Source organism: Giraffa tippelskirchi, chromosome X, assembly GCF_054371585.1.
Source record: "Giraffa tippelskirchi isolate mGirTip1 chromosome X, T2T-mGirTip1v1.2.pri, whole genome shotgun sequence".
Lineage (NCBI taxonomy): Eukaryota > Metazoa > Chordata > Mammalia > Artiodactyla > Giraffidae > Giraffa > Giraffa tippelskirchi.
In genome coordinates this window covers 43666919-43739007 of record NC_137289.1, presented here as the reverse complement: position 1 = coordinate 43739007, position 72089 = coordinate 43666919, and the positions used below count along the sequence as shown (strand labels likewise).

The window sequence follows — 72089 nt, the reverse complement described above, 5'->3', positions numbered from 1 at the left end:
TGTTTTTTTGTGATTAGCAGTAATCTTTTTTTTATAAGTGTAGATGGATGTCCAAAATGCTTTAACCTCAGATATTGTCTGTTTTATGGCCATGTCATGTGGTCTATTCAGATTTTCTATTTCTTTTAAAGTCAATTGCGGTATTTTGTGTCCAGGAGTTTGTCCATTTCATCTGAATTGTCTAAGCTGTTGGTATAAAATTGTTCCAAACATTGCCTTATAATCCTTAACATTTTTATAGGTCAGTAGTGATGTCCCTCTTTTAATTTTTGGTCTTGGTAATCTATTTTTTTTTTTTGTCCATGTTGTACAGTTTGCAGAATCTTAGTTGCCCAACTGGAGCTTGAATCCAGGACCATGGCAGTGAAAACACTGATTCCTAACCACTGGACCACCAGGGAATTCTCAGCAGTAATCTTTTGATGTTTGACTACATGTGTTTTTTTTCAGCAAATACTCTTGTATAGTCTGGCTCCTCCCTTACCTCTTTGGAATAGTCCCTCAGAACTATATGAGAGACTGCCTTCCTGGGCTACAGTCCTCAGTAACGTCCTGAATAAAATATAATTCTCAACATTTAGGTTGTGCATTTTTTTCCAGTCAACACAACAGAGGTTAGAAAATCAGAATTGTGACTAAAATTACACCTGAAACTTAATCTAATGAGGCCACCACTGCCATACACTGATACTGAAATTTGCACCACTGCTATTGCTGCCCCCAGAAACTGGCTATTGTGGCTTAGCTTCCATGTGGAGAATAGACATAATAAACCAGGCCAGAAGAAAGAATATCAGTTAGGAAGCTATTTCAATGTAAATTACAAATTGGCACTTGCCATCAGTGTTTTGTCATCTACCTCTGAAACGGAGCAGGACCATACGGTCCTTGCCACCCTCATCCCCCCAACCATGTCTTCTGCCTGCCTTTTGCCTTTGGAAAACTTAAATCAAAGAATAAGTTTAATCAGAGAAGTGAGAAATGCTTAAACAAAGGAAAACAATCAAAGGAGACTAAATAATAATAATACAGTCATTAAGCACAGTCAAGGACCTTTAGTTCTTTCTCAAGGGCTATAAATAATATTCTGAGTCATATCCTGTGAGATGTCTTATAAATACCAAAACACCAGGTAGAAGTTAACTACATGATGACCAGACTGTACCCAAGACATGAGCTGCCACAATTTGAAAACAGACCCCAAAGAAATGGGAACAAGTACACCCTGGAACTGAAGATTAACTGTACCTAGAACAACCAAGATGATGTTAGTCAGGCCACTGATGACAAATTTGAAGATTACTATGCTGTTTCTGCATGTAATCCACCCCTCTGACTCTGTCTATAAAAGCTCTCACCCCCTGCTTGTTGCGGGGAGAGTCCGCCTTTAGACAGATATCCACCACCATCTCCCCTCCAGTTGCCAGCATCTGAAATAAAGCGAATTTTCCTTTCCACCAACCTGGCCTGTTTATTGGCTTTTGAGTAGAGAGCAGAAGGACCCACCACACTCCTTCAGTAACACCTCTACAAGGATTAAATCATATGCTGCTGCAGCTGCAGTTGCTGACCTTCAACACCCCCGAAAGGATTTCATGGTGGAGAGCAGAAATGAAGCACTCTATCCTCTGGAAAAACTGGCAGAACAGGGCTTCAGATAGATAGATATTTTCAGGAGCTGATTTGATAAGCCAAATTCTTGCATCTCCTCATATTTAGAAAAGCACTAAATTCCTTCATGGTGACGTTTGCTCCTCATGACTAGCAGAAACCTTCTGCAAAAATAATGCATGATTGCATGTACTCCACCTTTACCAATATCACATATATACTGACCTTCCCCCTATACCTCTTTGAAGCAGTTCCTCAGAGCTATCTGAGATGCTGCTTCCTGGGCTGTAGTCTTCATTTTGCCTCAGAGAAAACTTAACTGGACACTTTAACACTGTGCATTTTTTTTTAAAGTTAGCAACACTACCATGTCTTTCAGGCTCCATTATCTCTTGCTACAAATAAGGAATTTGGAACCATTAAGAAATTTTAAAAAGTGTAAAAATATAGAATGTCTGTCTCTTTCTCTGGGTCACATCTATTAGAAGGATACCAGTGTGATACTTCTAGAACCCCAAAGTCTTAAAGACTTACTGGAACTTTTTTTTTTTTTTTAATTTTTCTTGCTGGTGGTGCTGGTGGTATCTTGGTTTTGTTTTTGTTTTTAAAATTCCAGTTACCCCTGTTTCTAGATTTTAGATTGAATGTAGCAAAAATTGGGCAAGGAGACAACTTGAGAGAGACGGCTCATAAAATTACTTTGCATAAAAATTGCTTCTCTCATGTGACAAACAAGGAAGCTATTTAATAAGTTTGGCCTTGCATAGCATTTTGTCTGCTTCCATTCAAATAAGTGTAGGTTCAAACTGAGTCCCCTGCTATTAATACATAAGGTCTAATCCACAGTTTCAAATGATTCTTCAAATCAATTGTAGAACAATAGGGTATTTTTTAATCAAGGACCTTTCAGTTGGAAATAATAGAAGCCTATTCCAACTAGGTTAAACAAAAAGGAAGATTTATTAAAAGAATCTAGCAGAAGTCAACAGTATGAAATATAATTTATCCTCCCAAAAGATTGGAACTGTTTAATTTGTTTGATATACTAAGAGTATTTGATGCAGTTGATCACATTTAACTCCTTGAAATGCTTTCTTCATTTGAATCCTATGACACCACACTTCCCTGGGTGTTCTACTGCCTTAACAACTGCTGCATTTCAGTTTACATTTTTTGGCCCCTACTTATCTCCCTGACAGGACGGCATGTAAACCCACTCCAGTGTTCTTGCCTGGAGAATCCCATGGACAGGGGAGCATGATGGGCTGCAGTCCTTGGGGTTGCAAAGAGTTGGCCACGACTGAAGCGAGTTAGCACACACGCACATCTCCCTGACCTGTAAGACACTGGTGTTCAAACTTTAGCATACATCAGAGTCACTAGAAAGACTTATTAAAATACAATTTGCTGTGCTCCAACCCCAGAGATTCTGATTCAGTGGGTCAGGAATATGGTAAGAAAGTTCACATTTCTAATAAGTTCCCGGGTGTTACTGATGTTGCTGGTCTAGGGACTACACTATTGGAACAACTGCTTTGAACATTGGAGACAGAACCCAGTTCTTAGACAATTTCTCTAGTTATATACACTGATTCAGTGATCCTTAAATCATGCGACTCAGACTGGGACTTGAAACCACTCGGCCAGGGCTCAAACCCAGTCAAAACCCAGATTGGGACATGAACCTATGATCTTTTAACTGAGATCACACTTGGTCTCTGGACTTGATGAAGCTCAGGTTCTTGATGTCTTATTGTAGGAAGAATTCAGTCAGAGACAAAGCAGTAAGTAAAAAATGTATTTATTTGGAGAGAACACCTTTCCACCAACCTGGCCTCTTTATTGGCTTTTGAGTGGAGAGTTAGCCGGACAGAGTGTGGGCCATGTCAGAAGGCAAGAGTGGCCTCAAAATACTATGTGGTTTGTTTTTATGGGCTGGGTAATTTGATAGGCTGAGTGGGAGGACTATTCTAACAAAATATTTGGGGGAAGAGGTGAAGATTTCCAGGAATTGAGTCACTGCCCACTTATTGGTCTTTTTTGGTCACCTCTGGAACTGTCATAGTGATGGTGGATGTGTCACTTAGCTTATGCTAATGTATTCCAATGAGTGTATGATGAGGCTCAAGGTCCACTGGAAAGCAAATATTCTACCATCTTGTACCTAGTTGGTTCTAGCCAGTTTTCATCATATCCTGTGTCTATGTCATTCTTTTAAAGGCTGTGCCCTGCCCCTTCCCTCCTGTTCTAATTTCATCTAGTCTCATGATTTTCAAAAGTAGATATACACTGATGTCTTCCAAATTTGAATCTCTAGCTCAGACTTCTCCACTGAAAGTTTGTATAATTGACTACTTGATATCTCTACTCAAATACACAATGGTAATCAGAAACTTAATTTTTCAAGGCCAAATTCTTTAAGAAATGTTTTATTGAAGTATACTTGATTAGTTAGGGAAACACTGGCGGAAACAACCTACCCTGACCAGGTACCATAGTAATCATTTGCGTGAGTTATTCTATGACAGAAGGTCCTGGTCAGGAACACAGAACTAACAAGCCACCACCAACTGGAAGAATTTGGGAAAGGTCAAAAAGAGGCCTACATGTCCTATCAACCTCCCAGGATTCTCCTCTCTGGAATCCATCTTGGCCGAGTGATGCGTGTACTGCCAGGAAGGACCCTGGAGTTAGAGTGACTGGCCAGAGACAACGAGGAAACTAATACCATTACCATAAAATCTGAAACAGAAGCCATGTGGCAGAGCAGGTCTCCTGGGGTTCCTTACCTTGCTGCTCTCCACTTAGTACCCCTTCCCAATAATGTCTCTTGCTTTGTCAGCACATGTCTTTCCTTGAAAAATTAATTTCTGAGTGTTCAACAGGAGCCCATTCTCAGGCCTGGAAGGGGTCCATCTTCCTGCAACAGATTTACGATGTTAAATTAGCTACTGCTGAACACAAAGTGACTCAGATATACATACATTCTTTTTCTTATTCTTTCCCATTATGTTTTATCTCAGGATATTGAATAATTCCCTGTGTTATGCAGTAGGACCTTGTTATTTATCCATTCCATATATACCAGTTTGTTTGCATCTGCTAATTCCAAACTCCCAATCCTTCCTTCCCACACCCCAGCAGCTCCCAACCCAAGACCAAATCCTAATCTTACTGAAACCAAGCAGCACCCTGTGGGGGCCCTCTTGGGCATGAAAGCCTTTCTGCATCCCAGTTCTTGTATGCAGGAAAAAGGCCTCAGCCTCCTGGACCTTCCTGAATATCAAAGGGCGGATTCAAACAGTTGCTAACCAGGAAAATAAGGGAATGCACAAACAATGGAGGAACAATCAAGAAACAATAGTGTAGCACCTAAAGCCGTGTCCTGTTTCCTTCTCAAGTGATATTCCTAACATCATCTTTGTGGTTTTTCTGGATGGGAGGGGAACTAAGGCCCCCACCCAGTTGGAGGATAGTAACTTCAGGCTGAGCACAGCATTCCCACAACACTACCCTGGTATCTCTCTACCAACCAATCGGGAGAAAGTCACACACTCTGCAGCCCTCATCCCAGATTTTGCCTATAAAAACTTCTCCCTGAAAACCATCCAAGAGTTCGGGTTTTTTGAGCACGAACCATCCCCATTCTCCTCGCTTGGCCCTTTAGTAAACTTTTTTCTGTTCCCAAGTCTGATGTTTTGCTTTGACCGGCACGCGAACTTACGTTTGGTAACATTAACTCACAAACCCTGTTCCTCCCCTGTTTGGCCCCATTTCAGTAAATGGCAACTCCATTCTTCTATTTTGTTCCACACAAAAGTTTTGAAGTCATTCTTGACAATGTGCCTTCTATCACACTCTATATGCAGTCCATCTGCAAATCCTGTGAGATTTACCTTTAAATTACATCCAGAATCTTCATCACCACATCTCATCACCTCTACTACTACGGTCTTAATTCAAGCCATCATCATTTATTGCCTGGATTTTTGATGTCAGCTACAAATTGGCACTTACCTTGGGCACTTGCCATCTACCTCTACGATGATTAAATCATGTGCTGCTACAGCTGTTGACCTTCAACACCTACTGAAGGGAGTTCAGGTGGAGAGCAAAAATGAGGCACTCTGTGCTCTGGAAAAACTGGCAGAACAGGTCTTCGGATAGTTAGATATTTTCAGGAGCTGATTTGATGAGCCCAATTCTTGCATCCCCTCATATTTAGAAAAACGCTAAATTCCTTCATGGTGACATCTGCTCCTCATGACTAGCAGAAACCTTCTGCAAAAATATGTGCGTGGTTGCATGTACTCTGCCTTCACCAAAATCACATATATACTGACCTTTCCCCCATACCTCTTTGGATCAGTATCTCAGAGTGATCTGAGATGCTATAGTCCTCATTTGCCCCAAATAAAACTTGACTTGAAACTCTTACATTCTGCAATTTCTTAAGTTGGCAATATCAAGAAAATGAGTCCAGAGGAAAGGGAAAGAAATATTATGATTACGTATGGCAGCTAACTGGATTGGTTGTGATTACATTATGAAAGAACCCCTTCCCTGGAAATATTAAACGAAAAATTTTTCAGGAAGCTGGATGTATTTTAAAAATATATAGAAATAGAAACCATCGAAATTTGAGTTGTTGTTATTGTTAACTCTTATTAATACCCACAGGCTGAAGGTGAAATCTAAGAAAGTTTGTGTAATACATAGGAAATCTTTTATTCGCTAAGATTTTGCCTTATACATTTATTTCTTCTCTTATTCAAGATTTATTATTCCAATCATATTCTTAATTCCATTTTTTCTGTCTCCTCTCAGATAGGAAACGTGTCTATTGATTATTTCCTATTCTCTTCCCTATTTTTAATGCCTTTCTTTTCCCTAACTCCTTTCCGGTAGCCTATGAACATGTTTAAGTAAATCTTTTCCATTAAAAATAAACACTCTATCTTACCTTGTGGAAGTAGTTGTTAAAACAATGGGTTGGAGATTAGCATCAGTATTTACTAGCTATGTGTCCTTGGGCAAAATTTTAAATGCCTCTGTGCCATTTCCTTACCTGTAAAAATGAAATAATACTAGTTTTTACTTTATGAGGTTATTATGAGAGTTAAAGGGTGACTAATAAAGCTCTTAGAACAGTGCTTGCCAGATAGTAAATGCTATATGTGTTTGCTAACTAAAAATTAATTAATTAACCAATCAACCCTCAATTTATGGTTTGTTAGAACTCTGCTGACACTGCATAAGGAAATGGCAACCCACTCTAGTATTCTTGACTGGACAATCGCATGGACAGAGGAGCCTGGTGAGCTACAGTCCATACGGTAGCAAAGGGTCGGACACGACTGAGCTACTAACACACACACACAGAACTCTGCTGAAGGTTAAAAAGAAAACCTCTTAATTACTAAATTTAATGTATTATTCACTTCTTCGCTAGTTCGACCTTCCAGCAATACTTGACCCAGTTCAGTTCAGTTCCATTGCTCACTTGTGTCCCACTCTTTGCAACCCCATGGACTGCACTATGCCAGGCCTCCCCGTCCATCACCAATTCCTGGAGTTTACTCAAACTCGTGTCCATTGAGTCGGTGATGCCATCCAACCATCTCATCCTCTGTCGTCCCCTTCTCCTCCCACCTTCAATCTTTCCCAGCATCAGGTTCTTTTCCAACGAGTCAGTTCTTTGCATCAGGTGGCCAAAGTATTGGGAGTTTCAGCTTCAGCATCAGTCCTTCCAATGACTGCTCAGGACTGATTTCCTTTAGAATGGACTGGTTGGATCTCCCTGCTGTCCAAGGAACTCTCAAGAGTCTTCCCCAACACCACAGTTCAAAGGCATCAATTCTTCAGCGCTCAGCTTTCTTTATAGTCCAACTCTCACATCCATACATGACTACTGGAAAAACCATAGCTTTGACTAGATGGACCTTTGTCAGTATGGTAATGTCTCTGCTTTTTAATATGCTGTCTAGGTTGGTCATAATTTTTCTTCCAAAGAGCAAGCGTCTCTTAATTTCATGGCTGCAGTCACCATCCACAGTGATTTTGGAGGCCAAGAAAATAAAGTCTGTCACTGTTTGTGAGGAGATACCCCAGTGCCCAGGGGCAGAGAAGCCCCAGCAAGATGGTAGGAGGGGTGAAGTTGCATTTGGAATCAAACCCCATACCTACCAGAAACACTCAGAGGCCTCAAACAAACCTTGTGCGCACTAGGACCCGGAGACCCCACAGAGACTGAGACAGAACTGTGTTTGAGTGTCTCCTGTGGAAGTACGGGTCAGCAGCGGACTGCTGCAGGGACAGGGGCTCTGGGTGCAGCAGACCTGGGTATGGCATAAGCTCTCTAGGTGGAGGTCACCGTTAACCCCAGCATAGAGCCGCCAGAACTTACATAGGCCTGGGAAACAAACTCTTGGCGGGCACAAATGGAACCTTGTGTGCACCAGGACCCAGGAGAAAGGAGCAGTGACCCCACAAGAAACTGACCCAGACTTGCCCTGGAGTGTCCAGGAGTCTCCGGCAGAGGTGTGGGTCGGCAGTGGCCTGCTGTAGGGCTGGGGACACTGAGTGTAGCAGTGCATGCATGGGACCTTTTGAAGGAGGTCACCATTATCCTCATTACCTCCACCATAGTTTGGCCCCAGGTAAATAGCAGGGAGGGAACACAGCCCCACCCATCAACAGAAAATTGAATTCAAGACTTACTGAACATGGCCTTACCCATCAGAACAAGACCCAATTTCCCCCTCAGTCAGTCTCTCCCATTAGGAAGCTTCCATAAGCCTCTTATCCTTCTCCATCAGAGGGCAGACAGAATGAAAACCGCAATCACAGGAAACTAACCAATCTCATCACATGGACCACAGCCTTGTCTAACTCAGTGGAGCTAGGAACCATGCTGTGTAGGATCACCTAAGACGGACGGGTCATGGTAAAGGGTTCCGACAAAATGTAGTCCACTGGAGAAGGGAATGGTAAACCACTTTAGTATTCTTGCCTTGAGAACCCCATGAACAGTATGAAAAGGCAAAAAAGATAGCACACTTGACCCAGTGGACTACTAAATTCTTTTGGAATTCTCCCTTTATTTCCTGGACACCACTTTCCTGGTTTTTCCTATACCTCTCTGATACTTTCTATTCAATTTCTTTTGGAATTTCCATGGGGTTCCATCTTTAATCCTCTTCCCTTATTGCTCTGTAACTCAAATATGATAGGAAAAAATTGTTTCAAGTCTTTCACATAATAAAATAAGTCCCTTCATAATCTAATCTCTGCTAATTTCTTCAGATTCGTCTTTCAGTACCTCACCACAATGAATGGCTTGCACTTTCCAGAGTGTCCTGGTAGTGCTGATTCCTCTGCCAAGCAATATCCTTCCTACCCCTACAATTATTCCTTAATTTTCAAGTCTTAATTAATTTTTTCTTGATACATTAAGTGAATTTTCTCCTTTAAGTCATATATAGATAGATAGATAGATAGATAGATAGATAGATAGATAGATAGATAATATATATGTTTTATAGCTACCAGTATCCCCAGGGCACAGTGTTGTAAGGGGCTCAATATTTGTTGTATGGACTGAATTATAGCACTTAAATTAATATTTTGCATGTATGTATTTTTCACTGGCAACTGTATATGTCTTTAGAAAAAGATTAGCTTATTGGGACGTCCCTGGTGGTCCAGCAGTTAAGACTCTGCACTGGCACTTTAGGGGCACCAGTGCGATCCCCTCTCCTCTGTCAGGAGTTCCTCAATGCCACAAAGTGTTCCAAAAGAAAAAAAAACCAAGAGATTGACTTACAGTCTTTAGGACTCTGGCCATAAACACTCAATTACCTTTAAAAGCTCTTCAGACATTTATGTTGTGATTTCTGTAACAACTTGAACAAGTTTTCAGCTCTCGAAAATTATTAATTTGATTTTTATTTCCCCTGAAGAACCAGTGACACAGGATTTCACTAACATTTAGAAGTGGCGTGTATGGAGCTTTATTAGGCAATAAGTGCGACAATTCCATTTTTCTTAAAGAAAAGTCATGGACAAACATTTGGGGAAGTCGCGAAATAGTATGTGTCACTATATACCTCTGAAAGTGAAAGTTGCTCAGTCGTGTCCGACTCTTTGCAACCCCATGGAGTATATAGTCCATGGAATTCTCCAGGCCATAATACTGGAGTGGGTAGCCTTTCCCTTCTCCCGGGGATATTCCCAACCCAGAGCTAGAACCCGGGTCTCCCGCATTGTGGGTGGATTTACCTGCTGAGCCACCAGGGAAGCCCACTGGATGAGTCTTAACTGCTAGATTTATGGTGGTTCTTTGAATTTAAGAGAATTTAAGATTTCTGGTGGTTCTTTGCATTTAAGAGAACCAGTCCATCGCATCAAGGATGTAACATTGTATTCGCCAGAAACGCCAGCTGCAAAGAGGAGAAATGGGGTTCTTCTGAGAGCTATAAAAAGCAAGGATCAAGCAGTCTCTGTCTCTCACACACACACACACATACATACAAAGTAGCCGACTGAGTAGTGTGTGTACAGGAGAAGAAGCAATGTTTAGAAAGAGCAGGGAAGAAATGGGCCGGTCTTCCTCTTATTTTTTTTTTTTTTATTGGTGAGCCAAGTTTCTGATTGGAGACCTGGCAGGGTAGATGCCAAGCTCCACCCCCTGGGTCTCAGGGTCAGCAAAGTGACAGACTGTCATTGGAGGACGAGTTTTGTCAGAACCCTAGTGAACAGTGCTGGGGGCTCCACACTAGTTCGGAGTGTGGTGCAGTCACGCTGAGGAGATGGCTTCTATTTCCGAACGACTATTTTCTGGAAAGGAGGTGACGGACACCGACAAAGAGGGAAAGATGGACCTTTTAGATATGTCTCTAGGTATGTATCAATAGATCCCGGTGGTGAAGGACAGGCTGGAAGCCGGGCTGTGAGGCGCACCCTCAGGCAGGGAGGCTTTCCCTTAGCTAGCGCCAACCGCTGTGCTGTGAGAAAAAAGCGGGATCCGAATCCCCACCCCCACCCCCCAGGCCCCTGCCCTTCCTCTCTGTGCGCCGCCGCTTCTCCAGCCCTGGCCTCTTAGATGGAAAACTGGCCAAAGCTGACAGAAGTTGCGTAAGGATTGCTGGAAGGGGTCTGATGTGGGAGATAAAGAGCCGGCTGCATCCATATATCAAGTTACCCTTTTCACACTCAGGCGCGGTTAGTCGGTTAGTCGCCCTTGCTCTTCACAGTCCCAGCACGTGTCACAAAGGGCTGGATTCCAGGGGTGACGAAACAAGCCTAAGGCTAGTTTTTGAGGCGTGGTGGTCTGGCAGCCAGACTGGGCAAAGGGATGGTTTATTTGGTTGCCTGTTTTTTGATTGATACCTGTTCGGGCTAGACCGCCCTTCACTTCTGCTGGTGCCCTCCAATCTCTCATGGCTTCCCTAGTAGCTCATTTGGTAAAGAATCCTCCTGTAATGCGGGAGACCGCGGTTCGATGCCTGGGTTGGGAAGATCCTCTGGAGACGGGAAAGGCTACCCACTCCAGTATTCTGACCTGGAGAATTCCATGGACTGTATAGTCCTGGGGTCGCAAAGAGTCGGACACGACCGAGTGACTTTCGCTTTCACTTTTCCAGCCTCTCACCTCAGACCTCTACTGTCTCACAGCCACTTAAAAATTGGCGGTGAGAGGGGGAGGGAGGGAGGACGTACCGCATAAATGAAGCGGGGGAAGGGGGGCAAGAGGTGGCGGGTGCGGCAGCACAGAGCAGAGGAAGGGAAAACCTTAGTCATGGCGGGGGGCAGAAGGAGCAACAAAGCATCAGCGACTTTAGAAAAGAGAAGTAGAGGAACATGGCAGTGAGGTCTAACTGGATGTGGAGGCGAGGAGCAAGGAGGAACGAACCTGGGGATGGGAATAACAGTAGGAAGAGATTTCACCTCAGAAATGAGAGTGGGAGAGCAAAGCAGCGAGGGCAGAGCTCTGAAATGGAAGGGCACAGAGCAAGGAGGGCTGATCTTATAAGTGAAGAAAGAGAGGAAGGACAGACATCAGAATTGAGGAGGAAGGAGCAGGGGCTCAGACCTAAAATATGAGACAGGGAGCAATAGTAAGGGCAATCATTAGAAGCAGAGAGAAAAAAGCGGAGAGAGAGAGAGAGAGGGAAAAAAAAAAAATAGTGGGACGAGCCAGGAGCAAGGACCTTAGGAAAGAGAGAGGAAGAGCAAGTGGGGAGAGCAGACCTCAGAAATGAGCAGAGCATTGCAGCCAGGGAGGACCTCAGAAATGGCAGGGAGCAGGTGGAGTAGACCATAAAAATGAGGGTAAGAGACCAGAGCAGGGAGGGTGGACTTTTTAAAATGAAAGTGGATTGTCTTTTTAGTGTTGAGCTGTAAGAGTTCTTTATGTTGTGGACACTGGAACCGTCTCAGATGTGTGATTTAAAAATATTTTCTCCCGTTTTGTGGTTGTTTTTTCATTTTCTTGACTATCCTTTGAAGCACAAAAGTTTTTAATTTTGACGAAGTACAATTTATTTTTTTTTTTTCTTCTGTTGTTCATGCTTTGGTATCATATCTAAGAAATTATGATTTGCTCCTATGTTTCTAAAAGTTTTCTAGTTTCCACTTTGATTCATATTTTATAGTCACATCATTGATTCATATTGAGTTAAATTTTTGCCGATAGTGTGAAGTAGAATCTAGCTCCTCTTAAATTCTTTTGCCTGTGACTATCCGGTTGTTGCAACATCATTTGTTATAAAGACTATTCTTTCTCCTATTAAATGGTCTTTCTTAACTTCATTTTTGGAGGGTTCCTTGCTTTCCTAACTTCATTTTTGGGTCGTTCATTGCTAGGGTGTATAAAGAGAATTTATTGCTACCCAATAAATTATTGGGTAAATCTTCATCATTTCTTATTGTGGTGTGCAGGGGCTGTTCTTCACTGCGGTGCAGCAGGCTTCTCATTGTGGTGGCTTCTCTTGTTGCTGATCGCAGGGTCTAGGCATTCAGATGGATTTCAGTAACTGCAGCATGTGGGCTTAGTAGATGAAGTTCCCAGGCTCTAGGGCAGGAGCTCAGTAGCTGTGGCACAGGCGCTTAGTTGCTCTGTGTCATATGGAGGCTTCTCAGACCAGGGATTGAACCCATGTCCCTCGCTTTGCAAGTGGATTCTTAACCACTGGGCCACCGGGAAGCCCCAGGCAAAACTTTTGGGTAGCCACTGAAGGCCCTTCTAGTTTGAAGCCAAGAAAGATACACCATAAAGAGCAAATATATGTTGTTTCTATGAAAGTGAAAAGTGAAAGTGTTGGTCACTCAGTCATGCCCAACTCTTTGTGACCCCATGGACCGTAGTTGGTGAGAAACCGATGCTTTTCCAATAAATTTCCCCATGCTTTTATTAAAGTGAAAAGATTACTTTTAACAGTATATATCTATGGATAGCTACACATATGCGTTAGAAAAGAATTTTAGATTATTTTTATATTACATATATAATTTTATATTATTTATGGGGGCTTCTCTGGTGGCTCAGATGGTAAAAAATCTGACTGCAGTGTGGGAGACCCGGGTTCCATTCTTGGTTGGGAAGATCCCTGGAGAAGAGAATGGTTACCCGCTCCAGTGTTCTTGCCTGGAGAATCCCATGGACAGGGGAGCATGATGGGCTGCAGTCCTTGGGGTTGCAAAGAGTTGGCCACGACTGAAGCGAGTTAGCACACACGCACATCTCCCTGACCTGTAAGACACTGGTGTTCAAACTTTAGCATACATCAGAGTCACTAGAAAGACTTATTAAAATACAATTTGCTGTGCTCCAACCCCAGAGATTCTGATTCAGTGGGTCAGGAATATGGTAAGAAAGTTCACATTTCTAATAAGTTCCCGGGTGTTACTGATGTTGCTGGTCTAGGGACTACACTATTGGAACAACTGCTTTGAACATTGGAGACAGAACCCAGTTCTTAGACAATTTCTCTAGTTATATACACTGATTCAGTGATCCTTAAATCATGCGACTCAGACTGGGACTTGAAACCACTCGGCCAGGGCTCAAACCCAGTCAAAACCCAGATTGGGACATGAACCTATGATCTTTTAACTGAGATCACACTTGGTCTCTGGACTTGATGAAGCTCAGGTTCTTGATGTCTTATTGTAGGAAGAATTCAGTCAGAGACAAAGCAGTAAGTAAAAAATGTATTTATTTGGAGAGAACACCTTTCCACCAACCTGGCCTCTTTATTGGCTTTTGAGTGGAGAGTTAGCCGGACAGAGTGTGGGCCATGTCAGAAGGCAAGAGTGGCCTCAAAATACTATGTGGTTTGTTTTTATGGGCTGGGTAATTTGATAGGCTGAGTGGGAGGACTATTCTAACAAAATATTTGGGGGAAGAGGTGAAGATTTCCAGGAATTGAGTCACTGCCCACTTATTGGTCTTTTTTGGTCACCTCTGGAACTGTCATAGTGATGGTGGATGTGTCACTTAGCTTATGCTAATGTATTCCAATGAGTGTATGATGAGGCTCAAGGTCCACTGGAAAGCAAATATTCTACCATCTTGTACCTAGTTGGTTCTAGCCAGTTTTCATCATATCCTGTGTCTATGTCATTCTTTTAAAGGCTGTGCCCTGCCCCTTCCCTCCTGTTCTAATTTCATCTAGTCTCATGATTTTCAAAAGTAGATATACACTGATGTCTTCCAAATTTGAATCTCTAGCTCAGACTTCTCCACTGAAAGTTTGTATAATTGACTACTTGATATCTCTACTCAAATACACAATGGTAATCAGAAACTTAATTTTTCAAGGCCAAATTCTTTAAGAAATGTTTTATTGAAGTATACTTGATTAGTTAGGGAAACACTGGCGGAAACAACCTACCCTGACCAGGTACCATAGTAATCATTTGCGTGAGTTATTCTATGACAGAAGGTCCTGGTCAGGAACACAGAACTAACAAGCCACCACCAACTGGAAGAATTTGGGAAAGGTCAAAAAGAGGCCTACATGTCCTATCAACCTCCCAGGATTCTCCTCTCTGGAATCCATCTTGGCCGAGTGATGCGTGTACTGCCAGGAAGGACCCTGGAGTTAGAGTGACTGGCCAGAGACAACGAGGAAACTAATACCATTACCATAAAATCTGAAACAGAAGCCATGTGGCAGAGCAGGTCTCCTGGGGTTCCTTACCTTGCTGCTCTCCACTTAGTACCCCTTCCCAATAATGTCTCTTGCTTTGTCAGCACATGTCTTTCCTTGAAAAATTAATTTCTGAGTGTTCAACAGGAGCCCATTCTCAGGCCTGGAAGGGGTCCATCTTCCTGCAACAGATTTACGATGTTAAATTAGCTACTGCTGAACACAAAGTGACTCAGATATACATACATTCTTTTTCTTATTCTTTCCCATTATGTTTTATCTCAGGATATTGAATAATTCCCTGTGTTATGCAGTAGGACCTTGTTATTTATCCATTCCATATATACCAGTTTGTTTGCATCTGCTAATTCCAAACTCCCAATCCTTCCTTCCCACACCCCAGCAGCTCCCAACCCAAGACCAAATCCTAATCTTACTGAAACCAAGCAGCACCCTGTGGGGGCCCTCTTGGGCATGAAAGCCTTTCTGCATCCCAGTTCTTGTATGCAGGAAAAAGGCCTCAGCCTCCTGGACCTTCCTGAATATCAAAGGGCGGATTCAAACAGTTGCTAACCAGGAAAATAAGGGAATGCACAAACAATGGAGGAACAATCAAGAAACAATAGTGTAGCACCTAAAGCCGTGTCCTGTTTCCTTCTCAAGTGATATTCCTAACATCATCTTTGTGGTTTTTCTGGATGGGAGGGGAACTAAGGCCCCCACCCAGTTGGAGGATAGTAACTTCAGGCTGAGCACAGCATTCCCACAACACTACCCTGGTATCTCTCTACCAACCAATCGGGAGAAAGTCACACACTCTGCAGCCCTCATCCCAGATTTTGCCTATAAAAACTTCTCCCTGAAAACCATCCAAGAGTTCGGGTTTTTTGAGCACGAACCATCCCCATTCTCCTCGCTTGGCCCTTTAGTAAACTTTTTTCTGTTCCCAAGTCTGATGTTTTGCTTTGACCGGCACGCGAACTTACGTTTGGTAACATTAACTCACAAACCCTGTTCCTCCCCTGTTTGGCCCCATTTCAGTAAATGGCAACTCCATTCTTCTATTTTGTTCCACACAAAAGTTTTGAAGTCATTCTTGACAATGTGCCTTCTATCACACTCTATATGCAGTCCATCTGCAAATCCTGTGAGATTTACCTTTAAATTACATCCAGAATCTTCATCACCACATCTCATCACCTCTACTACTACGGTCTTAATTCAAGCCATCATCATTTATTGCCTGGATTTTTGATGTCAGCTACAAATTGGCACTTACCTTGGGCACTTGCCATCTACCTCTACGATGATTAAATCATGTGCTGCTACAGCTGTTGACCTTCAACACCTACTGAAGGGAGTTCAGGTGGAGAGCAAAAATGAGGCACTCTGTGCTCTGGAAAAACTGGCAGAACAGGTCTTCGGATAGTTAGATATTTTCAGGAGCTGATTTGATGAGCCCAATTCTTGCATCCCCTCATATTTAGAAAAACGCTAAATTCCTTCATGGTGACATCTGCTCCTCATGACTAGCAGAAACCTTCTGCAAAAATATGTGCGTGGTTGCATGTACTCTGCCTTCACCAAAATCACATATATACTGACCTTTCCCCCATACCTCTTTGGATCAGTATCTCAGAGTGATCTGAGATGCTATAGTCCTCATTTGCCCCAAATAAAACTTGACTTGAAACTCTTACATTCTGCAATTTCTTAAGTTGGCAATATCAAGAAAATGAGTCCAGAGGAAAGGGAAAGAAATATTATGATTACGTATGGCAGCTAACTGGATTGGTTGTGATTACATTATGAAAGAACCCCTTCCCTGGAAATATTAAACGAAAAATTTTTCAGGAAGCTGGATGTATTTTAAAAATATATAGAAATAGAAACCATCGAAATTTGAGTTGTTGTTATTGTTAACTCTTATTAATACCCACAGGCTGAAGGTGAAATCTAAGAAAGTTTGTGTAATACATAGGAAATCTTTTATTCGCTAAGATTTTGCCTTATACATTTATTTCTTCTCTTATTCAAGATTTATTATTCCAATCATATTCTTAATTCCATTTTTTCTGTCTCCTCTCAGATAGGAAACGTGTCTATTGATTATTTCCTATTCTCTTCCCTATTTTTAATGCCTTTCTTTTCCCTAACTCCTTTCCGGTAGCCTATGAACATGTTTAAGTAAATCTTTTCCATTAAAAATAAACACTCTATCTTACCTTGTGGAAGTAGTTGTTAAAACAATGGGTTGGAGATTAGCATCAGTATTTACTAGCTATGTGTCCTTGGGCAAAATTTTAAATGCCTCTGTGCCATTTCCTTACCTGTAAAAATGAAATAATACTAGTTTTTACTTTATGAGGTTATTATGAGAGTTAAAGGGTGACTAATAAAGCTCTTAGAACAGTGCTTGCCAGATAGTAAATGCTATATGTGTTTGCTAACTAAAAATTAATTAATTAACCAATCAACCCTCAATTTATGGTTTGTTAGAACTCTGCTGACACTGCATAAGGAAATGGCAACCCACTCTAGTATTCTTGACTGGACAATCGCATGGACAGAGGAGCCTGGTGAGCTACAGTCCATACGGTAGCAAAGGGTCGGACACGACTGAGCTACTAACACACACACACAGAACTCTGCTGAAGGTTAAAAAGAAAACCTCTTAATTACTAAATTTAATGTATTATTCACTTCTTCGCTAGTTCGACCTTCCAGCAATACTTGACCCAGTTCAGTTCAGTTCCATTGCTCACTTGTGTCCCACTCTTTGCAACCCCATGGACTGCACTATGCCAGGCCTCCCCGTCCATCACCAATTCCTGGAGTTTACTCAAACTCGTGTCCATTGAGTCGGTGATGCCATCCAACCATCTCATCCTCTGTCGTCCCCTTCTCCTCCCACCTTCAATCTTTCCCAGCATCAGGTTCTTTTCCAACGAGTCAGTTCTTTGCATCAGGTGGCCAAAGTATTGGGAGTTTCAGCTTCAGCATCAGTCCTTCCAATGACTGCTCAGGACTGATTTCCTTTAGAATGGACTGGTTGGATCTCCCTGCTGTCCAAGGAACTCTCAAGAGTCTTCCCCAACACCACAGTTCAAAGGCATCAATTCTTCAGCGCTCAGCTTTCTTTATAGTCCAACTCTCACATCCATACATGACTACTGGAAAAACCATAGCTTTGACTAGATGGACCTTTGTCAGTATGGTAATGTCTCTGCTTTTTAATATGCTGTCTAGGTTGGTCATAATTTTTCTTCCAAAGAGCAAGCGTCTCTTAATTTCATGGCTGCAGTCACCATCCACAGTGATTTTGGAGGCCAAGAAAATAAAGTCTGTCACTGTTTGTGAGGAGATACCCCAGTGCCCAGGGGCAGAGAAGCCCCAGCAAGATGGTAGGAGGGGTGAAGTTGCATTTGGAATCAAACCCCATACCTACCAGAAACACTCAGAGGCCTCAAACAAACCTTGTGCGCACTAGGACCCGGAGACCCCACAGAGACTGAGACAGAACTGTGTTTGAGTGTCTCCTGTGGAAGTACGGGTCAGCAGCGGACTGCTGCAGGGACAGGGGCTCTGGGTGCAGCAGACCTGGGTATGGCATAAGCTCTCTAGGTGGAGGTCACCGTTAACCCCAGCATAGAGCCGCCAGAACTTACATAGGCCTGGGAAACAAACTCTTGGCGGGCACAAATGGAACCTTGTGTGCACCAGGACCCAGGAGAAAGGAGCAGTGACCCCACAAGAAACTGACCCAGACTTGCCCTGGAGTGTCCAGGAGTCTCCGGCAGAGGTGTGGGTCGGCAGTGGCCTGCTGTAGGGCTGGGGACACTGAGTGTAGCAGTGCATGCATGGGACCTTTTGAAGGAGGTCACCATTATCCTCATTACCTCCACCATAGTTTGGCCCCAGGTAAATAGCAGGGAGGGAACACAGCCCCACCCATCAACAGAAAATTGAATTCAAGACTTACTGAACATGGCCTTACCCATCAGAACAAGACCCAATTTCCCCCTCAGTCAGTCTCTCCCATTAGGAAGCTTCCATAAGCCTCTTATCCTTCTCCATCAGAGGGCAGACAGAATGAAAACCGCAATCACAGGAAACTAACCAATCTCATCACATGGACCACAGCCTTGTCTAACTCAGTGGAGCTAGGAACCATGCTGTGTAGGATCACCTAAGACGGACGGGTCATGGTAAAGGGTTCCGACAAAATGTAGTCCACTGGAGAAGGGAATGGTAAACCACTTTAGTATTCTTGCCTTGAGAACCCCATGAACAGTATGAAAAGGCAAAAAAGATAGCACACTTGACCCAGTGGACTACTAAATTCTTTTGGAATTCTCCCTTTATTTCCTGGACACCACTTTCCTGGTTTTTCCTATACCTCTCTGATACTTTCTATTCAATTTCTTTTGGAATTTCCATGGGGTTCCATCTTTAATCCTCTTCCCTTATTGCTCTGTAACTCAAATATGATAGGAAAAAATTGTTTCAAGTCTTTCACATAATAAAATAAGTCCCTTCATAATCTAATCTCTGCTAATTTCTTCAGATTCGTCTTTCAGTACCTCACCACAATGAATGGCTTGCACTTTCCAGAGTGTCCTGGTAGTGCTGATTCCTCTGCCAAGCAATATCCTTCCTACCCCTACAATTATTCCTTAATTTTCAAGTCTTAATTAATTTTTTCTTGATACATTAAGTGAATTTTCTCCTTTAAGTCATATATATATAGATAGATAGATAGATAGATAGATAGATAGATAGATAGATAGATAATATATATGTTTTATAGCTACCAGTATCCCCAGGGCACAGTGTTGTAAGGGGCTCAATATTTGTTGTATGGACTGAATTATAGCACTTAAATTAATATTTTGCATGTATGTATTTTTCACTGGCAACTGTATATGTCTTTAGAAAAAGATTAGCTTATTGGGACGTCCCTGGTGGTCCAGCAGTTAAGACTCTGCACTGGCACTTTAGGGGCACCAGTGCGATCCCCTCTCCTCTGTCAGGAGTTCCTCAATGCCACAAAGTGTTCCAAAAGAAAAAAAAACCAAGAGATTGACTTACAGTCTTTAGGACTCTGGCCATAAACACTCAATTACCTTTAAAAGCTCTTCAGACATTTATGTTGTGATTTCTGTAACAACTTGAACAAGTTTTCAGCTCTCGAAAATTATTAATTTGATTTTTATTTCCCCTGAAGAACCAGTGACACAGGATTTCACTAACATTTAGAAGTGGCGTGTATGGAGCTTTATTAGGCAATAAGTGCGACAATTCCATTTTTCTTAAAGAAAAGTCATGGACAAACATTTGGGGAAGTCGCGAAATAGTATGTGTCACTATATACCTCTGAAAGTGAAAGTTGCTCAGTCGTGTCCGACTCTTTGCAACCCCATGGAGTATATAGTCCATGGAATTCTCCAGGCCATAATACTGGAGTGGGTAGCCTTTCCCTTCTCCCGGGGATATTCCCAACCCAGAGCTAGAACCCGGGTCTCCCGCATTGTGGGTGGATTTACCTGCTGAGCCACCAGGGAAGCCCACTGGATGAGTCTTAACTGCTAGATTTATGGTGGTTCTTTGAATTTAAGAGAATTTAAGATTTCTGGTGGTTCTTTGCATTTAAGAGAACCAGTCCATCGCATCAAGGATGTAACATTGTATTCGCCAGAAACGCCAGCTGCAAAGAGGAGAAATGGGGTTCTTCTGAGAGCTATAAAAAGCAAGGATCAAGCAGTCTCTGTCTCTCACACACACACACACATACATACAAAGTAGCCGACTGAGTAGTGTGTGTACAGGAGAAGAAGCAATGTTTAGAAAGAGCAGGGAAGAAATGGGCCGGTCTTCCTCTTATTTTTTTTTTTTTTATTGGTGAGCCAAGTTTCTGATTGGAGACCTGGCAGGGTAGATGCCAAGCTCCACCCCCTGGGTCTCAGGGTCAGCAAAGTGACAGACTGTCATTGGAGGACGAGTTTTGTCAGAACCCTAGTGAACAGTGCTGGGGGCTCCACACTAGTTCGGAGTGTGGTGCAGTCACGCTGAGGAGATGGCTTCTATTTCCGAACGACTATTTTCTGGAAAGGAGGTGACGGACACCGACAAAGAGGGAAAGATGGACCTTTTAGATATGTCTCTAGGTATGTATCAATAGATCCCGGTGGTGAAGGACAGGCTGGAAGCCGGGCTGTGAGGCGCACCCTCAGGCAGGGAGGCTTTCCCTTAGCTAGCGCCAACCGCTGTGCTGTGAGAAAAAAGCGGGATCCGAATCCCCACCCCCACCCCCCAGGCCCCTGCCCTTCCTCTCTGTGCGCCGCCGCTTCTCCAGCCCTGGCCTCTTAGATGGAAAACTGGCCAAAGCTGACAGAAGTTGCGTAAGGATTGCTGGAAGGGGTCTGATGTGGGAGATAAAGAGCCGGCTGCATCCATATATCAAGTTACCCTTTTCACACTCAGGCGCGGTTAGTCGGTTAGTCGCCCTTGCTCTTCACAGTCCCAGCACGTGTCACAAAGGGCTGGATTCCAGGGGTGACGAAACAAGCCTAAGGCTAGTTTTTGAGGCGTGGTGGTCTGGCAGCCAGACTGGGCAAAGGGATGGTTTATTTGGTTGCCTGTTTTTTGATTGATACCTGTTCGGGCTAGACCGCCCTTCACTTCTGCTGGTGCCCTCCAATCTCTCATGGCTTCCCTAGTAGCTCATTTGGTAAAGAATCCTCCTGTAATGCGGGAGACCGCGGTTCGATGCCTGGGTTGGGAAGATCCTCTGGAGACGGGAAAGGCTACCCACTCCAGTATTCTGACCTGGAGAATTCCATGGACTGTATAGTCCTGGGGTCGCAAAGAGTCGGACACGACCGAGTGACTTTCGCTTTCACTTTTCCAGCCTCTCACCTCAGACCTCTACTGTCTCACAGCCACTTAAAAATTGGCGGTGAGAGGGGGAGGGAGGGAGGACGTACCGCATAAATGAAGCGGGGGAAGGGGGGCAAGAGGTGGCGGGTGCGGCAGCACAGAGCAGAGGAAGGGAAAACCTTAGTCATGGCGGGGGGCAGAAGGAGCAACAAAGCATCAGCGACTTTAGAAAAGAGAAGTAGAGGAACATGGCAGTGAGGTCTAACTGGATGTGGAGGCGAGGAGCAAGGAGGAACGAACCTGGGGATGGGAATAACAGTAGGAAGAGATTTCACCTCAGAAATGAGAGTGGGAGAGCAAAGCAGCGAGGGCAGAGCTCTGAAATGGAAGGGCACAGAGCAAGGAGGGCTGATCTTATAAGTGAAGAAAGAGAGGAAGGACAGACATCAGAATTGAGGAGGAAGGAGCAGGGGCTCAGACCTAAAATATGAGACAGGGAGCAATAGTAAGGGCAATCATTAGAAGCAGAGAGAAAAAAGCGGAGAGAGAGAGAGAGAGGGAAAAAAAAAAAATAGTGGGACGAGCCAGGAGCAAGGACCTTAGGAAAGAGAGAGGAAGAGCAAGTGGGGAGAGCAGACCTCAGAAATGAGCAGAGCATTGCAGCCAGGGAGGACCTCAGAAATGGCAGGGAGCAGGTGGAGTAGACCATAAAAATGAGGGTAAGAGACCAGAGCAGGGAGGGTGGACTTTTTAAAATGAAAGTGGATTGTCTTTTTAGTGTTGAGCTGTAAGAGTTCTTTATGTTGTGGACACTGGAACCGTCTCAGATGTGTGATTTAAAAATATTTTCTCCCGTTTTGTGGTTGTTTTTTCATTTTCTTGACTATCCTTTGAAGCACAAAAGTTTTTAATTTTGACGAAGTACAATTTATTTTTTTTTTTTCTTCTGTTGTTCATGCTTTGGTATCATATCTAAGAAATTATGATTTGCTCCTATGTTTCTAAAAGTTTTCTAGTTTCCACTTTGATTCATATTTTATAGTCACATCATTGATTCATATTGAGTTAAATTTTTGCCGATAGTGTGAAGTAGAATCTAGCTCCTCTTAAATTCTTTTGCCTGTGACTATCCGGTTGTTGCAACATCATTTGTTATAAAGACTATTCTTTCTCCTATTAAATGGTCTTTCTTAACTTCATTTTTGGAGGGTTCCTTGCTTTCCTAACTTCATTTTTGGGTCGTTCATTGCTAGGGTGTATAAAGAGAATTTATTGCTACCCAATAAATTATTGGGTAAATCTTCATCATTTCTTATTGTGGTGTGCAGGGGCTGTTCTTCACTGCGGTGCAGCAGGCTTCTCATTGTGGTGGCTTCTCTTGTTGCTGATCGCAGGGTCTAGGCATTCAGATGGATTTCAGTAACTGCAGCATGTGGGCTTAGTAGATGAAGTTCCCAGGCTCTAGGGCAGGAGCTCAGTAGCTGTGGCACAGGCGCTTAGTTGCTCTGTGTCATATGGAGGCTTCTCAGACCAGGGATTGAACCCATGTCCCTCGCTTTGCAAGTGGATTCTTAACCACTGGGCCACCGGGAAGCCCCAGGCAAAACTTTTGGGTAGCCACTGAAGGCCCTTCTAGTTTGAAGCCAAGAAAGATACACCATAAAGAGCAAATATATGTTGTTTCTATGAAAGTGAAAAGTGAAAGTGTTGGTCACTCAGTCATGCCCAACTCTTTGTGACCCCATGGACCGTAGTTGGTGAGAAACCGATGCTTTTCCAATAAATTTCCCCATGCTTTTATTAAAGTGAAAAGATTACTTTTAACAGTATATATCTTTGGATAGCTACACATATGCGTTAGAAAAGAATTTTAGATTATTTTTATATTACATATATAATTTTATATTATTTATGGGGGCTTCTCTGGTGGCTCAGATGGTAAAAAATCTGACTGCAGTGTGGGAGACCCGGGTTCCATTCTTGGTTGGGAAGATCCCTGGAGAAGAGAATGGTTACCCGCTCCAGTGTTCTTGCCTGGAAAATTGCATGGCCAGAGGAGCCTGATCGGCTATAGTCCACGGGATCTCAAAGAGTCAGACGTGACTGAAAAGCAATTTTATATCATTTGTCTACTACATATATGATTTCATATTATTTATACACATATAAATATATTATTTACATTGAATGCACGGATCTTACTTCCATTGTAGTAAAATAGGAAAAGGCTCTATACATTTATTTTCCTTTTTTTCACTAGTAAACATTTTCAAATGCATTATAAATGTTTTTTAAGAAATAAAAGGCAAAAGTTGGAGCAAAATTGGAACTGGCATTAGCAAGAAATTACTGGGAACTGCACCTCCCATGTTCATCACTTCTATCTAAATGAGACTAAGGCAAATGGTTCAGTAGTCAGAAAGAGAGGAGCCCTTTTGGTTTGTTAGATATATTATATCATAGATTCATAAATGTTTATAAAGTATCCACTCTGTATTAAGCACTATCTAGACACTTTGTGTACTGATAAATAAACATGGTGTCTTCTCAAGTATTTAATAATGTGGTTGGAGAGGCAGATAAATAAATGCAGGCAGTTATATGTTGTTTTAATGTTCCCAAAATATTATGTGTTGTCAGAGTCTCTCAGAAATTGAGAGGAACCTTAGATCACTTACATTTTTTGAGGTTTCTGATATTTTAAGTATTTGAAAAATGACAAAACAATGTTTACAAAAATTGGGGTATATTTTAAATGTTTATAAATAATAAAATAGTGCTTTCAACATATTCTAAAACACCGGGCAGTATAGTTAGGCTGTTCACAAAAAAACCAATTCTTTAATTTTAATAAAAATTTAATTATTCATATGGCATCTCAAGCAGCATGATCTATTTTAAACAGTATGAGGAATGTTGTTTCTTCAACCCTGATAGTATACTTCTGAGACTAAGTATATCTCACTTAGTTCAATAATTCAAATTTGAGGCTTTTTGGTGAGTCCTGGACCAAATGATTCTCCTTGGGAGACTGGATTTTCCAGATGGATTCAGTGGAGAATGTCATCACAGGGAGTAGCAAGAACAAGGCACCATGTCTCTGTAATGATATATCTTGAAAACTGAGGCAAAGGATACTGTCTTCATAACCTCACAGACTATGTTGAAAGGATCCTTACACATCTTACCCAGGCTCAAAAACATTTGTTTTCTCTTCTTTATGGACAGGATGAGCAGTAATTGAATTTCATCTCTAAATCATAGCTGATAAAATATTTTTTTTAATTTTTAAAATAATTTTGTTTGTTTATTTTTTGGCTTTGGTGAGTCTTCATTGCTGTGTAGGTTTTTCTCTGATTGCAGTGAGCAGGGGCTACTCTCTAGCTGCAGTGCTTGGGCTTCTCATTGTGTTTGTTTCTCTTGTTGCTGAGCAAAGACTCTAGGGCACATGGGCTTCAGTAGTTGCAGCACACAGGCTCAGTAGTTGTGGCTCATTGGCTTAGTTGCTCTGAGGCATGTGGGATCATCCTGGACCAGGAATTGAACCCATGTCTCTTGCATTGGCAGGTGGATTCTTTACCACTGAGCCATCAGGGCAGCCCTGATAAGATCTTTGATTTCTAGCTGTTCATGTTATTGTACAATTCCGTTGCAGTGTAACAAATCAAATGGTGGTCTCTAGACTTACAAAATCCAAGGATTAAAAGTATGTACACTCATGGTGGATTCATGTCAATGTATGGCAAAACAAATTAAAAAATACATAAATAAAAAGTATGTATAATGTCACTTCGGAGAAGGAAATGGCAACCCACTCCAGTACTCTTGCCTTGAAAATCCCATGGATGGAGGAGCCTGGTAGGCTACAGTCCATGGGGTCACGAAGAGTCGGACACAACTGAGTGACTTCACTTTCACTTTTCACCTTCATGGATTGGAGAAGGAAATGGCAACCCACTCTAGTGTTCTTGCCTGGAGAATCCCAGGGACGGGGGAGCCTGGTGGGCTGCCATTTATGGGGTCACACAGAGTCAGACACGACTGAAGTGACTTAGCAGCAGCAGCAGCAGCAGCAGCAGCATAATGTCACTTAAAAAAAAAAAAAACACCTGCAATGCATCCAAGGGTGTGAATAACTGAGAGTTTTGAAAGTAATTAAGTTTTTAAAATAATTTTTATTCTTTTCTGCTTTATTAAGATATAATTGACATATACCACTGTGTAAGTTTAAGGTGATGTACAGTGTGATGATTTGATTTGCATATGTATTGTGAAACGTTTACCTCAGTAAGAAAAAGTAATTAAGGTTTTAAATAAGTTTGTAAATGACCATTATGTGTAAAAAATCAAGACTGCTGGTATTTCTCAGTTTTTTTTTTTTCTGCTGTGAAACCATTATTCATCTTGGCCGGCTTAACATACACCTGTATACTCAGAAGATAGAAACCTCAAAATAGAAAAATGAAGTACTTTTTTAGAGACCATATGCATACACATGAGAAACCTTTTAGTGTCAATAATATAAACGCTAATTCAAGTACTTATTAAATATTCACTATGTATCTAAGAGAATTTCTATGAATCAGAAATACTCTTACATTATACGTTTTCCCTTCAATTTTCTAAATGTTATTGGTAGAATTTTAGAGCTAGAAGGGACTATAGAGACTATCTTGTTTCCAAACAGTCAATTAAGGAAGCGTCTAGAAAGAGAAAGGAATGTCATTGCTAAACTCATTTCACTTAGGCAATACCTGACGTCTTTTTTTAGTTCTCATGGTACATTTTTATGTTGGGGCCATACATAGTTTTTCCTAATACCTTTTTTTCCAATTATATTTCAATTTAGACATTTGTGAATTTAATATGAAATATTGGTGAAATCCCAAATGCTAGGCTTATTTTCAGAAAACCTAGCACAGAAGCATAGAATGGGTGTTCAAGATTATGGACCTGAGGTATTTTTCTTTTCTCCCTTTGAATCTGGAGCACCCTCATGATTACAATTTCCTACTCACTTGACTTACATCATGGTTGACATTTTAAATACTGACACTAGACCTTACATTAGTTTAGATGGGTACTATTCCATACAGTGGAGAAGGCAATGGCAGCCCACTGCAGTACTCTTGCCTGGAAAATCCCATGGATGGAGAAGCCTGGTAGGCTGCAGTCCATGGGGTCGCGAAGAGTCGGACACGACTGAGCAACTTCACTTTCACTTTTCACTTTCATGCATTGGAGAAGGAAATGGCAACCCACTCCAGTGTTCTTGCTGGAGAATCCCAGGGACGGGAGAGCCTGGTGGGCTGCCGTCTATGGGGTTGCACAGAGTCGGACACGACTGAAGCGACTTAGCAGCAGCAGCAGCAGCAGCATGCTTACAGGCTTTTCCTGAGGTGACCACACCATATCAGTGTTTTAAGTGCAAACAGAAATGGAATAGTCAACACTTGGCAAGAGGTGAGATAAAAGATCTGTATTAATAGACGCTTTCTACTTAACTGTAAGCCCTGCAGAAACTGACTTGTAAAATAAATAACAAACATATTGTTACTTATTGTAAAATAAGTAACAAACATACTTGCTTTTAAGGATTGAATGTTATATTAAATGCATGCATCTTGCATGTTTTCTTCCACTTTCCTCCTTTTGTAGTCTAGGCAGCTTTGCAGTATTTGCTTTAACAAGTTCCCTTGTTTTAGAAAATGAGGAGAGTTTCTAAAGACAGTCAAATGAAATAAAGATTATTAGAGAACATAAAGGGTAGTTTCTTTCCAAATAGCTGTGCAGTGATAATATAAATTCTCTCTCTACTTAAAAAGCATGATCAATTTCCTGATTTCATGTGATACCTAGAATATCACCAAGCACATTGATGCTCTCAGAAACTGCTTGTTATTTGGTAGATTGACATGGCGCTGTGCTAGAGATTGTATGGAATACTCCCCTTTGTCTCTGTCCATAATCCTTACTACTTAGCTTCTGACACTCAAGGCTTTTCATCATCCTCCTTATCTGTCTGACCTTTCTCCCATAACTATCTGGCACCAGTCTTCCATTCTAGCCAAAGTGAACTTCTCCTTGAAACATATTATATTAATTCCTGGCTCCAAGGCTTTTTTGGTTTCTCTTTCATGGAATGCTGTGATCTTTCCCCTCTTCAAACCCTATCCCTTTTACCCACCTCTGCTACAAGGATTTTGCAGTTGTTCCAGTACACAGTAGTCTGTCTTTTGTCTGCAATCTTGGAACATTTAGTGCCTGTGTTATTCATTTGATTCTTAATCATATACAGGCAATTCCCAACTGGCAAATGTGTTGTTATGTTTCAATACCTCATTTGTACACCAGCTGTTGAGTGCATAAAGAATTGCATGCATAGAAACAGTATTTTAAAGAGTGTACAGGTTTCTAGGGCAATGCACTAAAGTCTATTTGGCTCACTGATACTTGGATTGAAACAAACATTTATAATAATAAATTTTGCAAAAATGATTTTCAGGGTCAAGCAGGATTCTAGGAAGATATCTCCCCTGCCATAGTTCTAAGAATATCTTTCTTTGGATTCCTCCTCCTTCTCAACTGGACCTCATTCCTTGGTTACCTGGGGAGGTCTTTCATAACTGATGATTGAGTGAGAATACTTGAGCTCTGGGGATGTGCTTGTATTTGCAAGGGGATGAGTAGAAGAAGGCGAGGCTGTGGAGGTCTCTGTAGTCAGTGTTCCCAATGGGTCTGAGGTGGATAGGGACTTCTTGTTTTCCTTTTCCTTTTTTCCTGACACCACCTTAGTATAATCTTTTATTTCTTCATGCTTGCATTATTGTTGATCCTTCTGTCTACTGCAAAATAATTCATCTTCCTTTTTATAGTCTCACTTTATTCTGCAATTTATTGCAAATCACAAATTGATTATTCCCCAAACCAACAATTTCATAATCTCCCTCTTTTGCTCTTTGAAGATTCTCCATTGCTCACAGCAGTTGTTTGAAATCTTGGCTAAACATCAGAGTTACTCAGAGGACTGTTTTGAAAAATCACAAATATTTGAAACTCACTGTGGCCCTACCAAGTCATAATCTTGGATAGGGGTTCTGTATTTTAAAATAAGTCTCTGCAGGTGATTCTGATGCCCAGCCAGGGTAGAGAACCACTGACATGTAGGATAAAATTTAAAAATCTTAGCTTGACTGTTGGGACCAGCCCAACAACGAACTGACCTGAGGGAGTGGTGCTGCAGAAGAATAAGAAAAAATAAGACTCAGAAATAAAGTGGTGATCAAGGGGCTGATGCCATTCACAGGCGAAAGCCCAGATCCTAATCTTTGCATGCTTTTTATTGTTAACATCTACTTCCTTGTACTTCCTTGTGCTCTAGAGTTATCCGTTCTTTACAATCCCAGATCGGGGATAAAGATATACATGCACAGTCCTCAATGTCAAACCTTCAGGCCTTTCATGACTTTGTTTAGCCCTTTAGCTAGTGACACCCTTTCTCAGCAACTCTCTCGAGGCTGTGGTTATGGGAACAGTCACTAATGGTTTTCCATCCGTCACATCAGTACTTCAACATCTTGTTTTCAAGATGTCTTTCCACGATGTACTTTTTACTGCCCCCAGCCCTTCGCCTGGGGGTGATTGAGAAAGTCATTCTTATTTTTCAAAGAAGCCCTGTTAATTATAGTACAGGCTTGTGCATAGCATATTCCCTACACTTGACTTTCAAAACTCTCCATGTTCATGAGAGTTGTGTTCTAATCCCAGTTCTGACAATAGTTAACCTTGGTTATATCACTTCTCCTCTCTGGGCCTCAATTTTTTTCATTTGTAAAATGAGGGATTAGTACTTTCCTACTTAATGTTTCCATTCTAGATTTGGGGTGATTCTAGGCTTATTTCTACCTTTATATTATAGCTAGTGGTATATTTTAGTCTTATTTAATGAAAGCTGATTTAGGAGGCCATTTAAATTAAACAAATGTGTAAACGATTATTTTCAAGGCAAACATATACCGGTGACATCCCTTTCATCTTTTAGACAGAATTTCATTTCCCTGTGTTACAGACTGTAGGGACAGATTTCTGCTGACTGTTGTGTAGCTTGTTTTTCTGCACTCGACTTTTGTGTCCTTATATCTTCCCTTGCACAAGTGATACGTTTGTACAATTGATGTAAAATTCAATTTTAAGATAAATATAACAAATATGGAAAAATGCTAAAGAGAAAATTGAATATTCTATTAGTTAAATGAATTTTATATAGCAACTGTGGGTGTAGTCATTAAACCTGAACCTGTATTACGGGGCTGCTGATGTTTTAAAGAGAAGCCAGTACTATCACTTATGAGTCTAAATTAGCTGAAAGCAGTGATCATTTTATTAAAGAAAATTTAAATGTCAACACTATAACAATCTTTTTTAGTCTAGAGCAGTGAATGACCTTAAAGTGAAAGTGAAGTCGCTCAGTAGTGTCCGACTCTTTGCGATCCCATGGACTGTAGCCCACGAGGCTCCTCCACCCATGGAATTTTCCAGGCAAGAGTACTGGAGTGGGGTGCCATTTCCTTCTCCAGAGGATCTTCCCCACCCAGGGATCGAACCCGGGTCTCCCGAATTGCGGGTAGATGCTTTTACCATCTGAGCCACGAGGGACCTTAGAGTATGGCTAAATAAGTGAGAAAATAATCTGTTTACTGACTCAAAGAGTCTCCTTATTGTAGATTTGGTTGGATACCAGAGCATATTTCTACCTTCTCTCTTCTAGAACAATTATTGTGAATCAAAATATCTTGATGCTGTTGTCCAGGTAGCAGATATGAAACTTATACGGATTTCTTCAATGTGAACTTTGACAATCTCTATAAAACCTATTTGGGAATGACATTTTTATGAAAATCTCATCTTGTATGAAATGTACCACATTTTGCTGTCTGTAATACTACCACTATTCATTACTCTTTCTCTGATGTTTGTTCATTCATATTATTAGGGAGTTATATGATATTTGGATTGAGTCAAACTGAGATGGGAAAATGCTTCCATCCAATAATATATTCATTCAAAACGAAAAGATTCGAAAAATCCTATGGGGTTAATATGGCACTGTCAGGATGACACTGAAACTGGAGTCTTTATAATGTTATGTGTAAGTTGAACTAATGGAGAAGGATTTGATTTTAGGGAAAGAGGATTCTAGGCGTTTGTGGAGCATTTTATATATTCCACTCATGAGTTTAAAAAGATTGTGTGACTTACAGGGTAATTTGATTCAAAGTTCAAATGGCTTAAGTTCTTTTGGGCAAATAAAGCCACAGACAGGATTTAAAGCCATGCTATAGTTTTCCTGTATAGCACTGTGGTTCAGAACAAGCCTAACAACAGTTACATACCAAATCTTAGACTGACCAAATCAAGGGGACAGGGCAAAATGGGTGCTTGAATCCTGGGTTAAAGGTTGCTATTGCACTAACTGAATGCTAAACTTGACTTTGTGCAATTAATTACAAATAGGTTTGAAAGGAAAATGCTATTTTAGTAGGAATACCACATTCAAATGAATGGTCACTAGCCTTGGTGCCGCTGTTTTAATTCTCCGGATAGCTGAGCTTTTGAAGGAGGAAGTGTAGTGTAGTGGCAAGGATCTTGGCCTTAGAAGCTGTCCCAGCTTGTTAACATATTAATTTTCTGCCCTCAAGTAAGTCATATAATCTCCTCAGCCTGTTTTCTTCTTCTTCTTTTTTTGTTTGCTATGCTGCCCATAGCCTGTGGGATTTTAGTTCTCCAACCAGGGATTGAGTCTAGGCCCTTAGCAGTGAGAGCATGGAGTCCTAACCACTGGACCACTAGGAAACCCCTGTTTTCTTCTTTAAAAGTGAGGTTAATCTCTACTGACCTGTAAGGGTGAAGGTATGGTACCTAGCGTATATCAGACACTTAATAAATGTTTGTTCGTGTGTTATCTTATTTACTGAGAGTCTCATATGTGCCAAGTACTGGGCCAAGAGCTTTTATGTGGAAATACTCTGTAAACTTTAAAGTATTATTCAATTTAAAGGTGTTATTTATTTATTTTACATTTTAAAATTTTTGGGCTGTGCTGCACAGATTGCTAGATCTCAGTTCCCCAACTAGGGATGAACCCAGATCACGGCAGTGAAAGCCCAGAATCCTAAGCACTAGGCCACCAGGGAACTCCCTTAAAGGTGTTATTATTAATCTACATGGTTTACCCATTCAGCCATCCGTGTCATGAAACATTAAATAAATATTTCTCAACTGTAGCTATAGGTCCACGTGAGCCTTGAGAAATTGTCTCTTTTTTTCCTAATCCTTATGTGATTCTAAGATAGAACTTGACATGACTTTTGGTCACTCTGAGGACAGGAAAAGTTTAAAGTCGCTGTGAGTTGTGTTTGAGTGCCGCAAGGCAGAGCACACCTTAATGTGAAAGCATTTACTTCATTGTAAAAGATACCGGCTCTTCATTTTCTCCTCTCTGGAAGTTTTGCTTTTCTATATGGGAAGTCATCCGTTTTGTTGGGTCCCTGTAGGCTGGATAGTGGTTGTTTCAAAGCTGATGAGGGAGAAGGGTTGGAGATTCAAACAATCTTCTGTGGTGTCTTGTAAGATGTTCTGATAGTGCACTCCCTTTTACAGTTGACCCTTGAACAACACGGGTTTGAACTATGTGAGTCTATTTTGTTGACTGGAAAAAAAAAAGCATAACTTAAAAGTTGAGAATTATATTTAATTTTTCAGACTTTCTGAGGACTTAAGTCCTGAAGACAGCCTCTCAGATAGCTCTGTGGGACTGCTCCAAAGAGGTAAGGGAGGAGCCAGGATATATAGAAAAACCAGGTAGTCAGAACTTCAAAAGATAACTATTAGTCTGAGAGAACCGCACATCTCAAGTTAATGAACTTAGTGCTTTTCTATGTGTCCCTGCATGCTCTGTCGCTTCAGTTGTGTCTGACTCTGTGTGACCCCATGGACTGTAGCCCGCCAGGCTCGTCTGTCCATGGGATTCTCCAGGCAAGAGTACTGTAGTGGGTTGCCATTCCTTTCTTCAGGGGATCTTCCCAACCCAGGGATCAAAACCATGAGTCTCTGCATTAGCAGGCTGGTTCTTTACTAGCGCCACCTGGGAAGCCCATTTCTGTGTGTGGAAAGATGCAAGAGTCAGGATTCATTGAAATCATTCCTTTGATATGCACCGTAACTATCTAGGGCCAGTATCCTGTGCTTTTTCTATCCTGGATTCCCTCAGGGTATACTGGCGGGGGCTACAGTAGCTGATGGCTTGGTGACAGCAACATCCTTTGTTTACTAATATGGCTAGCAACATTCTTGGTTCACACCTTATACCCGGATTTGTTTTAATAGTAAATACTATAGTCTACACCATCTCTGGTTGATTGAATCCACAGACCCGGAACTGCAGATACAAAGGAACCATGGATACTGAAGAACCATGTACAGGGAGGGATGGCTATAAATTACATGCAGATATTCAACTGCAGGGAGGGTCAGCACCCCAACCCTCATGTTTTTAAAGGGTCAACTGTATTGTAACAAGAAAAAAGTTTACAGAAATTTGTACAGATTTTAAATGTAAATTACAGGAGAAACAACAGAGGAAAAATTAAGAAAAGGGAATACATAAAAAATACAAGGAACAAAATTAACGACTATATCTGCAGGAGATGTTACAGCCAATGGCTGCTGAGAGGCATAAAGAACAAATGCTTAAAATAGGATTGTCAAGAAATGATACTCAATTGATTATTGGGCTTTACTCTGATTTTTACCTTTGGAGATGCCAATCATTTCAAAGAAAATTAGAAGCAGATTTTTGGAGACCTGAGGCAGGACTAATACTAAGCAGAATGATAAAGGAGTGGTTAATCTTTGGTATCCAACTGTTTCCTCTATGCACCCTTCTCGACTCCCCCTCTTTCTGCTAGTTTCTCTGTTGTGTTTTAGTAGTTAAGTCATGTCTGACTCTTTTAGACCTCATGGACTGTAGCCTACCAGGGATTTCCCAGGCAAGATTACTGGAGTGGGTTGCCATTTCCTTCTCCAGGGGACCTTCTCTATCCAGGGTTCAAACCTGCGTCTCCTGCATTGGCAGGCAGATTCTTTACCACTGAGCCACCTGGGAAACCCTAGTTTCTCTAGGTCCTTCCAAATGCTTAGCTTGTGCTTATTTCTGAAGATACCTTGACCTAAGTAAGCTTTCATCTACTGATAGAACATCCAACCTTTAGAGCTTTCCATCCCAGATTGTTAGGAGAGATACTTTAGAGTAGGTTGTACCTGTTTCTCATCTTTCAAATAATGCCATATAAATGCTCTTCACACAAGTGCATAAGAACATGCCTGACTGCTCTTGGCAAGGCAGAAGTGAGTGGTGGCATGAAGCGAGATCTTAATTCCCTGCCCAGGAATTGAACCTGGGTAGCCTGAATGAAAACCAGGAATCCTAGCCACCAGACCAGCAAGGGCTAGAGGCTAGAAGCTATTTTTCCCTGGCTCTCCCCAGTGAAAAATGCATTTCTCACAGAAGTAAAAATTGTAAATGCAGGTACAAAGTTTATTATTAGAGACATAGCACAACAACAAGTGGGAGAGCACACAGAGAAGCAGTTTGTTTAGTTAAGATGAAAGTAAGGCAGAGATGCATACCTGGGGAGAAAGAGTGTGGGTGTCCCCCTAGTGAGGAGGAGCACACTAAAGAGGTGGTTAAGTCACTTTTATAGGACAGTTCTTCCGGTCTTTGTCTTCCTTCTGGCCAATTGTCCTGCTTTGCACCCCCTGGCTAATTTGTTTCAGGATCTTTTCCCTAGGTGTGCAGGCACTTTTCAGCCAAGATGGATCTTGATATAAAGGCATCTGGAAGAAGCAAGACTCATTAGGGTCTGGCATCGTCCACTGACTTTTGACCCCCCAAGGAGCCTTTCTGTACATGTGCAATGTTTCCCTTGCCCCAAGGAAGAAAAATATATGGCCTCTTGATCTTTTACTCGCAGTTTAGCCCTTCTCTGTTCCTACCATGCCTATTATCTTAACGTATCCACAGGAGACAAAGTCTGGCTAATTTACCCTGTATCTGTTGTTACTTACATTTTGGAGGGCAAACAGGAGGCTGATTGTAAATGCCTAACCTGGAGCCCACCTATCTCCTGTTTCAGGAAATGCAAACAGAAGGCTAGTGGTAAGTGCCCAGCCTGAAGCCCACTTTTTTCCTGCCACAAGATATGTAAGCAGGTGGCCAGTTGTAAATGCTTAGCCTGGGGCCCATTTGTCTTCTATGTCATGACTGCAAAGTAAAGTTTGAGTGCCTTCTACTACTACAGTAATCTTGGTTCCTGACTTTGGTATCTCCTATCAATGTCCATTGCCCTTGTTTTCTCTCTCACTTTTCAAGAAAATAAATGCAACTAATTATTTAGCTCTTACATATAGTCTTACATAAGTGTCATCTTACATATAGGGATGATGCTATTGCTGTATGTTTCCCTGAAACTAAAATAACTTAGTAAAATCGTTTATTTAAATGATTTCCCCTTAAGCTACTTTATGCTGAGAGTATTTTATTTTTGCATAAATGAACTTACTATAAATCTGTTTAACAGGAACTTTTCTCTTTTCCAGGAAACAAATCCTAAAATGTCTGCATTCTTTGATCTTTGTAATGGTTTTATAAGTGCATTATTATTATAGTGTTGTTTTTCAGGGCTACCATTTTTTAAAAATATTCTGAAATATAATGAGGTAAGAATATAGATTATGCTCTTGAGACACATTGTTGTAATTCAGCTTTTTCCATTGTCTTTATTTTTTTCTGTATTTTCTAATACAGATGACATTATAATCCTTAGAAAGATAGGTATAAGCACTAAAGAAGAAAAGAACTGGACACGCAAAAAGAAAAAAAATAGCTCATTTTCAAGACAGCAATCAAATGTTCATAAGCATCACCAGCAGAGAGGTAAGTTATACAAAAAAATCATACATGGTAAAGAGTCTGAAATATTTCTAAGTAACTAGATAAGCAAATTCACAAACTTGGAATGTGTTTTAAAATTGCATTATGTTGCTAGTCTAATCTTTCTTGGAAATGCATGCCTATAGGATGGTAAAACTTTATGCCATGACAAATGAAAAAACATTATATGAATTATTTCCTTAAGGGAGAGCAGGATAAGAATGAGAAATGTCTTGTACTTGTTCACAAGCCTGTCTGGATGGTCCAATTTTACTTTAAGGAGGCAATACAGGAGGGTTAAGAGCATGGTTAACAACCTGAGCATCATGGTATCTACATTTTGAGAAAATAAATGCTATGGGCAAAGAGAGTGCAGAACAAAGACAGCCCTTTGTATCCATAATTATGTTGGTCAGTGCGATGTAAACATTTCAATAGGAACATGTTAGGCATTGCCATAGTAGAGAAGTCTTTGCAACCATTAAGGATCTCCATAGTCTAGTGCACAGGTTGGAATCATCTTGACATTGTGCATACTCTGAGCCCCTTCCAGCTGCCTACCCAGCTTCATTATAGTTTTGTTTAATCTTTCAGTGGCTTAGCAGGTTCTGACAAAAGGAGGGATGGTGGTTATTATAGGGGCAAAGCTACTAAGAATGGTGGGAGGGCACAATCTCATGTTTCCAACTAAACATAAAATAGATCTTTGTGAGCCTTTTGGAGATCTATCTTCTTTGATCGTTCTTTAAGCTGTCTTTACACCCAAATCAAAGCAATGATTGAGGCAAATATTCACAGGATTAATACAAAACAGACAGTTTTGTTCCATCTCTCTTTTTTTCTGTTAGAATATCCTTTTTTTTTAAAAAAAAGATTTATTTATCGATTTTTGGCTGTTCTGGGTCTTTGTTGGTGTGCTTGGGCTTTCTCTAGTTGTGGCAAGTGAAGGCAACTCTCTAGTTGTGGTGCCTGGGCATCTCATCGCTGTAGCTTCTCATTGTTGTGGAGTGTGGGCTCTAGGACACACAGGTTTAAGTAGTTGCCACATGTGGGCTCAGTAGTTATGGCACACAGGCTTAGTTGCCTGGCAGGGTGTGGAATCTTCCCAAACCAAGGATTGAACCCATATCCCCTGCATTGGCAGGCAGATTCTTAACCACTGGACCACCAGAGAAATCCTCTGTTAAAGTATTCTTTCAATTAATTTCAAATAACATGTCCCAACTTTGGTGGTATATGAAACCAAACTTGAGGTACTGTATACATAGAAGACTGCTGTATTAAGATACACATAGAAACAGTATGGTAAAAACTGTTCTAGAGTTCACTGAGACTCTCAGATGATATCAGACTAATGAAATATCAAAAGCTTTGCATATATGGGTGTATAGCTTTAAGACAATAAGATCACAGGTAATACTTTCTGAAAGATATGTGGAATTTACTGACTGAAAATACAGAAAATAATTCTTTTTTGAAGGACATTCAAGAAACAATGTTGAAGAAAGAAATGACAAAAAAACAAACAACGTTGAGAAAAGAAATGATGAAAAACCAAACCAAGAACCTTTTGGATTGAAGTTTGGACAAAGCCCTTTAAACAAGCAACCTTTAATGAAGCAGGTAAATAAATATTAAGCATTAACCAATATAAAGGCCCTAAATTTAATATATTCCTTAATATTAAGAATTATTTTAAATTCTACTAAGAGTGGGGATTGTTTCTTAATATTCCCCCATGCTGCCTTGAACATGATTTAAATTCAATGTTTGCTAATTGATTTTTCCTCTGTAACTGTTTCATTTCATTCAAAAATGTTTGTTATTTTCAATCACTGCTAGAAATTTTGAATTTATAAAATGCCAAGATCGATGATTGGTTTCATTATTTGTCTTATATAATCATTCTCATTTTTGTCCTCATATAATAAGAGTCTTTGATCTAAAGTTTTAGTATAAAAACAATGTTAGTAGACATGTAAATGAATTGTAAAAACTAGAAGTTGGATGACATAGTGCATGACATAAACTTTAGAACCAACAGATAGGACTTACTGTAGCTGTACATCTTATGGTAGCAAATTCATCATCACTAAACTTGTATAGATGAGCCAGTCACTGGACAGAAATTTGAGAGGTGTTCATATCCAGATTTCATAAGTTAACACTGATGCTATGGTTTCAACTTGGCCTATAAAGTGTTATGTGGTCATTTAGTTAAAAATGGTGGTCCTGGGAGCTTAAAACATTTTTGCTAAATTATATAAATGCAAATTTTGGGGTAGGAGAACATGTTGCATTTTCAAATATTTAGAGGATTGATTTAGCAAGTATTAAATGTCTTTAAAATTTATTTATTTTTAATTGAAGGATAATTGCTTTACAATATTATGTTGGTTTCTGCCATACATCAACATGAATCAGCCATAGGTATACATATGTCCTCTCCCTCTTGAACCTCCTTCTCACCTTCCACCCCATCCCACCCTTCTAAGTTGTCACAGAGCACTAGTTTAAGCTCCCTGAGTCATAGAGCAAATTCCCACTGGCTATTTTACATATGGCAGTGTATATGTTTCCATGCTACTCTCTCCATGTGTCCTACCCTCGCCATCCCCGTGTCCACAAGTCTGTTCTGTATGTCTACATCTCCTTTGCTGTCCTGCAAATAGGTTCATCAGTATCATCCTTCTAGATTCCATATATATGTGTTAATATACAATATTTGTTTTTCTTTTTCTGACTTACTTAACTCTGTATAATAGGCTCTAGGTTCATCCACCTGATTAGAACGGACTCAAATTTGTTCTTTTTTATGGCTGAGTAATATTCCATTGTATATATTTATCCATTCATCTGTTGATGGACAGCTAAGTTGCTTCCATGCCCTGAAATTGAAAGTTGCTCAGTTCTGTCCAACTCTTTGCAACCCCATGGATTATAAAGTCCATGGAATTCTCTAGGCCAGAATACTGGAATGGGTAGCCAGTCTTTCCCTTCTCTAGGGGATCTTCCCAACCCAGGGACTGAACCCAGATCTCCCGCATTGCAGGCAGATTCTTTACCAGCTGAACCACAAGGGAAATCTCCATGCCCTAGCTATTGTAAATAGTGCTTCAGTGAACATTGGGGTACATGTGTCTTTTTCAGTTATGGTTTTCACCTCACACTGGTCAGAATGACAATCACCAAAAAATCTACAAACAGTAAATTCTGGAGAAGGTGTGGAGAAAAGAGAACCCTCTTACACTGTTTGTGTGAATGTAAATTGATACAGCTACTATGGAGAAGAGTATGAAAGTGAAAGTGAAAGTTGCTCAGTCGTGTCTGACTCTTAGCAACCCTGTGGACCCTGTGGAGAATTCCAGTCCATGGAATTCTCCAGGCCAGAATACTGGAGTGGGTAGCCATTCCCTTCTCCAGGGGATCTTCCCCACCCAGGAATCGAACTGAGCTCTCCTGCATTCCAGGCAGATTCTTTACCAACTGAGCTATCAGGGAAGTCTGGAGAAGAGTATGGAGATTCCTTAAAAAACTAGGAATAAAACTACCATATGACATAGCAATCCCTCTACTGGGCATGTACCCTGAGCAACTATTAATTAAATGTCTATTCTAGGCACTGTACAAGGTATCAGAATAGCCCTGCTTCAAACATTATATGTGGTGGTAGGAAAGAAAGATAAGAAAGAAATTTAACGCCAGGCAGTTAGCAGTACATGTTCTAATAGAGTATAAGTTATATATTGTGGGGATGCAACAATCCATTCTAATTAGGCAGACTTGTGGAAGTTTGATGGAGGAGATGACATTTAATCTATCAGGTAAGAAGGATTTTGATAAAGTTTGGAAAGAAGGACATGAGCTTATACTCTGAAATGCATAAATGAACTAAGAATATTGTAAAATAGTATTTTCAAATTGAAGGCATCTATTTCTCATACTTTTGAGACTGTCATTATAACAAGACTCACTGGAAAAAAGTACTTTGCAATGAAGAACTATATTAAAATTTAAGCATAATTATTCCATTAATAAATTGAGTAACAATTACAGTTTTCAATCATACTTTGAAATCCCAATAAGCCAGTTTTGTATTTCACAAGATTTAATCTTAATATTGGTAAAACACAATTGTATTTATTCAGCACAATTCTTTTTGATAGTTTCTGTTGTTTATAAGGAAAGTTTCTGTCGTTTTTGCTTGTTTCTGTTGTTTTCTAAAGGTAGAAATCTGTGCTATCCAATTTGATGAAATTATAATTTTTATATAAATATTTGTAAAAAGACTACAAATTCCTTTGGAAAGGTACTTGGGGGCATATGGGTCTTTAGGAGATAGATCTCTATCCTTCCTGCTGACCCACTGTGTTCCCAATACTAGTCACTTAGAAAAGAAAAGCGGTGCATGTGCATTCCACCCAATCTTCTTATTTATGTTTTATAGTAGAAAATCTGGAGAGTGACTATGACTTTATGCTTTAGCAAAACAACAGATTAATCATATTTTTTTATTTTACTGAAGTTTTATTGAATATTATTCTTTATGCCAATACCTCTTCTGCCTTTTAACAATTGTTTTCAGGTTCTGGTAGTTATACTAAAAAGTCACAATATCAGATATAGGGCATGTTTTTGTTTGCCCATCAGTATTTGCTAGTGAAAAGCTTTATTTCTTAGCATGGTCTATACAACTTTGTCCACTTATATTTTTGTAGTATCATAGAAATTTGTCAAAGGTTTCATTATCTCCATTTGACTGATTCACTCCATTGCATTTTTTATTTTAAAAAGTGAAAAGGTAGAAAGACTGAGTTGTTGCCAGGTCAATTTACTAAACAGTATTAAGTCTATCTTCTGTTTTCTTTATAACTACCTATCCCTTCACTTGCCTTTCTCGCTAGAATTAAGTGTTAGTTTATATGGAAGAGAGAGTTTATTACAAGTTATTTTTTAACTGAAGTATAGCTGGTTTACAATACTCTGTTAGTTGGTAGTTTCTTTTTAATGATCCTGAACAGATGGAGAATAGATACTACGATTTTGAACACTATCCTATGCTGAAAAGTCTGTTCTTTACATCTGTGTCTCTTTTGCTCTCTTGCATATAAGGTCATCATTACCATCTTTCTAAATTCCATATATATGCATTAATATACTGCATTGGTGTTTCCTCCTCTGAATTACTTCAGTTCAGTTCAGTCGCTCAGTCATGTCTGACTCTTTGCGACCCCATGAACGACAGCACGCCAGGCTTCCCTGTCAATCACCAACTCCCGGAGTCTACCCAAACCAATGTCCATTGAGTTGATGATGGCATCCAGCCATCTCATCCTCTGTCGTCCCCTTCTCCTCCTGCCCCCAATCCTTCCCAGCATTAGGGTCTTTTTCAATGAGTCAACACTTCGCATGAGGTAGCCAAAGTATTGGAGTTTCAGCTTCAACATCAGTTCTTCCAATGAACACCCAGGACTGATCTCCTTTAGGATGGACTGGTTGGATCTTCTTGCAGTCCAAGGGACTCTCAAGAGTCTTCTCCAACACCATAGTTCAAAAGCATCAATTCTTTGGCGCTCAGCTTTCTTCACCATCCAACTCTCACATCCATACATGACTACTGGAAAAACCATAGCCTTGACTAGACGGATCTTTGTTGGCAGAGTAATGTCTTTGCTTTTCAACATGCTATCTAGGTTGGTCATTACCTTCCTTCAAAGGAGTAAGCATCTTTTAATTTCATGGTTGCAATCACCATCAGCAGTGATTTTGGAGCCCCCCAAAATTAAGTCTGACACTGTTTCCACTGTTTCCCCATCTATTTGCCATGAAGTGATGGGACCAGTTGCCACAATCTTCGTTTTCTGAATGTTGAGCTTTAAGCCAACTTTTTCACTCTCCTCTTTCACTTTCATCAAGAGGCTCTTTAGTTCTTCTTCACTTTCTGCCATAAGGGTGGTGTCATCTGCATATGTGAGGTTATTGATATTTCTCCTGGCAATCTTGATTCCAGCTTGTGTTTCTTCCGCCCAGCGTTTCTCATGATGTACTCTGCATATAAGTTAAATAAGCAGGGTGACAATATACAGCCTTGACATACTCCTTTTCCTATTTGGAACCAGTCTGTTGTTCCATGTCCAGTTCTAACTGTTGCTTCCTGACCTGCATACAGGTTTCTCAAGAGACAGGTCAGATGGTCTGGTATTCCCATCTCTTTCAGAATTTTCCACAGTTTATTGTGATCCACACAGTCAAAGGCTTTGGCATAGTCAATAAAGCAGAAATAGATGTTTTTCTGAAACTCTCTTACTTTTTCGATGATGCAGTGGATGTTGGCAATTTGATCTCTGGTTCCTCTGCCTTTTCTAAATCCAGCTTGAACATCTGGAAGTTCACGGTTCACATATTGTTGAAGCCTAGCTTGGTGAATTTTGAGCATTACTTTAGCAGCGTGTGAGATGAGTGCTATTGTGTGGTAGTTTGAGCATTCTTTGGCATTGCCTTTCTTTGGGATTGGAATGAAAACTGACCTTTTCCAGTCCTGTGGCCACTGCAGAGTTTTCCAGATTTGCTGGCATATTGAGTGCAGCACTTTCACAGCATCATCTTTCAGGATTTGAAATAGCTCAGCCGGAATTCCATCACCTCCACTAGCTTTGTTCGTAGTGATGCTTTCTAAGGCCCATTTGACTTCACATTCCAGGATGTCTGGCTCTAGGTGAGTGATCACACCATTGTGGTTATCTGGGTCATGAAGATATTTTTTGTACAGTTCTTCTGTGTATTCTTGCCACCTCTTCTTAATATCTTCTGCTTCTGTTAGGTCCATACCATTTCTGTCCTTTATTGTGCCCATCTTTGCATGAAATGTTCCCTTGGTATCTTTAATTTTCTTGAAGACATCTCTAGTCTTTCCCATTCTATTGTTTTCCTCTATTTCTTTGCATTGATTGCTGAGGAAGGCTTTCTTATCTCTCCTTGCTATTCTTTGGAACTCTGCATTCAGATGGGAATATCTTTTCTTTTCTCCTTTGCTTTTCACTTCTCTTTTTTCCCAGCTATTTGTAAGTCCTCCTCAGACAGCCATTTTGCTTTTTTGCATTTCTGTTCCATGGGGATGGTCTTGATCCCTGTCTCCTGTACAATGTCACGAACCTCCATCCATAGTTCATCAGGCACTCTGTGTATCAGATCTAGTCCCTTCAATCTATTTCTCACTTCCACTGTATACTCATAAGGGATTTGATTTAGGTCATACCTGAATGGTCTAGTAGTTTTCACTACTTTATTCAATTTCAGTCTGAATTTGGCTATAAGGAGTTCATGATCTGAGCCACAGTCCACTCCTGGTCTTGTTTTTTCTGACTGTATAGAGCTTCTCCATCTTTGGCTGCAAAGAATATAATCAATCTGATTTCGGTGTGGACCATCTGGTTATGTCCATGTGTAGAGTCTTCTCTTATGTTGTTGGAAGAGGGTGTTTGCTATGACCAGTGCGTTCTCTTGGCAAAACTCTATTAGCCTTTGCCCTGCTTCATTCTGTACTCCAAGGCCAAATTTGCCTGTTACGCCAGGTGTTTCCTGACTTCCTACTTTTGCATTCCAGTCCCCTATAATGAAAAGGGCATCTTTTTTGGGTGTTAGTTCTAAAAGGTCTTGTAGGTCTTCATAGAACCATTCAAGTTCAGCTTCTTCAGCGTTACTGGTCAGGGCATAGACTTGGATTACCGTAATATTGAATGATTTGCCTTGGAAACGAACAGAGATCCTTCTGTCGTTTTTGAGGTTGCATGCAAGTACTGCATTTTGGACTCTTTTGTTGACAATGATGGCTACTCCATTTCTTCTAAGGGATTCCTGCCCACAGTAGTAGATATAATGGTTATCTGAGTTAAATTCACCCATTCCAGTCCATTTTAGTTTGCTGATTCTTAGAATGTTGACGTTCACTCTTGCCATCTCCTGTTTGACCAGTTCCAATTTGCCTTGATTCATGGACCTAACATTCCAGGTTCCTATGCAATATTGCTCTTTACAGCATCGGACTTTGCTTCCATCACCAGTCACATCCATAGCTGGGTATTGTTTTTGCCTTGGCTCCATCCCATCGTTCTTTCTGGAGTTATTTCTCCACTGATCTCCAGTAGAATATTGGGCACCTACTGACCTGGGGAGTTCATGTTTTAGTGTCCTATCTTTTTGCCTTTTCATACTTTTCATGGGGTTCTCAAGGCAAGAATACTAAAGTGGTTTGCCATGCCCTTCTCCAGTGGACCACATTCTGTCAGACCTCTCCACCGTGACCCGTCCATCTTGGGAGGCCCCACATGGCATGTCTTAGTTTCTAAGATAGACAAAGCTGTGGTCTGTGTGATTAGATTGGCTAGTTTTCTGTGATTATAGTTTCAGTGTGTCTGCCATCTGATGCTCTCTCGCAATACCTACGGTCTTACTTGGGTTTCTCTTACCTTGGACGTGGGGTATCTCTTCACAGCTGCTCCAGCAAAGTGCAGCCACTGCTCCTTACCTTGGACAAGGGGTATCTACTCACGGTGGTTCCTCCTGACTTACTTAACTCTGTGTAATAGGCTCCGATTTCATCCACCTCGTTAGAACTGACTCAAATGTGTTTTTTTACAGCTGAGTAATATACCATTCTGTATATTTACCACAACTTCCTTATCCATTCATCTGCCAGTGGACATCCAGGTTGCTTCTATGTGCTGGCTATTGTAAACAGTGCTGTGATGAACATTGGGGTACATGTATCTCTTTCAATTTTTATTTCCTCGATGTGTATGCCTAGCAGTGGGATTGCTGGGTTGCATGGCAGTCCTATTTCCATTTTTTTAAGGAATCTACACACTGTTCTCCATAGTGGCTGTACTAGTTTGCATTCCCACCAATAGTGTAAGAGGGTTTCTTTCTCTGCATCCTCTGCAGCATTTATTGTTTGTAGACTTTTTGAAGGCAGCCATTCTGACTGGTGTGAGATGATACCTCACTGTGGTTTTGATTTGATTTTCTCTGATAATAAGTGATGTTGAGCATCTTCATGTGTTTGTTAGCTATCTGTATGTCTTCTTTGGAGAAATGTCTGTTTAGTTCTTTGGCCCACTTTTTGATTGGGTTGTTTATTTTTCTGGTATTGAGCTGTATGTGTTGCTTGTATATTTTGGAAATTAATTCTTTGTCAGTTGTTTCATTTGCTATTCTGAATGTTGCCTTTTCACCTTGCTTATAGTTTCCTTCATTGTGCAAAAGCTTTTAAGTTTAATTAGGTCCCATTTGTTTATTTTTGCTTTTATTTCCATTACTCTGGGAGGTGGGTCATATAGGATCTTGCTATGATTTATGTCAGAGAGTGTTCTGCCTATGTTTTCCTCTAGGAGTTTTATAGTTTCTGGTCTTATATTTAGATTCTTATTCCATTTTGAGTTTATTTTTGTGTATGGTGTTAGAAAGTGTTCTAGTTTCATTCTTTTACAGGTGATTGACCAGTTTTCCCAGCACCATTTGTTAAAGAGATTGTCTTTTCTCCATTGTATATTTTTGCCTCCTTTGTCAAAGATAAGGTATCCATAGGTGCGTGGATTTATTTTGGGTTTTCTATTTTGTTCCACTGCTCTATATTTCTGTCTTTGTGCCAGTACCATACTATCTTGATTACTGTAGCTTTGTAGTATAGTCTGAAGTGAGGCAGGTTGACACTGCCAGTTACATTCTTCTTTCTCAAAATTGCTTTGTCTATTCGAGACTTTTTGTGTTTCCATACAAATTGTGAAATTATTTGTTGTAGTTCTTTGAAAAATACTTTTGGTAGCTTGATAAGGATTGCATTGAATCTATAGATGGCTTTGGTTAGTATACTCATTTTCACTATATTGATTCTTCCAATCTAAGAACATGGTGTATTTCTCCATCTATTTGTGCCATCTTTAATTTCTTTCATGGTGTTTTATAGTTTTCTATATATAAGTCTTTTGTTTCTTTAGGCAGATTTATTCCTAAGTATTTTATTCTTTTCATTGCAATGGTGAATGGAATTGTTTCCTTTATTTCTTTTTCTGTTTTCTCATTGTTAGTGTATAGGAATACAAGGGATTTCTGTGTGTTAATTTTATATCCAACTTTAATATATTCATTAATTAGCTCTAGTAACTTTCTGGTGGTGTCTTTAGGGTTTTCTATGTAGAGGATCATGTCATGTGCAAACAGTGAGAGTTTTACTTCTTCTTTTCCAGTCTGAATTCCTTTTATTTCTTTTTCTTCTCTGATTGCTGTGGCTAAGACTTCCAAAACTATGTTGAATAGTAGTGGTGAGAGTGAGCACCCTTTTCTTGTTCCCTGATTTTAGAGGAAATGCTTTCAATTTTTGGCCATTGAGGTTAATGTTTGCTGGGGATTCACTGTATATGGCTTTTATTATGTTGAGGAATGTTCCTTCTATGCCTGCTTTCTGGAGAGTTTTTTTTTTATCATAATTGGATATTGAATTTTGTCAAAGGCTTTCTCTGCATCTATTGAGATAACCATATGGTTTTTAACCTTTCAATTTGTTAATACAGTGTATCACATTGTTTGATTTGCAAATATTGAAGAATCCTTGCATTCCTGGGATAAAGCCCACTTGGTCATGATGTATCCTTTTAACATGTTGTTGGATTCTGTTTGATAGAATTTTGTTGAGGAGTTTTACATCTATGTTTATCAGTGTTATTGGCCTTTCGTTTTCTTTTTTTGTGGCATCTTTTTCTGGTTTTGGTATTAGGCTGATGGTGGCCTCATAAAATGAGTTTGGAAGTTTTCCTTCCTCTGCAATTTTCTGGAAAAGTTTGAGTAGGCTAGGTATTAGCTCTTCTGTAAATTTTTGGTAGAATTCACCTGTGAAGCCATCTGCCTGGGCTTTCATTTGTTGGAAGATTTTTTATTAGCTTCTATTTCCCTACTTGTGATGGCTCTGTTAAGATTTTCTATTTCTTCCTGGTTCAGTTTTAGAAAGTTATACTTTTCTAAGAATTTGTCCATTTCTTCCACGTTGTCCATTTTATTGGCATATAATTGCTTATAGTATGCTGTTACGGTCTTTTGTATATCTGTGTGGTCTGTTGTGATTTCTCCATTTTCATTTCTAATTTTATTGATTTGATTCTTCTGCCTTTTTTTCTTGATGAGTCTGGCTAATGGTTTGTCTATTTGATTTATCTTCTCAAAGAACCAGCTTTTAGGTTTGTTGATTTTTGCTATAGTCTCCTTTATTTCTGTTCTCACTTATTTCTGCTCTGATTTTTATGATTTCTTTCCTTCTAATAACTTTGGGGTTCTTCTTTTCTTTTTCTAGTTGCTTTAGGTGTAAAGTTAGGTTGTTTATTTGATGTTTCTCTTGTTTCTTGAGGTAGACTTTTATTGCTATGAATCTCCCTCTTAGCACTGCTTTTACCGAATCCCATAGGTTTTGGGTTGTCATGTTTTCATTTTCATTTACTTCTATGCATATTTTGACTTCCTTTTTGATTTCGTCCATGATCTGTTGGTTATTTAGAAGTGTGTTGTTTAGCCTCCATATGTTTGTATTTTTAATAGGTTTTTTCTGTATTTGATATCTGCTGCTGCTGCTGCTAAGTCACTTCAGTCGTGTGTGACTCTGTGCGACCCTATAGATGGCAGCCCACCAGGCTCCACCATCCCTAGGATTCTCCAGGCAAGAATACTGGAGTGGGGTGCCATTGCCTTCTCTGATTTGATATCTAACCTTACCATATTGTGATCAGAGAGATGCTTGAAATGATTTCAATTTTTTTAAAATTTACTAAGGCTAGATTTATTGCTGAGGATGTGATCTATCCTAGAGAATGTTCCATGTGCACTTGAGAAAAAAGGTGAAATCAAATCCATTGTTTTAGGGTGAAATGTCCTATAAATATCAATTAGGTCTAACTGGCACATTATTTCATTTAAAGCTTGTGTTTCCTTGCTAATTTTCTGTTTGGTTGATCTGTCCATAGGTGTGAGTGGGGTGTTAAAGTCCCCCACTGTTATTGTGTTACTGTTAATTTCCCCTTTCATACGTGTTAGCATTTGCTTTATGTATTGAGGTGCTCCCATGTTGGGTGCATATGTATTTATAATTGTAATATCTTCTTCGTGGACTGATCCTTTGATCATTATGTAGTGTCCTTCTTTGTCTCTTATCACAGTCTTTATTTCAAAGTCTATTTTATCTGATATGACTATTGCTTCCCCTGCTTTCTTTTGGTCTCTATTTGCACGTAATATCTTTTTCCAGTCCTTCACTTTCTGTTTGTATGTGTCCCTAGGTTTGAGGTGGGTTTCTTGTAGACAGCATATATAGGGGTCTTGTTTTTGTATCCATTCAGCCAGTCTTTGTCTTTTGGTTGGAGCATTTATCCCATTTACATTTAAGGTAATTATTGACAAGTATGATCCCATTATCATTTATTTGTTGTTTTGGGTGCGTTTTTATCAACCTTGTCTGTGTTTCCTGTCTAGAGATGATACTTTAGCATTTGTTGAAGAGCTCTGGTTTGGTGGTGTTGAATTCTCTGTTATCTGTAAAGCTTTTGATTTCTTCTTCATATCTGAATGAGATCCTTGCTGGGTAGAGTAATCTTGGTTATAGGTTTTTCTCTTCCATCACTTTAATTATGTCCTGCCATTCCCTTCTGGCCTGAAGAGTTTCTATTGAAAGAATAGCTGTTATCCTTATGGGGATCCCCTTGTGTGTTATTTGTTGCTTTTCCCTTGCTGCTTTTAATATTTGCTCTTTTTGTTTGATCTTGTTAGTTTGATTAATATGTGTCTTGGGGTGTTTCACCTTGGGTTTATCCTTTTTGGGACTCTGGATTTCTTGGACTTGGGTGGCTGTTTCTTTTCCCATTTTGGGGAAGTTTTTGACTATTATCTCCTCAAGTATTTGTTCGTGGCCTGTTTTTTTTTTTTTGGTCTTCTTCTGGGACTCCTATGATTTGAATGTTGGGGCATTTAACGTTGTCCCAGAGGTCTCTGAGGTTGCCCTCATTTCTTTTAATTCTTTTTTCTTTTTTCCTCTCTGCTTCATTTATTTCCACCATTCTATCTTCCATCACACTTATCCTGTCTTCTGCCTCAGTTATTCTACTGTTGGTTCCCTCCAGAGTGCTTTTCATCTCAGTTATTGCATTGTTCATTATTGATTGACTTTTCTTTATTTCTTCTAGGTCCTTGTTAAACATTTCTTGCATTTTTTCAATCCCAGTGTCTAGTCTATTTATCTGTAACTCCATTTTGTTTTCAAGATTTTGGATCATCTTTACTACCATTATTCTGAATTCTTTCTCAGGTAGACTTCCTATCTCCTCCTCTTTTGTTTGGTTTGGTGAGTTTTTATCATGTTCCTTGAGCAGCTGAATATTTCTCTGACTTTTAATTTCCTTTAGATTGTTGTGTTTGGGGTGCCCTTTCTGCAAGCTGGAAGGTCGTGCTTCCTCTTAATTGTGGAGTCTATTCCTTGTGGGTGAGGTTGGACTAGTGGCTTGTCACGGTTTCCTGGTCGGGGTAGTGTGTGTCTGTGTTCTGATTGGTGGAGCTGGATCTCTTCTCTCTGGAGTGCAGTGAAGTGCCTGGCAGTGAGTTTTGGGGTGTCTATGGGTTTGGCATGGCTTTGAGCAGCCCATCTTTTAATGTTCAAGATTATGTTCCTGTTTTGCTGGAGAATTGGTGTGGTATGTCTTGCACTGGAACTTGTTGGCTCCTGGTTGGATCTTGGCTTCAATGTAGGTATGGAGACCTTTGGGTGAACTCTAATCTATTAAAGTTCCCTGGAGCCAGAAGTTCTCTGATGTTCTAAAGTTTTGGAGTTAAGCCTCCTGCCTCTGGCTTTTGGTCCTTCTCTTAAAGTAGCCTCAAGTCTTCTCCATCCATACAGCACAGATGATAAAACCCCTAGGTTAATGGCGAAACAATTCTCCACAATCCTGAACACCCAGAGAGATTTACAGAGTTTTGTAGACAAGAGAAGAAGGAGGAAGGAGATAGAGGTGACCTGGAGGAGAAAAGGGAGAGTCAAATCAGGAGAGAGCAATCAAGCCAGTAATCAAATGCGTCCTTTTGAAGAGATTGGGCTGCCTTTCTGGGTGCCTGGTGTCCTCCGCCAGCATTCAGAAGTTGTTCTGTGGAAGTTGCTCAACATCCAAATGATCTTTGGATGAATTTGTGGGGGATAAAGTCGTCTCCCCATCCTATTCCTCCTCCATCTTGGGACAGCTCCCAAAATATCTTTATGATTTAATGAGCTCAATGGAGTATTTGTTTCATTCATTTTTCAAAATTGCGGTTCTTTGCAGGACAAGTGCAATGACAAGCCTAAGGCCCAAGCAGAGATGAATCAAAGCCAATCAGAGGGGTATCAACATCAATTGGAAGGATCTCAACGACAATCAGAAGAAAATCGACCCTATTCAGAGAGATCTCGAGGCCAAGCAAAGAGATCTCGTGGTCAAGAAGAGAGATCTCATGGCCGTACAGAAAGATCTCGTAGCCAATCAGGGAGATATCATGATCAAAGAGAGAGGCCTTGTGAGCGAATAGAGAGATCTCATTACTATACAGAAAGATATTATGGCCAGTCAGAGAGATCTCATTACCACTCTGAGAGATTCCATGTTCATGCAAAGAGATCTAATGTCTTACTAAATATACCTCATGGCCAAATAGGGAGATTTTATGGTCAGTCAGAGAGACCTCATGACCAATCAGAGAGATATTACAGATACTCACCAGTAGAAGCTGAGTCTGAATTTGACAGGTAAAAACATAATGAATACTTAACTATTAATGTATTGAGTGATGCGGAAAAGTAAAGGGATGCTTTATATATGTATATTTTAGTGGCTTAATATGTATTTTTGAAACAGACATTGAATGGGGACAAAGATATTAATACAATAGAGGTGATATATACATGACATCAGTATTATTTCAACTTGCTGATGCCCTTTAGCTATCATCCAGTTTCCCAATTACCCTAATTAAGTTGCTCTGTTTAGGTCAGCTTTTCTGGAAGAGCCCAGGTGTACTCAGTCTTTCCTACTGAGCCTTCCCCACAATAAGAATATATTGACTTAGTGTCCCATTCCCTTTAAACTTTCCAACCTGCTAGGCCAGCTGATCTAACAACAAACTATGCTACACTGATAATATATAATCTCTGATAATGAATTTCTGTTTCCATCCTTCACCTCCTTTCTAAAGAGTCTTCATAGACTCCTCAGAAGACAAATAATAAGTGTATCTTTGGGCAGCTGAACTTTTCTGCTTTCCACAAATCAGACCATAGGAGAGGATGCTAGTTTATGCTTAGATGCAACCCTAACCTAAATGTACTTTAAATATTGCATATATTCACTATCGTCTAATGAAACTGTCTACTCTAACAAAAGAACCAGAGAAATTTAATCATATCTCGGATTGTTTGTTTTAAAAACCTCAAGACATTTTATTGTGATTGTCTAGGTAACTGAGTAAAATAATTATTTTTAGTTTAAATTCCTCAGTGATTTCCTTCAGTTTGCATTGCCTATAAATGTCTAGTTAAATATTTTAACTCATATTAACTGCATAGAACTGCATATTTCAGCTAAAAATTTTCAAAATGTATATGTGGGTTATTATATATATAGACAATGTCTGATGTAGGCACTTCTGTGATGCTAAAGGCCCCAGCTTTCTTATATTAGCAGTATACAAATAAGTTACTATAAAAATTTAAATGTATTTAACACTGATAAACAATTCATGTTTTTGCATTTATCAGGGATTTTCATATTTTGCTTCATTTTACACATCAATTTTTGTTTGTCAAGTGGCATAACAATTCCACTAAGGCACTGAAATTCCACTACTGTTTTCTAGTTACATATTTCTGTCATTTTACAAGTGCATTTTAAAATATGATGAACAAGTCTGTCAAGTTTTTTCTCCTTTATCTTCTATTATTATAAATTTTTTGTATCCTTAGCATAAGTAAGTAATTCTTTCTTGGTTAAAGTTATCAAATGTAGAACTCTTACTAAAGAACACGTAGAGTACAAAAAATTAAAGTACTTTTATAATTGATCTCTTGGAGATTAATTCTTCTACTTGATAACTTTCCATTCTAATATATATATATATATATATATATATATACATAAAGTTGACCAGTTAGGTTTCATAATATCCTTAAAATATCCTTAAGGTCTGGAGGTGGCTATGCACTAATTATAAAATGAAAACTTCAGTAATCTGATGTCCCCACACATTTTCCACTTAAGCTAGGTTCTTCAGAAGGCAAAGACAAACCAGAAATGCTAAACTTCTGCCTTAACTTTTAAGGCATTTCTGCCTTTAAAAAAAAAAAAACCAAATCATAGTGTAGAAGTTCAATGTGATCTGAATAAAAGACATGCAGCTAGACAAACATCTGGAGTAAAATATGATAACATGTTAGGGATATTGTTTATTTATGGGGATTTACAATGATTTTTTTCAATTTTGAAAAACCAATATGATTTTTTAAAACTCTCAAGAGGATTTTTTATTATAAATAAGATGTGAACTTGTATTTTTAATAACCCCAAGATACTTGATAACAGTTTTAGCCTTTGCCCCCTTTTCCTGATTTGGTAATTATATATCCATAGTCAGATTCCTTCCTTGGCTGGAATGACATGTATGAAGCTTAACATAATAAAAGCTGTCTTCCGTAACCCCCTCTAAGTAGCCTACAAAAATCTGTATATCTTTACATTAGCTGGGCTGTCTCTTACGAAAGCATTTCTAAACACAGACAATAGCTTCAGAGAAAATGAAGTGTTTAGTTTTAGAGTGTTTTCCATTTAAACTCTAATAATAGAGTGATATCTCATTATCATGCCATCATTCCAAGTAATTATTGAAATAGATTCAAAATCTGATTATAATTGACAAATCAAATCTTTTGGGTCTAAAATTACTAATGTGCTGTATATACAACAGATCTCTAAAAAGCAAAGGTCTTTTCAGCACTGGTTATTTGATTTCCCAACTCTTAAATTTTCCCTAGACCTATTTCTTACTCAGTTGCTAGTATTTTTTATTTTTTGGAAGATGTTGATGAGAATCTGGTCTGTGTTCATCTAAGGAATTTCTAATAGAGTACAAGTAGCATGAGTGAGCGGAGAAGGCAATGGCACCCCACTCCAGCCTGGAAAATCCCATGGACGGAGGAGCCTGGTAGGCTACAGTCCATGGAGTCGCTGAGAGTCGGACACGACTGAGCGACTTCACTTTCACTTTTCCCTTTCATGCACTGGAGAAGGAAATGGCAACCCACTCCAGTATTCTTGCCTGGAGAATCCCAGGGATGGCGGAGCCTGGTGGGCTGCCATCTCTGGGGTCGCACAGAGTCGGACACGACTGAAGCGACTTAGCAGCAGCATGAGTGAGTGGAAGGCAATGTAGGAATACTAAGATGTGGCTTCATGTCCCAACTCTGTCACTTAAATATACAGCATTGAACAAATTACTTAATATTTCTGGGTCTTAATTTCCTAATATGTGAAAGGAGAAATTTGGACTACATGACTAAAGATCTATACCAACTGAAAACATCTTGTGAGTTCATGAAAATGAATTTTATTTGTTCATTTTATAAAAATTGTGCTAAAAACACATAGCATAAAATTTACTGTCTTAACCCCTTTTAACTGTATATCTTAGTAGTGTGAAGTATATTTACAATGTTCTCAAACAGATCTCCAGAACTTTTCATTTCACAGAACTGAAACTCAATACCCATTACACAGTAAAACCACTTTGCCTCCTCCCCACAGCCCATGATAACAATTATTCTTCTTTCTATTTCTACTAATTTGACTACTTTAGATACCTCCTGTAAGTGGAATTAGGCATTATTTATTTTTTTGTGCCTGGCTTATTTCACTTAGCATAATACCCTTGAGGTTCACTTATGATGTAGCATTTGATAGGATTTCCTTCCTTTTTAAGGCTGTGTGTGTGTGTTAGTTGCTCAGTCGTGTCTGACTCTGTGACTCCATGGACTGTAGCCTGCCAGGCTCCTCTGTCCATGGAATTCTCCAGGCAAGAAGACTGGAGTGGGTTGCCATTTCCTTCTCCAGGGGATCTTCAGGACCCAGGGATCAAACCCGGGTCTCCTACAATGCAGATGGAAGTTTACCATCTGAGCTACTAGGGAAGCCCAATTTTAAGGCTAAATGATATTCCATTGTGTGTATATACCACATTTAGTTTATCCATTTATCTGTTGATGGACATTTGGGTTGCTTCTACCTCTTCAAATAAGCTCTCTGCAGCCCCTCTTCCCAGATTTTCATAATACATATATTGATAATGTCTCATAAGTCCTTTATGCTCTCTTCATTTTTCTTTATTTTAGCTCCTATGCCTTGATTTCAAATGACCTGTATTCAAGTTTGCACATTCTTTCTTCTGCCTAATTCAGTTCTGTAAGCTTAAGAGGAGGGACACAAATGGGTATACAAAATGCCATGGATATTCTTACCCCATTCACTGAAACCTCTTCTTGGTTTTACAATGGCCTGGATACTGTAGCTTCTCAACTGGTCTCTAGAGTTCTCACAGAGGTACTCTAGTCTACACATTGTTTTAACTTGAAGTCTTTCTCTGTCAGAGAAGGAGGGCCTGTAGCTTCCTAATCCACCACTGTTTTAGTCTGCTTGTGCTGTCTTAACAAAATACCACAGACTGGGTAGCTTAAACAACAGGAATTTATTTCTCACAAGTCTCTAAGCTGGAAGTCTGAGATCAGGGTGCCAGCAGGGTGGGGCTCTAGTAAGAGCTTTCTTCCTAACTTGTAGATGGCCACCTTCTTTCTGTGTTCTCACATGGTCTCTTTCTCTTTTTACAAAGACACTAATCCCATTGTGGAGATCCTACACTCATGACCTCATCTAAGCCTAATTCCTTCCCAAAAGCCCTACCTCCAGATACCATCACATTGGGGGTTGGGGCTTTAACAGTGAATTTGGGGGAGGGGAGGTGGGGAACAAAATCATTCAGTCCATAATAGCCATCTTGTTGACATCATTCCTGAAACAAATTTTTAAATAAAAAATTCAATCGTGCCTGTTTAACTTATCATATGTTTAACTTATGTTATCATATGTTTAACTTATGTTTAACATGTAGTAAGTAATATATATCACAAGCTAAAAATCACTTATCAAAACACTATACTGGATTTTAATTGCATCTAATGTCCAGTCTTAAATCAAATGTTTAAATATGTACAATAAAATAATACTGCTTGAAGATATACACTCCCAATAATAATTTCTTTCAAAATAAATGATTGCTTTTTAAAGTATTACCATTTATGATTCATATTAGGGCTTTTGCATTGAAAAGGAGTGAATACTTATGGAAGCAGATGCAGCAAAGACATGATTCAAGGAACATGAATCTAAATGTAAGTATCAGCACTTTGAAATTTATGGCAGAGAAACTGTGGTTTTACAGATTTTCATTTGAATAGGCTTTCTTTCTGCAGCCTTTGTTGGCCTCTACTTATACTGATGATTACTTTGGTACATTTTAAAACTTGTTTATGATATTGACCTTGTAGGTTGTCATGATTAACTGAAATATATGCAAAACATTTTGGCTAGAAACTATATTGTAGTAAGCATTCTATACATTGGAGTTCTTATTATTTTATCATCACTATGATAATTATATAAAATTATCCATTAAAATCACTAAATGTCCATTATGGCAATATTAATATGAGAACCTTAAAAGTTATTGCATTCTAATTAATTTTATGTGATTCAGATTATGTATATAAGTAAAATATTTATACACATATGTATATACACACACATATACATGTATGTATACACACTCATTCATTATTGAAGGGATTTTCAATGTGAAGTGAGAAATCCCCACTAGAATATGGGACAAATATGAATATTCTTCAAATAGGAACAAAACCTCACAGTGGTCCCCAATCTTTTTGGAATCAGGGACCAGTTTCATGGAAGACAATTTTTCCAGACTTGGGGGGTCAGGGATGGTTTTGGGATGATTCAAGTGCATTACATTCATTGTGTACTTTATTTCTATTATTATTACATCAGCTCCACCTCAGATCATCAGGCACTACTAGATCCTAGAGGTTGGGGACCCCTGCAATCTAACAGGCTTTCAGATACAGTTAAAACCTCACAAGTGTTTCTATTTTCCATTCATTTCTTGAATCTGACCTCAGTTCCTACCATTTTATTAAATTTTACTCTCAAAAATTTATTACTTCCTTGTTGTCAAATTCAATGGCCTTTTCTTAGTCCCCTTCTTCCTCTACTTCTTTGTAATATTTCACTTATTCATTCAGCAGTCATTGGGCTCTATTTGCTACAAATGTGCTATGTACTTGAGAAAAAATCTTTAAGAAAGTAAAAAAGAAAGGAAGGAAGGGAGAGAGAGAGAGTGAGGGGTGGGGGGAGGGAGAGAGACAGAGAGAAGCATAGCATAACCATTTAGAGGTATGCCCAAGGTACTATGGCAGCATAGGGGAAAGAATCTCAAACCAGCTAGGGAGGTCAGGGAGCATCCTAGAGTAGATAGGGTTTGAGTTGAGTCCCAGAGGCTGAGTAGGAGTAAGCAAAGCAGAAAAGGTACTCCTGTCAGAGGAAACATCAAGTGTAAAGGTGTAGTAGTGAAAGAAAACATGGCATATTTGGTAAACTGCAATTTACTTAGTTTGGCCAGAGTGCAGTGATTTTTAAACCAAGATTTTGTTGAAACTAGGGATTCTTTCACTTTAAACACAAAAATAAACTCAAAATGGATTAAAGATCTAAACATAAGACCAGAAACTATAAAACTCCTAGAGGAAAACATAGGCAAAACACTCACCGACATAAACCACAGCAGGATCCTCTATGACCCACCTCCCAGAATATTGGAAATAAAAGCAAAAATAAACAAATGGGACCTAATTAAAATTAAAAGCTTTTGCACAACAAAGGAAACTATAAGCAAGGTGAAAAGACAGCCTTCAGAATGGGAGAAAATAATAGCAAATGAAGCAACGGACAAACAATTAATCTCAAAAATATACAAGCAACTCCTGCAGCTCAATTCCAGAAAAATAAATGACCCAATCAAAAAATGGGCCAAAGAACTAAACAGACGTTTCTCCAAAGAAGACATACAGGTGGCTAACAAACACGTGAAAAGATGCTCAACATCACTCATTATCAGAGAAATGCAAATCAAAACCACAATGAGGTACCATTTCATGCCCATCAGAATGGCTGCTATCCAAAAGTCTACAAGCAATAAATGCTGGTGAGGGTGTGGAGAAAAGGGAACCCTCTTACACTGTTGGTGGGAATGCAAACTAGTACAGCCATTGTGGAGAACAGTGTGGCGATTCCTCAAAAAACTGGAAATAGAACTGCCATATGACCCAGCAATCCCACTGCTGGGCAAACACTGAGGAAACCAGAATTGAAAGAGACACGTGTACCCCAATGTTCACCACAGCACTGTTTATAATAGCCGGGACATGGAAGCAGCCTAGATGCCCATCAACAGATGAATGGATAAGGAAGCTGTGGTACACATACACAATGGAATATTACTCAGCCATTAAAAAGAATGCATTCGAATCAGTTCTAATGAGGTGGATGAAACTGGAGCCTATTATACAGAGTGAAGTAAGCCAGAAAGAAAAACACCAATACAGTATACTAACACATATATATGGCATTTAGTCAATCGGTAAAGATAACCCCGTATGCAAGACATCAAAAGAGACACAGATAAATAGAACAGTGTTATGGACTCAATGGGAGAGGGCGAGGGTGGGATGATATGGGAGAATGGCATTGAAGCATGTAAATTATCATATGTGAAACGAATCGCCAGTTCAGGTTCAATGCATGATACAGGGTGCTCGGGGCTGGAGCACCAGGATGACCCAGAGGGATGGGATGGGGAGGGAGGTGGAAGGGGGGTTCTGGAAGGGGAAAACATGTACACCCATGGTGGATTCGTGTCAATGTATGGCAAAACAAATACAACATTGTAAAGTTTAAAAAATAGAAAATAAACTAATTAAAAAAATTAGTTTGAAAGCCATTGAGCTCAAGTATCAAATATGTGGGCAGAACTGCTGAGGGGTGAGAGTGGAGAGGTAGAGTCAGGAACCAGATCATGGAACATGAGCCGTGCTAGAGTAGAGATTCTATATAGAGGGCAATGTATAACTATTGAAAGACTTTAAGGAAGGAAATGGCATTGACTAACTTATTTTAGGAATGATCACATTAAGCTAATATCCCTTTCTTCCAATAGTTTCTGTTCTAATTCCTACCCTTTTTTTCCCTATATTTCCATGGCTTCTATTCTCACTTCTCCAACTTTGGCTTCACTACCACCTAGGTAAATGCTTTGATAATCTGTTGCGATTGCTACTGGCTTCCATATAAATTATACTTCCATTCTAGTGGCATTCTTATCTTTCCTAAGTTTTTGGCAAGGACAACTAGTGTTGCCCATAGAGTATAGGGTGAGAGTGTGTAAGGGTTTATTTAACTCATGGAGTCACTGCCATTAGACACACATGCATCTTGAATTAAAGGTTGCTTTCAGTAGCATGTTACTTGTAAACATTAATATATGCTTCTAACCTAAACATGAACTTTCTAACAAAAAAATATTTGCTCTGAAAACATTAACTTTTAAGAATATTTCCATGTGTTATTCTGCTTTTATAATCTACTGGCTCTACAGATTTCTTGGCTACTATATACTTGTAAGTCTCTTAATACCAAATCCACCTACAAACTGTAACTGTGATAGGACTTCATATAAAAAATGCTGGACCACCAAACACCAGCTACATATAACTGGATGCACTGAAACCAGTTTAGTTATGTAGTGATGGGGCCAATTAACATTTGAATGTTTTGATCATGCTTTGGTTTGCTTAATTGACCAGGTGTAGATATAATCTATGTTGTCACAGTAATTACAGGAATAAGGGGATTAAGTTGAGTATTGAACAAAAAAATCCTAACTTTTTCTTGAAATGTCTGATTGGAGTAGAAGTGAGATTTTCTAAAATTAAGTTATTAAGGTAATACAGCTCTCCATCTCACTTAGCTATCTTGAATACAGTCAAGTTCACAGGTCTATTATATAAAGATTATGAGGATACCTTTGTGGATTTTATCTACCATCACTGCCTTTCCCCTTGATCCAGACAAGTATCCAGGCCATATTTAGATCTTGAGAGTTTTCTTCTGGGTCACTACTAGCTATAAGGCCTTGAAGAAGTAATTTAATTTTTCTGAATTCCTGTTTCCTTATTTGTTATGTAAGGAGGTTGGACTGCTTGATCTTTAAGGGTACAGTCTTTAACATTCTTGCATTCATGAATGGGGTGGGGGGAAACCTGAAATTGAATGTTAGACTGAGGATCAGGCAAAGAGAATGTTGTTCCTGAAATGTCAGTCAATTTAAAGTATAGAAAATAATTACCTGTGCTGAGTAAGGAAGGCTTTTGCATGACTGGTTTTAACATTTCCCATTTAGATATCACCGGAAAATGATCACCTGTCCTATGAAAAGTTTCAAAGATATGAAAGGTAATTGCAGACAGACATCTGTACTACTAACTTTAATTAGTTTTAGGAGAAAAAATGAAACAAAAATGAGTGTAACTTCTAGTAGGGGCCTCTAGAATCTGATTCTGAACAATCCATAACAATTTTTTATAAACAATCCTGTAGAATCAGAAAATTCTGGCTCCATTTTATGTTTATATTTGAGATTCCCATGTGTCATTTTCCTATGGTGAGTATCAATGTCTTGATGTTGTATCCTTTCTACTTAAAGCAAGAATCGTCACCTGGAAGAATTCAGTACCATTCCTCATGTTCAATCTTAAGATTAAAATCCTTCTGCTCTTTAATAATAATATATATTAAGTAAATTTCAGTATTCCAAATGATCTTAGTTTTAATCATGGAGGACTTTGCCCAATGATGATTATAAGAAGTATTTGTGTATCCTTTCAGAACTAGAGCACAAAAGGTAAGAATGCTTTTACATTCCCTTTAAAATGGGTCTTACCAAGGGCGTCGGTGGTAGGGTTGAAAGAGCTGCAGACATAGAAGCAGATTAATAATAACAGCTAACATTTCCTGAGTACCTGTAATGTGCTAGGCACAGTGTTGAGCATTTTACATTTGTAATTTAATTTAATCCCTGGCAATCCTGTGAAGTAGCTATGAACATTTCCATGTTACAGATGAATAAAATAAGCTCAACAGAGTGTATTAATTTTCTTGAAGTCATACAACTAACAATATAATTCAAATTTTGAATATATGTTCAAATTTGGCTTGTGTGGCTACAAAACCAGTGGGCTTTCTATTCTACCATACTGCCTCTCTATAGGTACAAGTAAAGATAAGGTTAAGTTCTTTAAAAGCCTAGAATATTAGTTTCCTCAGTTCAGTTCAGTCGCTCAGTTGTGTCCAACTCTTTGCGACACCATGAACCGCAGCACGCCAGGCCTCCCTGTCCATCACCAACTCCCGGAGTCCATCCAAACCCGTGTCCATTGAGTCGGTGAGGCCATCCAACCATCTCATCTTCTGTCGTCCCCTTCTCCTCCTGCCCTCAATCCTTCCCAGCATCAGGGTCTTTTCCAATGAGTCAGCTCTTCGCATCAGGTGGCCAAAGTATTGGAATTTCAGCTTCAATATTAGCCCTTCCAGTGAACATCCAGGACTGGTCTCCTTTAGGATGGACTGGTTGGATCTCCTTGCGGTCCCAGGGACTCTCAAGAGTCTTCTCCAACCCCACAGTTCAAAAGCATCAATTCTTCGGTGCTCAGCTTTCTTTATAGTCCCACTCTCACATCCATACATGACCACTGGAAAAACCATAGCTTTGACTAGATGGACCTTTGTTGGCAAAGTGATGTCTCTGCTTTTTAATATGCTGTCTAGGTTGGTCATAACTTTCCCACTGTTGCTTAAATAAATTACCACAAACAGTAGCTACTTATTATCTCACAGTTCCATAGTTCAGATATCCAGCTGTGTTTGGTTTGTTTTCCACCTAGGGTCTTAGGGAGGGGAAAACAAGTTTCTGGCCCTGGGTTGCTCTCTTATCTCCAGGCTCTGGGGAAGAATCTGCTTCCAAGTGTATTCTAGTTGTTGGGGAAATTTAGTTGTGGGAATGACATTTCTGTTTTCTTGCTACTGTCAGCCAGTAGCCTCTTTGTTTCTAGTGTGTGCATGCTAAGTCCTTTCAGTCGTGTCCGACTCTTTGCAACTCTATGGACTGTAGGCCATCAGGCTACTGTGTCTGTGGGATTCTCCAGGCAAGAATGCTGGAGTGGATTGCCATGCCCTCTTCCAGGGGATCTTCCCAATCCAGGGATCGAACCCGAGTCTCTTATGTCTGTTGCATTGGCAGGCGGATTCTTTACCACTAGCACCACCTGGAAAGCGAGATAGCCTGAATTCCCTTTCATGTGGGGCACCCTCCGTCTTTAAACCATCAACAGCATATCATGTTCAGTTCATTCCTTGAATTATTCTGACTTCCTCTTTTGCCTCTTCTTTTGTTTCGGTTATGTGATTAAATTAGGCCAACCCAGATAATCTAGTATAATCTACCTAAAGTCAATTTATTAGTAACTTCACAAATTATAAGATCTCTTTTTTCAGATAAGGTAATATATTCATGGATGTTATATCATATTCACAGTCCTGAGAGAACTCTTTAAGGGCCATTTTTAGAATTCTCCCTACCACATCCAGAATGTTACACTTACCTGCTTTTAAAATTAAAAATGCAGGGCTTCCCTGTGGCTCAGTGGTTAAGAATCCACCTGCTAATGCAGGAGCTGTGGGTTTGATTCCTGATCTGGGAAGATCCCACATGCCATGGAGGAACTAGGCCTGTGCTCTAGACCCTGGGAACTGCAACTACTGAACCCATGTCATCAAGAGCCTGTGCTCCATAACAAGAGAAGCCACTGAGATGAGAAGCTTGCTCACTGCAACTAGAGAGTAGGCCTAGTTCGCTGCAACTAGAGAAAGCCTCTGTGTAGTAACCAAGACCCAGCACAGCCAAAAATAAATAAATAACTAAAAATTTAAAAATAAAAAATGCAACATATTTTGTTTAATAAGCTGAAAAAACATTTATACATTCTATGATATATTATAAAAAAATAAAACGATAGAGAAATTATGGCTAAAAGTTAGTTAAGAAAACAATAGTTATTTAATTACTCAGAGCACTCTCTTCTTTCCAAGTCAAACATTGTTTTTGGTCCAGTTGGGTCCTAGTAGGAGCAGTATTTATAACTAGAAAAAAAAAAAGCAACAATGAAAAAATACTTGACTTATTTAAAGTTATAAATTATAGCAACTTAGCTGACACTATCAAGATAACCATATAGCACTTGGGCTTTTGTTCTCTACCTCTGATAGAATATGACTACATGCTATGGTTTGAATGTTTGCATCTCTCTGAAATTCACATGTGATGGTGTTAGAAGGTAGGGCCTTTGGGAGGTGACTAAGTCGTAAGAGTGGAGCCAATGGGACAAATGCTTTTATAAAAGAGACCCAAGAAAGCTCCCTTGCCCACTCCACCCTGTGAGGACACAGCTAGAAGTTGGCAGTCTGCAATCTGGAAGAGGGCTTGCATCAGAATATGACCATGCTGGCACCTTGATCTTGGATTTCTGAGCATCTAAAACTGTGAGGAACAAATTTCTGTTGTTTATAACCCTGCCAGTATATGAATTTTGAGACATCAGCCCAAACAGACTAAGACATTAAATGTGGCAAACATTTTCTCTTGAACTATTTTAGCCACCCATTTAAAAAATTTCTGTATTGTTTACATGAACAGCTGTTATAATAACACACAGCAAAAATCAGGCCCAGTAGCAACCATTTAGGAGAGGATAAGGCAATGGCACCCCACTCCAGTACTCTTGCCTGGAAAATCCCATGGATGGAGGAGCCTGGTAGGCTACAGTCCATGGGATCACTAAGAGTCGGACGTGACTGAGCGACTTCACTTTCACTTTTCCCTTTCATGCACTGGAGAAGGCAATGGCAACCCACTCCAGTATTCTTGCCTGGAGAATCCCAGGGATGGTGGCACCTGGTGGGCTGCCATCTATGGGGTCGCACAGAGTCGGACACGACTATAGCGACTTAGCAGCAGCAGCAGCAGCAGCAGCACCCTTGCAACATGGCATAATGAAAGTTTTCGATAGCCAGTCTGCTTTTTGTATTAAATCTTATGTATCTATATGCTCCAGCTCTTTTTTTTTTGGTAACAACTTTATTGAGATCTAATTTTCATACTATAAGGTTCACCCATCTAAATATACAATTCAGTGGCTTTTAGTATATTGTTTGTGTGTGCTCAGTGGCTCAGTTGTGTCCCAGTCTTTGCAACCCTATGGACTATAGCTCTCCAGACTTGTCTATCCATGGCATTTTCCAGGCAAGAATACTGGAATAGGTTGCCATTTCCTTCTCCAGGGGATCTTCTCAACCTAGGGATTGAACCCACATCTCCTGTATTTCTTGTATTGGCAGGTGGAGTCTTCACCTCTCAGCCACCTGGGAACCCCTTTTAGTATATTAACAGAGTTGTATCACCATCGCTATAATCTAATTTTAGAACATTTTCATTAACCCCAAAAGAAACACGTTGTAGCCATTTGTAGTTTCTTCCCCTTTACTCCCTTCCCTTGCCCACCCCAAGCCCCCAGACCAAGCTAACTGCTAACCCATTTTCTCTATATATGGAGACACTGGCTACTTTTGCTCCAAATGCCTATAGGCATGACCATACTTTAATAATAGTAAAAATTCTTTGGTATTTAAACAGCAGAAAAACTCATCTAGTGGTTTTGAAGTGACAATATGAAAAAGGCTAGATTAATGCCTACATATGATCCTCTTGAATGCCATACTCCCAGATTCAGTACTTGTAATCTTAATACTACTAAAAAGAACCTTGAAGATTCTTGAATATATCTTCTTAATTTTATAACTGGTGAAAATGAGACCTAGAGAGGTTAAATTGAATGGCTCAACATTACTCATCTAATTAATGGCTGTCAAATAGATTTTAATTGAAACATTATGCTTAATTGACAGACTCAGGAGGCATGAGATTACAACTTCACCCCTAATGACTGTATATGCTACAACCGAGCATTCTTGGAACCAGCCCAAAGGAATACACCTGAAATACAACTTCCCAGCAACTGGTAATCAGGTAAATATAATAAAATTGTATGATAACGCTTTTCATGAAATGGTAAAAAAATTCATGTCTATTTTAGGTATATACAAGGGTATCTTTTATGAATAGAAAAAAAAAATGTAGTTAACCAGAGCCTATTTGGAGCCCCTAATACACAAGAAATTTCTTCCCTATGTTTCACCTTTGTGAAAGACACAGAGGTCTATGAAATAAGCCAATCTCAATTACTTATTTTTAAGATGAACTTCAAGTTAAACATGGATTTAGTTCAATGTACTATATGTTTACATCTGTGGTGGCCTTCAGGCTCAACATGGTTCTCACTTGCCAAGAAGGCAACCATGTAGTTATGAGACTATGTACTAAAGCAAAATAATGTGCTAATGTATTTTTAATGATTTTCACATTGGGGATTGAAATCAAAAGAGTTATTTGCTAACCTTCAGTTAGAAACAGGTTTAACTAATCAGAGCATCCTATTCCACACACATTCAGATTTTTTTCTGCATAGAAATATATGGCCTAAAAGTGGAAAATAGGCAGTATAGAGTAATGAATATACCCCACTTGGGCCTCAGAGAAGTATCAATCTTGTTTCTGATTTAGGTTTTGGGGTGGTGTTGAAAGGATATTTCTTGAAGATTGAGAAAGAAACTTAGGTTCAAGGGCAGTCTATATAAGGATGAAACTAGAAATTAAGTCTTGGGAGATCTCTGAGATATCTGATTGTAGACTAATAACACCAACTGGAATTCACTTGGGCATAGGGGTATCTTCACAAGGCAGATTACCAAATTCCTGGGCATAGTTAAGGCACTTAATCTCCACTTCATAGAAGTAAACCTGATCCTCACTCCACTATGGGCACTTACCCACTTACTCTGTGGGTTAATAGTATGCTTTCTTCCCTATGTCTTCAATTAAAGCTTTTTGATGCCACTATTTAGCCTGTAAGAACCAAGAGGTGGCCTCAATGATATACCATAGATCAAACTACTTCCTGCTTCTGGGATCACAGAGAAGAGCTCTATGCAGTTTCTTCAGTTCACTTTTCTTCCTGTCACTCACAGGCTTCTCCAACCATCCCTGTCTACTTTTAGTAACCAAGTTTCATGAGTGTTTTGTAAGATTGCAAACCTTCTGAGGTCATAGCTTTTCTCTCCTTCACAGACTAAGCTTTCACTCAATGAGAGATTCTCTAAGCTGATGAAGAAAAACCCAAGATCATTCAGTTTTGAAGACCAAAATTATCTTCCCTATTGAAAGTTTGCTGTTAACAGATACTGTTGTGAATTTTATGCAAGAGCACATATATTTTCTTTAAATATTTAACTTTTTATTGCTTTTGTTAATGTATCTTTCCTTAGGTGTAAGCTTTGATGTGAGTGATCTGTTAAAACTGTTTACTAAAGAAAAAATGTTTAACTTTGTTTACATAAAAGAACAGAAAAGTGAGCAATAACGGTGATTTAGAATGAGAAATTCTAGGAAAACAGCTATGTTTTCAGAATTACATATCTTTTCAACATTAGAGAATTTCTTTCTTTGGTTTGATTTGTTCTTTGAGCTCTAGAACGCATAGATGAATCCTAAGTAGACTATATTGACAATAGAGTAAGGTAATTGATATCTTCTGTAACTAAATACTCTGTGCCTCAAAGTCAGTAGACTGAATTCTATTCTTTAATTATTAAAATGCTAAATTTGTATCTGAGTCTTTTCATTTTTTCTTAGGAATTCATGTTTTTACTTTTGACATGAATTTATAAGAATGTTAAACTCTTCTACTGTCATTGTTTTGTGAATACATTAAGTTAATAAAGTTTAAAAAGAAATGTGACTTTTTTCCTGTCCATTGATACTTGGGGTCCAAAGTAATAATGATCTTGATACAGATTATCAAAGTGTTAATTTAAACTTCATCTGTTCAAAGTGTAACATGAACCTCAGCCTGCCAGCTAAGCCTGTTGTTAAAGTACACTGAAAAATCCATTTGCAATTATTTGATAAGCACCATGCTGGTGGTTTTTAGCTTAATTTCATAATGTCTGTCTTTGTATTTAACAGTTGTTTGTGCAGAGAAGAATGGAATACAGTATATAAATATAGAAGTTGAATTCTAATTTGGCTCATTTAAAGCATCGCCTTCTAAACCAAATTAACAGATGGTAAAGATTCTTTTACTAATGGTATTATGCTGAGAAACAAAACAAACATCACTTTGATTTAAGGTGTGTAGATCATGGGACTTCCCTAGTAGCTCAGTGGTAAAGAATCCTCCTGCCAATGCGGGAGACACAGGTTTGATCTCTGGTCTGGGAAGATCCCCTGGAGAAGGAAATGGCAACCCACTCCAGTGGTCTTGTGTAGAAAATCCCATGGACAGAGGAGCTTGGCATGGCACAGTCCATGGGATCGCAGAAAGTCGGACACAGCAACTAAACAGCAACTTTGCTGTAGCAAAGTGTTTGCAAAAGCTGCAAATTCCTAATTTTGAATATAGAGAATGACAATGTACAAGCTTTGTAATTTGCATCAAGTGGAAAGAGAATGTTTTCTTCTGATCACAGCAGCAATACATGTTCATTGAAGAAATTTTATAAAACACAAAATGCCAAAACACGCATGTAACAGCTGTAATATCTACCTCCATATTTCTTTTCTTGACTCTAAGATTTCTTCCACAGCAAAGCTTTCCACAGTGTCTGTTCAGTTTAGTTGCTAGACATTTAGGCTGTTTCTAGTTTGAGTTTTTATTAGTTAAACTTGTGATGAGCATCCATGTAACTATACCTTTGCAATATATCCCAGTTGTTTCCATATGATCATTTTCTAGAAGTATAGTTGCTAAACAAAATAGTATTTATTATATTTAGAATATTTAGAATGTTACACATATTGATAAGTTACTGTATAGAATATGTACAGAATATGAAAAGGCTTGTCTTCTCATACCCTTACAAACAGAGAATATGGGATAGATATATACTGTTTTCACTCTCTTGCTTAATGATAGATAATAATAAGTTAATAGAAACAGAATAAGTTAATGAACCTAGCAATATTTTCCAAGCACCGAATGGTTTCTTTTCTATATTAAACAGCAGCTTTTAAACTCACAACTCTCTCCCTCTCTACCTTGAATAACATTGAAGTACAGGAACATAAACAACCAGTTTGCTCAGTGCTAAGAGATAAACACTCCAGCTATTAGTCAGTGCATGAACAAAGAAGTAGGTTGACTGAATTTTCCGTTTTTGCTTCATTTGGCACCAACCATAGTATTAAGTTTTGAAGTGAGGTTCTCTCACCAGCTGATCATCAGCATTGCCTAGGAACTTGCAAATTTTGAAACCTCACCCCAGACCTACCATATCAGAAACTCTGGATGTGGGCCTCAGCAATCTGCGATGCATGCTAAAGTTTGAGGTTGTACAGTATACCACTCCTTATTGGTAACTAAAATCCCTACCCAAGAACCGGTTAAATTATAGAGCCTACCCCATCTCCCTCTCTCCATCTGTTTTAGTCTTTCTGCCTCTTACTCTCGCCCCCTCCTACATCTCCACTCGAATACTCTATTCAGCATTTAATAGTAGATGTCAAGGGCCCTCTGCTTGGCTACATCTGCAGCACTCTATTGATGCAGCCACCTTCACCTGATCTTAGGTTTCCTAGAGACAGAGCCTGGGATGTAGCAACTGATTACACTCTATTTATTGGTTGAGAAGTGGTGAATAAGGTAGAGCTAGAAGCAGCAGAGCTGGCGTTTGAATCCATACTCTTAACCTCTTTAGCATTCATGTCTTTGCTTCAAAATTGTTGTCTCTTTCGGGATGTTTGGTGGCTCAGATGGTAAAGTATCTGCCTGCAACGCAAGAGACTCTAGTTCCATCCATGAGTTGGGAAGATCCCCTGGAGAAGGGAATGGCTACCCACTTCAGTATTCTTGCCTGGAGAATTCTATGAACAGAGGAGCCTGGTGGGTTATGGTCCATGGGGTCGCAAAGAGTCAGACATGACTGAATAACCAACACTTGCTTACTTTCCCTACTCTGCTGACTATGGATTCCATTCTTCAAACTGCAGCTCTGTTATGTTCAATGGGCTTAAATGAGGGACAACACTACAAAGCTGTCTATACATGATTTCACCTCTTTATGATTTGATCCCTGGCTATGCTCTTATCTTACTTCCTTCCAGTTTTCTTCTCCCACACACTTTTCCAGCCACACTTGCTTCCTTGTTATGCCTCTAACAGTATAGGTATGCTCCTCTTCAGAGCATTTGCACTTGCCTTTCCATCAGCCTAAAAGACTCTTCCTCCTAGACATTTGCATGGCTTCCTCCTCTGGTCATTCAAGTTTCTGTTCAAATGTTACTTCTTCTATCACCTCAGAGGGACCTTCCATGACTACCTTATCTAAGATAGCACTGCAATCACTTGGTCCCCTTATTATTGCTTTCTTTTTCTTCACACAATTTATCATTATCTAACATTTACTTAGATCTCCATTTGTTAACTCTTACCCTACCCTTAAACGGAAATACAGGGCTCTGGGTGCAATAGACCTGGGTATGGCATAAGCCCTCTTGGAGGAGGTCGCCATTAACCCCACCATAGAGCCACAAGAACTTACACGGGACTGGGGAAACAGACCCTTGGAGGGCACAAACAGAAACTTCTGTGCACCAGGACCTAGGAGAAAGGAGCAGTGACCCCACAAGAGACTGACCCAGACTTGCCTGTAAGTGTCCAGGAGTCTCTGGCAGAGGCGTGGGTCAGCAGTGGCCTGCTGCAGGGTTGGTAGCACTGAGTGTAGCAGTGTGTGCAAGGGACCTTTTGAAGGAAGTCCCGTTACCTTCATTACCTCCACCATAGTTTGGCCTCAGGTCAAATAACAGGGAGGAAACACAGCTCTGCCCTTCGACAGAAAATTGGATTAAAGATTTACTGAGCACGGCCCTGCCCATCAGAACAAGACACAGTTTCCCCCTCCATCAGTCTCTCCTATCAGGAACCTTCCATAAGCCTCTTATCCTTCTCCGTCAGAGGGCAAACAGACTGAAAACCACAATCACAGAAAACTAACCAATCTGATCACATGGAACACAACCTTGTCTAACTCAATGAAAATACAAGCCATGCCATGTAGGGCCACCCAAGATGGACGGGTCATGGTGGAGAGTTCTGACAAAACGTGGTCCACTGGAGAAGGGAATGGCAAATCACTTCAATATTCTTGCCTTGAGAACCCCATGAACAGTATGAAAAGGAAAAAAGATAGGACACTGAAAGATGAACTCCCCAGGTCAGTAGGTGCCCAGTATGCTACTGGAGAGATCAGTGGAGAACTAACTCCAGAAAGAATGAAGAGACAGAGCCAACGCAAAAACAACACCCAGTTGTGGATGTGACTGGTGATGGAAGTAAAGTTCGATGCTATAAAGAGCAGTATTGCATAGGAACCTGGAATGTTAGGTCCATGAATCAAGGCAAATTGGAAGTGGTCAAACAGGAGATGGCAAGAGTGAATGTCCACATTTTAGGAATCAGCAAACTAAAATGGACTGGAATGGATGAATTTAACTCAGATGACCATTATATCTACTACTGTGGGCAAGAATCCCTTAGAAGAAATGGAGTAGCCATCATTGTCAACAAAAGAGTCCAAAATGCAGTACTTGGATGCAACCTCAAAAACGAGAGAATGATCTCTGTTCGTTTCCAAGGCAAACCATTCAGTATCACAGTAATCCAAGTCTATGCCCCGACCAGTAATGCTGAAGAAGGTGAAGTGGAACGGTTCTATGAAGAACTACAAGACCATCTAGAACTAATACCAGAAAAAGATGTCCTTTACATTATAGGGGACTGGAACGCAAAAGTAGGAAGTCAAGAAATACCTGGAGTTACAGGAAAATTTGGCCTTGGAATACAGGGTGAAGCAGGGCAAAGGCTAATCGAGTTTTGCAAAGAGAACACACTGGTGATAGCAAACACCCTCTTCCAACAACACAAGAGAAAACTCTACACATGGACATCACCAGATGGTCAATACCGAAATCAGATTGATTATATTCTTTGCAGCCAAAGACGGAGAAACTCTATACAGTCAGCAAAAATAAGACCGGGAGCAGACTGTGGCTCAGATCATGAACTCCTTATTGCCAAATTCAGACTTAAATTGAAGAAAGTAGGGAAAACCACTAGACCATTCAGGTATGACCTAAATCAAATCCCCTTACAATTATACAGTGGAAGTGACAAATAGATTCAAGAGATTAGATCTGGTAGACAGAGTGCCTGAAGATTTATGGACAGAGGTTGGTGACATTGTACAGGAGGCAGGGATCAAGACCATCCCCAAGAAAACCAAATGCAGAAAAGCAAAATGGCTGTCTGAGGAGGCCCTACAAATAGCTACAAAAAGAATAGAAGTGAAAGGCAAAGGAGAAAAGGAAAGATACACCCATTTTAACACAGAGTTCCAAAGCATAGCAAGGAGAGATAAGAAAGCCTTCCTCAGTGATCAATGCAAAGAAATAGAGGAAAACAATAGAATGGGAAAAACTAGAGGTCTCTTCAAGAAAATTAGAGATACCAAGGGAACATTTCATACAAAGATGGGCACAATAAAGGACAGAAATGGTATGGACCTAACAGAAGCAGAAGATATTAAGAAGAAGTGGCAAGAATACACAGAAGAACTATACAAAAAAATCTTCACAACCCAGATAATCACGATGGTGTGATCACTCACCTAGAGCCAGACATCCTGCAGTGCAAAGTCAAGTGGGCTTTAGGAAGCATCACTACCAACAAAGCTAGTGGAGCTGATGGGATTGCAGCTGAGCTATTTCAAATCCTAAAAGATGATGCTGTGAAAGTGCTGCACTCAATATGCAAGCACATTTGGAAAACTCGCAGTGGCCACAGGACTGGAAAAGGTCAGTTTTCATTCCAGTCCGTAAGAAAGGCAATGCCAAAAAAATGCTCAAACTACCACACAATTGCACTCATCTCACACGCCAGCAAAGTAATGCTCAAAATTCTCCAAGCCAGGCTTCAACAATACGTGAACCATGAACTTCCAGATGTTCAAGCTGGTTTTAGAAAAGGCAGAGGAACCAGAGATCAAATTGCCAACATCTGCTGGATCATCGAAAAAGCAAGAGAGTTCCAGACAAGCATCTACTTCTGCTTTATTCACTATGCAAAAGCCTTTGACTGTGTAGATCACAACAAACTCTGGAAAATTCTTAAAGAGATGAGACTACCAGACCACTTGACCTGCCTCCTGAGAAATGTGTATGCAGGCCAAGAAGCAACATTTAGAACTGGACATGGAATAACAGACTGGTCCCAAATCGGGAAATGAGTACATCAAGGCTGTATATTGTCACCCTGCTTATTTAACTTATATGCAGAGTACATCATTGGAAATGCCAGGCTGGATGAAGCACAAGCTGGAATCAAGATTGCCGGGAGAAATATCAATAACCTCAGATATGCAGATGAAACCACCCTTATGGCAGAAAGTGAAGAAGAACTAAAGATCCTCTTGATGAAGGTGAAAGAGGAGAGTGAAAAAGTTGGCTTAAAACTCAACATTCAGAAAACTAAGATCATGGCATCTGGTCCCATCACTTCATGGCAAATAGATGGGGAAACAGTGGAAATTGTGACAGACTTTATTTTGGGGGGCTCCAAAATTGCTGCGGATGGTGACTGCAGTCATGAAATGAAAAGATGCTTGCTCCTTGGAAGAAAAGTTCTGACCAAGCTAGACAGCATATTAAAAAGTAGAGACATTACTTTGCCAACAAAGGTCCATCTAGTCAATGCTATGTTTTTTTCCAGTAGTCATGTATGGATGTGAGAGTTGGACTTTAAAGAAAGGTTAGCGCCAAAGGATTGATGCTCTTGAACTGTGGTATTGGAGAAAACTCTTGAGAGTTCCTTGAAGGAAGATCCAGCCAGTCCACTCTAAAGGAAATCAGTCCTGAGCATTCATTGGAAGGACTAATGCTGAAGCTGAAACTCCAATACTTTGGCCACCTGATGCGAAGAACTGACTAATTGGAAAAGGCCCTGATGCTGGGAA

The 72089-nt window shown here is 39.8% G+C and overlaps 1 protein-coding gene across 1 annotated transcript; it reads left to right on the top strand.

Annotated features, from left to right (window-relative positions):
* The first annotated feature begins 20757 nt into the window (after positions 1-20757).
* On the top strand, positions 20758-65816 carry LUZP4 (leucine zipper protein 4). The gene is made up of 8 exons (XM_081564146.1): positions 20758-20932; positions 35509-35637; positions 37115-37257; positions 49974-50434; positions 55039-55117; positions 59257-59309; positions 63873-63993; positions 65152-65816. The coding sequence occupies exons 1-8, from the start codon at positions 20842-20844 to the stop codon at positions 65242-65244; spliced, it is 1170 nt and encodes a 389-aa protein (XP_081420272.1). The 5' UTR covers positions 20758-20841; the 3' UTR covers positions 65245-65816.
* Positions 65817-72089: the final 6273 nt, after the last annotated feature.

What these genes read in the sequence shown, in the direction of transcription:
- LUZP4 (XM_081564146.1), top strand. Translation starts at nt 20,842, where the DNA reads ATGGCTTCTATTTCCGAACGACTATTTTCTGGAAAGGAGGTGACGGAC. An exon ending in TAAGCATCACCAGCAGAGAG is followed by an intron (nt 35,638 to 37,114) that starts GTAAGTTATACA and finishes TCTTTTTTGAAG; the next exon opens with GACATTCAAGAAACAATGTT. An exon ending in TCCCAGCAACTGGTAATCAG is followed by an intron (nt 63,994 to 65,151) that starts GTAAATATAATA and finishes TCTCCTTCACAG; the next exon opens with ACTAAGCTTTCACTCAATGA.